Here is a 71889-nt window from a genome sequence, read left to right as displayed (position 1 = left end):
GTCAGTGAAAAGAGTGTAGCAGGTCTCCTCTGCTGGTAGTTGGTTGTATGGTGGAGCTTCTTCAGCCTGTGTCACTTCTCCCTGCTCTTTTTTGTTAGTGAGGCCAAAGTTTTCACTTTCCGTCCAGTCTGTAATTATCTCCAAAATCCCAGGGTGATTCGGGTTTCCAATACGGCATGCTGTGTGATGAGGGCAATCCACTCGCTCCATGTGGCGTCAGTGGCATGGTGGGTGGAGGGAACCTTTGCTTTGAACATCCACCCCAGCACCGGCAGTCAGGGTGCCAGGAGGAGTTGTGCTTCTGTGCCAATCACCTCCGAGGCAGCTTGAACTCCTTCATAGGAAGCCAAGATTCCCTTCTCTGTTGGGATGTAGCTGGCTTCAGACCATCTGTAACTTTGGATCCAGAATCCCAATGGTGGGCCTCGAATCTGCCCAGGCACCTTCTGCCAAAGGCTCCAGGACAGACCATTGTTCCCAGATGCAGAGTAGAGCACATTCCTCAACTCTGGTCCTGTCCTGACTGGGCCAAGGGCCACAGCATGAGCGATCTCCTGCTTGATCTGGGTGAAGGCTTGTTGCTGCTCAAGGCCCCAGTGGAAATCATTCTTCTTTCGGGTAACCAGATAAAGAGGGCTCACAATCTGGCTATACTCGGGAATGTGCATTCTCCAGAAACCTATGGCACCCAGGAAAGCTTGTGTTTCCTTTTTGCTGGTTGGTGGGGACATAGCCCTGATCTTGTTGATGACCTCAGTGGGAATCTGGTGCCATCCGTCATGCCATTTCAGTCCCAGGAACTGGATCTCTTCAGCAGGTCCATTGACTTTGCTTTTCTTGATGGCGAAGCTTCTAGTAGTATCTGGATGATCTTCTCACCTCTCTCAAACACTTCCATTGCCGTGTTCCCCCACACAATGATGCCATTTATGTACTGCAGGTGTTCTGGAGCCTCACCCTTTTCCAGTGCAGCCTGGATCAGTCCATGGCAGATGGTGGGGCTGTGCTTCCACACCTGGAGCAGTCAGTTCCAGGAGTACTGCACACCCTTCCGGGTGAAAGGAAACTGAGGCCTGCATTCTACTGCCAGAGGAATGGAGAAAAATGCATTAGCAATGTCAGCAGGGGTGTACCACTTTGCTGCCTTGGACTCCAGCTCATACTGGAGTTCCAGCATGTCCAGCACAGCAGCGCTCAGCGGTGGAGTCACTTCATTCAAGCCACAATAATCCACAGTCAATCTCCATTCTCCATCAGACATGTGCACAGGCCACATGGGGCTGTGGAAGGGTGAGTGGGCCTTACTGACCACCCCTTGGCTCTCCAGCTCACAGATCATTCTGTGGATGGGGATCAAAGCACCTTGATTTGTCTGATACTGCCGGTTGTGCACTGTTGAGGTGGCAATTGGTACTCATTGCTCTTCCACCCTCAGGAGTCCTACTGCAGATGGGTTCTCAGACAGTCCAGGCAAGGTGTTCAATTGCTTAATGTCCTCTGCCTCTGCAGCAGCTATGCCAAAAGCCCACCTGAGTCCCTTTGGGTCTCTGTAACATCCGTTCTGGAGGAAGTCTATGCCCAGAACACACGGGGCCTCTGGGCCGGTCACAATGGATGTTTCTGCTGCTCATTCCCAGCCAGGCTCACCTCAGCTCCCAACAGGGTCAATTGCTGCGATCCCCCCGTCACCCCGGCAATGGAAACAGGTTCTGCCCCCACATGTCCCGATGGCATTGGGGTACACTGCGCACCAGTGTCACCTAAGGCTTCAAATTTCTGTGGCTCTGATGTGCCAGGCCATCGGATCCACACCATCCAGAAGATCCAGTTTTCCAGTGCTTCTCCCTGGCTAGAGACAGGGCCCCTCTAACCCTGGTTATTGTTTCTTTCCTAGGCATACATGGTAGAGGTATTTTAAAGGTGATCTGACAAATCATACTCAGCAGCTCGGTCATGGGAGGCTGAGGCTACCTTCACTTTACTGGAATTCCCTCGGTCAGTGCTTCCCTCCTTGAGCTGACACACCCACGCTGCCAGGACAGAAATGGGTTTCCCATCCCACCTTCCCATGTCTTCCCCATGGTAACGCAGAAAGAGCCCCAGGCCAGCCCGTGGGGCATACCCTCTCTCTCTGGCTGGGGAACGTTGGGCTCTGACTTTGGGGCCTGTGACTCGCACTGGGGCAATGTGGGAGCTGTTCCTCCTCACCTCCTCCCTCATCTCCCTCATCTCCTCTTTGAGTTCCTTGCCCACAGCAGAGCCATGAGCCTGCACTGGGCCATGGATCATACTCTCACAATTTCTCAGCTGTTGGCAGCAGAGCCCACTGTCTCTCGGCTGTTATCAGCATTAATCGTGGCAATGAAGGTGGTGTACTGAGATGGCCCCAGCCTTGCCAGACTCAACAGCATTTTCCCTGTGCCCCTGACCTTGTCGGGGTCATTATCATGCTGTCCATCCCTCCCAAAGAGTACCTCCAATGCTGCCATTTCCTTCAGCTGTTGGTCCCTTCCTCAAGGGTTTTCCATCATGTTCTGTGCTGGTGCTCCTGCATTCTCACCCTGTGAACAAACCTCTCTCTGGCACTCATTAAAATCCACTCCCAGAGGGAAAGGGACCCTGGCTCCCTTACAAAAATCTGATTCATACCTGAGCCGTGGGTCAAGGGTCCCATATTCCTTGCCTCACCACCATCCAGCTGGACACCTGTACCCATGAGGTCTCAGACTTGAAGCAGTCAGGTTGTATAAGCCTCACGTCTCTGACGTACAATGTCCTTGTGCAGGTTACGGAGACTTTTGTACATCAGGGACTCGGTGATGATCGCAACCTCTGGTTCCCCTGTGGGTTGTGAGGGCCTTCCCTTATCTGGGTGCTCTGATTCCATCTTAGACCTCCTTGTTTCTACAGGGGCGACTGCTGCTGGCTGTGGCTGCCTTTGTGGCTCAGCTGGAACCTGGACAGTTCTAACATCTGTGGGTTCCACTGCTGCCCCATCAGACTCTCCTTTTTCGAGGCAGGGGGAGGGCTTCTCACCAGCTGGGGAAATGCACTCCTTCAGCATCTCCTGCATCTCCCTCAGCAGACCCCCACCCAGTCTGGGTGGTTCATATCTGGGGTGGCTGTGGGGCAGGGTCAGGCTCTGGGGCAGCAGCATCCCTGGTCTCTGGGGCCGTGTCAGGTTCTGGGCTGGGTGTCAGGGTGGTTATCCAGGTTAATCTTCCCTTGTCTCTCAGTGCCAAATAGAACAGGGCTAACAGCAACACAGCCCCTGTATGATATCATTGGTATTTGGAGTGGATCTGAGCCCTTCACAAACTGGTGGGGCAGCCCCAAAGAGATGGTTAAAGGCTTGGGAGAAAATTTCCCCCGGTGTCATTTCCTCACAGTAGGTGCCATTATTAAAGTAACCCCAAAAGCACACAGTTAGTGTGTGATAGCTGTGAATCCATGTGCCTGCTTCCCAGAGGAAGTTAAAGATCCTGAATTCTTCCCCTTATTCACCCATAAAACAAACCAGAGAACAGCCACAGCAGCCTTGGCTGTAGGAGCCGTGTTTAGATCAGGGCCTGCAAATGGAGAAATGCAGCCACGGTTCCGTGTCACCCAAACCAGGGCAGGCTGGAGCACAGGGTGCCGCTTAACGAGGTTTCTGTAGCAGCACACAAAAATCAAAAATTGGATTACTCAAGAACTGTTATTCCCTTTTTTGTTTCTTTGCCTTCGAGCTACACTTTGGGTGCCAAAATCTGTCTTGGTTTGCAAAGACAGGAGTCTGCTAAGGAAGGCAGGAGCCTCCCTGAAATGGGGAAAAAAATAAATGTAGAACCCCCTCCCTGTAAATTGCTATAAATTTGAAGTTAAGGGTGACTCTCAGGCAAAAATATGGGAGCAGGAAAAACAGTTCTTTATTAGGGAAGAAAACTAAAAGATAAAATAAACAATGCAGTGAACCAACCTCTAACAGATGGCAATTGAATACATCTTGCCTTGCAGTCTAGGACAACAAGTTATTCAGCATGAATCACATCCATTTACCACATGCCCCTTACCGACAGATATTGCCCACCTGGGGCTGACATGCCAAAAGTTTTTTAAAAAATTATGCATTTTTTCATAATTAAAATTTAATTAAATCTTAATAAACGAATACAATTAATTAATTTTAGCTTAATAACAATTAAAATTTAATTTTGCTTATGCATAAAAATATTATTAAATCTTTTATTATTTAATTTTAATGCTTCTATAAAAAAATCTCTATATGTGTTTTCTAACTAAAAACTTATTGGTCATTGGTTCTAAGTAACACAATTCCCTTCATTAATTCATTGACCACCCTTGGCTATTGATTTTGCCCTCTTTATTCTAATTTTTGTTTATTTGTATTATTTTTGTCATAATTTCTTATCATTTTCACAGGCAGGGTAAAAGCGGCCACTTTGGGGCCCACGGAGACATTTCTGGGCAGATTTGGGGCAGTTTTGTGTCTGGGGAGGGAATTCAGAGAGAACTTGAGGGTCTGGGGGACCCCTGGGGGAGCCGGGCGGGCGCTTGGAGGGGCACTCAGGGATCCTGAGGGGCAGTTCGGGGTCCGGGGGAGCACTCGGGGGTCCGGGGCCCTGGAGGTCAGCGAGGGGAATTTGGGGCCCTTCGGGGTCCGGGGGAGCACTCGGGGGGCTCGGGCGGGGCTCGCTGGGCGCGGGGGCTGATGGGAGTTGTAGGCGCGGATACAATGCGGTGTAACGGGGCCGCGGAGCATCACGGGAGTTCTAGGCGCAGCTACAGCTGCTCTCGGTGGGGCGCGGGGCATGACGGGAGATGAAGTCACGGCTGGAACAGCGCTGCCCGTGCGCCGCGGAGCATGACGGGAGCTGTATCCCGGAAGTGGCTCGGACGCGGCGTTTGGGGTCCGGGAAGGCCTCGGGAGACACTTTTGTATGGGGCAGATGGGGGCGGATACTGGAGGGGGGGAGGGTGTCTTTGTAGAGCGCGGGACATGCCGGGCGTTGTAGTCCCGGCCCCAATGGGGCTCTATTGGGCTGCGGGGCATTATGGGAGTTGTAAGCAAAAAGAATAGACGCCGCTGACTCCAGGCACCGTCCCCAAAGCCATGATCCCTGACGCTGATTGGTTGGAAGCTGTGATGGGCGGGAGCCTCGGCCAATGGGAGGTGGCAGAGGCGGGAACGGCCATTCAACCCCTCCAATTCCTCCCAGCACAGCCCAGTTCATCCCCAGTACAGCCCAGTACAGCCCCAGTGCCCCTCCAGTCCCTCCCAGTACAGCCCAGTTCATCCCAAGCACAGCCCAGTACAGCCCCTGTGCCCCTCCAGTCCCTCCCAGCACAGCCCAGTCCCTCCCAATACACCTGAGTTCATTCCCAGGCCCTCCCAGTCCCCCCAGTGCCATCCATATCCCGCTCCAGTGTCCCCCAGTCTTCCCCACAGCGTTCCCGCCCATTGCGGGGCAGCGGCGCAGACGGAATGTCCTGCGGTCCAAACCTCCTGCTCCTGCCACACAGCGCCAGCCTTCTCCCCTCCTCCTCCTCTCCCAGCACGGCACAAATTCCAGCTCGGAGGAGGCTTCCCCAGAAAGGGCTGTGGCTCCTGTCTCAGCCCGAGTGTCCCTGCAGAGGAACTGGGCATCTTTCAGGCACTTCCACAAGCTCAGGGTTCCCATTTCATGGGGAATCTGGGATGAAAATGGCCTTTTTCAGAAAGACAAATGCAGAGGAGATGGATTAGAAATTATTTGGGAAAAGTGACCCTTCTTCCAGACAAAGTTCACCAAGTCATTGCCTGCATTTCTCCTTTTCAGGTTCTTACAGTCATCTCCTGAAAGGTCCAGATTGTTCTGGTGCTTTTCATGAACTGATTGAACTCTTGATATATATCAGTGCATGAGATGTGGAAGCTTCTAAAATGAACACAGAAACAAACTCCCTCTGTCAGCCCATTTTCATCTTCTACATCACTTTCAAGCTGTCCATAGGGGTGTTGGAATGATTATCACAGAGCTCCCCATTTCTGGCTGCAGGCTCTGGAGATTCTTTCTCTGCATTCAGTCAGGCTTGCATTCCCTGACAATTCCTGGTAGCCCATCATGGTTTCTTAGGGCAGAACAATAACAGTGAGAATCTCACCAATGGCCCAACTGCCCAGCCCACAAGGAAAAGAAAGAACAAGTTGTAAAATTCTTCAACTATTTGTCCCACTTTTCTGCAAGAGTCGAGCTGCACACACGGTGTGGAAAGCCAAGAGAAGCTGCAGCTGGTGGCACATCTTGTGACAGAAGCTGCTCAAAGCTTCCTTGTCCTCCAGCAAAGGTTCTTGGAAACAGCAAACAGGACTGTGGAGAAGATTCTAGGAAAACGGAAACAGCTTTTAAGAAATGAAATGAAAATGGAAAGAAACAATCCAAGATGTTTTTCTCTGTTTATTTTTAGGCTACCCTTTTCTATCTTTCACTACTTCTCCTTCCCACTAATTGCAAATGGATCTCACTTCTAAGATCCACGACTTGGCAAGTTTTAGACAGTGTAAAATACCATGAGCTTCACACAGTTTGCCTTCCCCTGTTTTTTTGTTTTTTTTTTTTTCTTTTTTTGGATATCAGTGCTGGGGACTAAGTGCAGTTCTTGGGTCAGGTACAAATTCAGCATTGAGGGAATGTGCTCCAAGAGTGTTTGACCCTCAGCAGGGACAATGAACAGCAGTGACCGAGGGGATTCCTGTGCCCCTGAGCAGGAGTCCAGACTCTGGGTCTGGGCAGGACACGGCAAAGTTCCCGTGTTTGGACAGGCTCAGGGGCTGCCCCGGGGAGTGCGGGGCTGGGCGTGGGGGCGAGCGGGCAGCGGACACACGGACACGGGGACACATGGACACATGGACACAGGGACACATGGACACGGAGCTTCAGCTGCAGCGGCAGCAGCGGCAGCGAAAGCAGCGAAAGCAGCGAAAGCAGCGAAAGCAGCGAAAGCATCCGGCGCTGGGGCGAGCTGGTGATGAGCGGGGCCAGCGGCAGAAGCCGGGCCGTGCCGGGCGGGGCTGAGCCGGGGCCCGGCAGGGTGGGAGCTGCCAGGACGCCTGGAGGGAGAGCGGGCGTGGGGCCAGCGCAGGGCGCAGAGCATCCCGGGCTGGCTGAGGGGTTCCCGACCCCCGGCACGGCATCAGCCCCACTGACGGCATCGTGCTCCTCCCGCAGCCCCACGGCACCAGCGCAGCCCTGGAGATCGCGCTGCTGGACAAGGTCTCCTCTGGCTGTGCTGGTGTCATTCAGCTCCTGGAGTGGCTTCAGCTCCCCGACAGCTTTGTGCTGGTGCTGGAGCATCCGGAGCGGTGCCAGGACCTGTCGGGTTTCCTGGCGGAGCGGGGGTTCCTGCCGGAGGAGGAGGCGCAGGGGCTGCTCCTCCAGGTGCTGGAGGCCGTGCGGCGCTGCCCCAGCTGCGGGGTCCTGCACAGGGACATCAAACCAGGGGACATCCTGCTCGACCTGGCCACCGGGCAGCTGACACTGATCGACTTTGGCTGTGGCACTTTCCTCCAAGACACAGCCTACACCCAGTTTGCAGGTGAGCCCTGCCAGGGGATGCTCCTGGGCGTTTCATGGCCCAGCCGAGGTGCAGCACCGGGGCTTCCCCTATTGCAGCCGGGATGGGATTAATGCTGGAGCCAGGTTGATTTGTGTGGGGTGTGAGGGGGCCAACTCCCATCCCTGCCGACAGCCTTCAGCACCCACTGTGCCCTGGGCTGGGGCTGGAGCTGGGGCAGCCAGCCCGACAAAAACCCTCATGGGGGTAGCAGAGAGGGGGTCTGATCCCGTGCCCAGACGGTTTGGTGTGCAGGTGAAGAAGGGCTTGGACTGCTGTACTCCCCTTGTTTGCCTTGGCTTATTAACATTTTGTGGGGCCATGCAAGCACGGAGGAGAGGGGGTTTTCTCCACTACTGGGTGAGCTTTTCTTTTGTGTGTCATGGTTGTGCCTTCCCAGGGCTTCTGCTGCCCTCTTCCAGCACCAGTGGCTTCTTTTCCAGCCCTGTGTCTGTACACAAATCCCAGGTGCTGGCGAGAGGGCAGCGGTCACACCGTGTGCCACTGGGGCAGCCCCCGCATGCCCAGGGGTGCTGGGGCCAGGCTCTGGGAGCAGCAGCATCCCCCTGATGAACTGTCTGTGTTCCACAGGAACCCTGTCCTACAGCCCACCAGAGTGGATCCTCCAGCAATGCTACCATGGCGAGGCAGCGACGATCTGGTCCCTGGGCCTCCTGCTGCACCACCTGGTCATGGGGAAGCACCCGTTCAGGAGGGGCCAGGAGATATCTGGGGCAGATCTTGTTCCCAAGACGGCTCTCTCAAGGTGGAGTCTCATCGCTGGGCACAGGGGCAAAGCCAGTGCTGGGAGACAGCAGCAGCTTGTGAGCATCTCACTCTGGCAGCTGCTGAGGAGGTGGCACATGTCCTGTTCTCCTGCTCTCCTCCAAACAGAGAATCCATGGGGAAGTTTAGGCCCAGCTCTGGGCACACCCAGCATGGCCTGGGCATGGGAACAGGGGGCAACTTCTCCAACTGACTGGTGATTGCTGGTTTCTCTCCCCAGAATGCCAGGATGTCATTAAGAGGTGTTTGTCCATGCAGCCCTTGGACAGGCCATCCTTAGAAGAGCTTTTCCGTGATCCTTGGGTGCAGGGAGTTCCTCTGCCCTAGAAGATGGGAGAGATCCAAGTGCACAGTTAGATCCAGGGGCCTGGCAGGTAACAGCTCCACACATCTCTTGGCACTCAGTGTCAAAGCTAACCGGACAGGTTTTGTCCTGCCTGTAGCTCTGAGCAGGGGCTAGCAGAAGGGAAGACGCAGCTCTTGGGCTGGAGCTGAGCTGGAGACCTGGTGTGGCAAGCACTGGGGGCCACCATCCCCCTGGTTTTGCTTGCCATGGTTCATGGATGGCTGGGGCCCTGGGCAGAGCCCTGACAGCCTGGTCTGACCCAGGGAAGGAGAAGGAACCCCTGGAGAAGCTGTCCCAGGTGGGGCTGCTGCTGCTGGGGACAGCGAGGACAACACCAAGGATGACAACCTCTTGCACCACCTGACCACCGGCAGGCTGAAGATGAAGGACTTTGATTCCGACATCTCATTCAAAGTCAGGTTCCACAGGGAATTTGCAGATGAGTCCACACACAGGGGGATGCTCCCAGATTTGGGCATTGCACAGCCTGGCTGGGAACCAAAGGTTTCCCCTTTGCTGGGGCAGATGCAGCTGATCCTTCAGTTGGCTGCCAGGCTGCTTTTGGCAGGGCTGGGGGCAAGGGCTGGGGTGGATATGAAATGGGAGTGGGATCCTGGCCCTGACAACAGCCCCCAGCACCCACCGTGCCCCGGGCTGGGGCTGGGCTGGGGCAGCCAGCCCGACACAAACAAACCCCCATGGTGGGAGCAGAGGTGGGACTCCAGACCCTGTGCAGGGGCTGCTTTGCTTTGCAGGCAAGGAAGGGCTTGGGCTGCTCCACTGCCCTTGTTTGCTTTGGGATCACCATGGGGGCAGTGCAGGGGAAGAGAGAAAGCCTGGGATTCCCTCACCCATGGTGGGTTTTTCCCTGGCATGCAGGGGTTGGGCCTTCCTTAAGGCCCTGACAGAGGTAAGATCTTTGACCTTTTTTCTTGTTCCCCTTTTTGTCTGTAACCTATTTTCCATAATTTGATGTTTGTTTTTCTAGAGGAAGCGTTCCAGGTGGGGCCCAGTCTGGATCAGGACGTGCTTGGGAGCAGCTGCAGCGTGGATGGGCTGTGCCCTTGGAGAAGGCTGAGGGCATCGTTTGGGAGCAGCTTTTCTTCCAGCCGGGGATGGCGTGAGGTGGGTCCTGTCTGCTGGGGATGGTGGGATCAGAGCTCTGGGGAGATGGCAGCGAGCACAGGAGCGTCCTGCTCTGGGCAGCTGCTGAGGGCTGGAGGTGCCGTGCTGGCTGCAGGCTGGGCACATGTCCTGCCCTCCTGCTCTGCTCCCAAAGGCAGCAGTGATGGGCAGCTCTGGGCACAGCTCTGGCACGGCCAGCATGGCCTGGGCACCGCGGGCGGCTGGGACAAGGGGACAGGAGCCTTCAGCTGACGGGGCTTTCTGGTTTCTCTCCTTGCAGCCGGGCTCTGCGGGTGCTGAGGCTGCTCTGGGCTCTGCCAGGGCTCTGCTGGAGCTCAGCACCGGGCCGCAATCAGCCAAAGGAGAAATGGGGTGCCCTGCAGCACAGACTGGCTTGAGCATTTCAGCAACACAGCTCAAGTTTGCGGGGTGTACACCTCCAAGGAAAAACATGGCACCACCCAAAAAATAAACTTGTTCAATAACTTCTGAAATGAAATCAATCTCAGATGACCCCAAATTACTTTTTGCATCTTGCTCAAGCTGTAGCTCAGCCCTTCTCTGAACTGTTCTCTCCCCGACCTGCCTTTTACTTCCCAACTGCTCCCTCTTTTCCCCCAGAGAGTTCCCAGCCCATTCCAGTCTCCATCACACTGTTGCCTTCCTTGGTGCCCCTCACCATGAGGAAGGCCAAGCCCCAGGCTTATGGACTCATCCTGTCACTGGCTGAGGAGCAGCAATGTCTCAGAGGCCTGGTGGGATTTTAGTGTCATTCAGAGCTGCTCTCCAGCCCTCAGCTCTCCTCACTGCTGTGTTCCCACTCCATTTTCCTCGTCCTTGCAGCAGGATGAGCTCTGTGAATCCCCTTGAGCCTCCCCACTCTTCCCAGCCCATGCACCACCTCAGTTAGGCTGAAGCTGCAGCTTCTCTGTCTCCTCTGGCACACCAGTGCAGTCCCCTGTGCGGGGAGCCCCAGCCCCAGAGCCCAGCACTCAGCAGTGCATTCGGGGCTGGAGCAGCTGCCCTGGAGCCCTGCCTTGGCTCTTTGTGGCAGGGAATGCTCCCTGTTTGCAGCTGTCCCTGCAGGATGGCCCCAGGGCAGAGCCCAGCCGGGCTCCCACTGCAGCCCCTGAAGCTTGGGGCAGACAGTGGTCCCAGAGCTGAGGTTCACGGGGAGCTCCCGGAGCTGTGCCTCGCACTCTGTTGCCGTGTGTCACCGCGCAGGCTGGCTTGTACTGGGTGAATGTACCAGCCCTGGTTTGACTGACAGGGGCCGGGCTCATCACATCTCTACCAAGGCTGCAGGCATTCCCTAGGCCAGAATCTGAAGGGGCACAGAGATTAGACCAGTGAAATCATCCAGACTACATTTTTCAAAGGCCCTTTAGAAGGAAGATCTTGAGAATAAACGTGCTGTTTGCCACATGAACATTGGGGTGAGTGGTCTCTTTGGCTCCAACCCATTTTCCTCCCCGAGCCAACGTTACCCACTCCCTCACACGTCCCCCCCGTGCCTTCCCACTGCCTTGTCCTGTCAGGGCTTCCGCAGCCCCTCATCCCTTCGTGGCCCTGTCCCCTCAGGGTCTCCCCCAGCCTGGCCAACCTGCCCCATCAAGAGGCACCTGGGAGCCCTCAGCATTCCAGGCAGCAACACACGGGCAGGAGGACACGGATGGCGCTTCCTGCCAGGGACAGGGCTTGTGGCCATCTCCAGGCACCGCTCTCACAGAGATCCCCACAGCTCCAGCCCCTGCCCATCTGCTCTGTGGGCAGCACAAAGGCTTCAGCAGAACCACCAAAGGCCAAGGGGCTTCTGGCCATTTTCCCTGCAACCCTGCATGCCTGGGCAGCTTGCTGAGCCCAGGAACCCTTTTCTCCCTCTTCCCCTAGGCCCTGCAGAGCCTGGGCAGCAAAAGAAAGATCCTGGGAGTCTGTCTATTACAACACATCCTATATTTCTATGCTAAAGAAAAACAAAAAGAAGAAAAGAACAATCCTAAAGAAACGAAACATTCCTGCTGGCTCGAGTGGCCCCAGCAGACAGAGCCTCTGGGATCAGCTCTCTGCAGAGCTGCAGCAGCGCAGCCAGCCGAGCCCCGACAGACGAGGCCGTCTCCTCCATGCCCTGCAGAGCCGATCATGCAGGCTGTGGAAGCGGGAATATCGAGCTCTCTCTATTTCCTGGAGGACAGACAATGTTTGAACTGCCAGGCTCGCAATGGCGACACTGATGTCATTGGCCGTGTCTTCTAGGGCTGAAAGAGAGAGGAACAGAGCCATGGTCAGTTCCCGCATCTGAGGGGACCCGAGGAGATCCCTGTGCCAGGGCCATCCCAGCCGGCTCTGGCCATGGCCAGCAGGGAGCAGGGACCAGCTGGATCAGCCCAAAGCTGCTGGCCACGAATCCCCCAGGTGCCCTGAAAGCTCTGTGTGCTCTGTCCACGCCGCCCCTGGTCTGCACACGGAGCAGAGCCCTCCGCAGCCGGGGCAGGGCTCGCAGCTCCCCCGCCAGCCCTCGCGTGCAGCCCGCTGCCCTCACTCACCCTCACAGATGAGATGGAGCTCTTCCTTCCTCCCCCTCAGGTACCGCCCGGCCGTCCCTGGGAACACAGAGCTTGTCAGGCCCAGCGGCACAGCTCCCTGCCAGCGGCGCCGCCAGCCCTGTGCCCACACGCCCTCCTGGCCCGGCTCGTGGCTCACCCATGAACCTGACGGCCGCCTCTCGCAGGGGCTCCTGTGGGCTCTGCAGGTAGGGCAGGGCCCGGCGCAGGTGCTCGGCCACGCTGCTGCTGTCCTCTGCCAGCTGGAGAGAGCGGCAGGAGGGAAGGGTTGGCCCCGCAGCCCCCCGGGCCGGGGCTCCATGGGCACCCGGCTCGGGCCGCAGGAGCCTGGAGCAGAGCCCGCGCGGCCTCGGGCTGCAGCAGCGGGCAGGGGCACAGCTGCCAGCCCGCACACCGAGCACCGCGCTCAGGGGCTGCTCCAGGCTGGGGCTGCGGCTTCCCGGCCCTCCTTACCAGGATCTCAATGAACCTCCACAGTTTCTCCTTCTTTACAGGTTTTTCAAGATCTCTCCTGTTCACGAATTTGGCCACACAAAGCAGGGTTTCCCAAGAAGCCTGGAGAGCAGTAGAGACACGGAAATGGCCCTGCAGCCCAGGATCAGCATCCCTGTGCCAGGGCCGGGAGAAGGCTGCAGCCTGCCAGGCGCCAGGGCAGGAGGCAGCCAAGCCCCCTCCCAGGGCGACAGCAGCAGCCCGTGAGTCCTCACCTCTGCCACACTCTGATTCTCATCATGGCAGTGGAAGAAGAGTGGGAGCAGGCTGTGACACACTTGTGTCATCAGGAGCTTTTTTTCTTCTTCTACTACAGCAGACAGTAACGTTCGAAAGACAAACATGGAGATCCACTGCACATGCCTGTCATCCTGTGTAACAGGAAGGAAACAAGACCTTGGCATCAGCTGATTCTGGCCCACCTTGGCGCAGGCCTGCATCTCCACAGGGCACCAAGTGTCTGGGCAGCAGCCAGTGGCCGTGGCTGAGGGCACAGAGCCTTACGTGTTCAAAGAGTGGCAGGAGCACCTTAGCCAGCTGCAGGGCGATGGGGCTGGGTATTGGGGTGTCATTATCCAAGAAGAAATCACTAAGTAGAACAATGCTCATCCTGACCACATCACTATCATTTTCCTGCAGGAGCTCCCCGAGGCTTTCGGTCAGGCTCCGCATTCTTTTGGCCTGTGCGGAACAAAAGTGTGTGAAAGGCCACCCTGCTGCCACAGGGCCTAGAGGCCAAAGGCCTGTCCCGCAGCCCTCGGGCAGCTGAAGTGGGAGGCAGGAGAGCTGGGAGCAGCTGACCCAGTGCCTGAAGACCAGCAACTGTGTTCCCCAGCACCACGCTGCCTGCACGGCTTCAGCTGCTGCCCCCTCCTTACCACCAAGGGATTATCCTTGAGCAAGAGGAGGGCCCTCAGAACCTGGCGGCGCATCTCCGTGTGCTCGCTCAGCAAGTGCCTCGACAAGAGATCCATGATGCTGTCACTGCATGCACTCAAGTCCAGGCAATGCAGGACCTGAAAGGCACAGGGCAGTGACAGGGGACCCGGCCTGCAGGAGCCCAGAACCGCACAGGGCGGGGACCAGGCAGTAGCGCAGGGCGTGGGCACCATCCCAGGCAGCTGCGGCTACGAGAGGGCAGAGAGCTGGGAGGCAGCGCCGGCCTTCAGACTCACCTCCACAAGGAATGCCAGGGCAGGGAAGTTCCAGTATGGCATCTCTTTGCTGAGCAACTCAAGGAGACAACCTGAGATGCTTTTACACAAGTCGATGGATTTGTTGCGCATCTCCCTGGAAGGCAGAAAATGGCATTAAGATGTGGCAGCAGCTCTCTGGCCTCAGAGAGAAACAAACAACTTTCCCAGGCATCGCCTGAGAAAGTCTGAGAAGATCAGAGGAAAGAATGAAGAAACATTCTTATCTTAACATGCTGCACCTGGTATTGTGAACATCCGAATATGTTACGGAGATTTGTCTACCAAAGTGTGCTTTCTTAAGTAACTAATGGTATAGTGTTTAGACTAGAAAACCCATTAAATCAACCTATATCATAAATATCTATAAGAACAATGGGTTTCTTAATAAAGATTATTATTGATCAGACTTCTGAAATATATGGAGTCAGTGATAATGATTACCTGGCGGGAATCCGCTCCTACGACACTAAGACCCTGAACCGGTGGGAAAAACCTATCCCAGGACAGACTGACGCAGTTCTTGTCTTTACTCCCCACCCTGCAGGGGGACCTGGGCCCTTTGAGATGTGGCTGCTACTGGGCACCCTCCTCTCCCAGCCTTTCCCAGTCTGCTTGGCTGTCCCTCGTCCCTCTGGCCCACAGCCACAGGGAATGAGTGGGATACCCCAGACACAGAGCACAAATGCCGGGAGCAATGGGGAGAAGGGGGTCTCACCTGGCCAGCAGACCCACGGCATAAATGTGGGTGTCAGCACAGAGCAGCGTGTCCCAGCCACGCTTGCGCTCCATTGACAACACCACATCCTCATAGTCCATTTGGCACAGCAGGGACTTCAGGGTCCTCACTGCAAACCTGAGTGCAGAGCAAAGCCCGGGTCACACTGGGAGCACTGGCTCCTGCCCTGGCCATGTGGCAGGGACAGAAGGATTGGGATAGAGCACCTGTTGGGGCTGCTGGCAAGGCCGTGTTCTTCCTGGCATCCCTTCCAGAAGGTATCCACCTCCTCTGGCATCTCTTTGGTGCTGAAGAACACTTGGAAGAGCAGATGTACAAATAACTGCGGGAAATGCTCATCCACTATATCTGGGACACAGCGCTCCTGGAGGATCTTCCATATCACCACAGTTGCCTGCAAAGGACGAATCCCCCCGAGGCAGCGTTCAGTGCCAAGGTGTCCGTGTGACAGGGCCCGAGCGTGGCAGGGAGAGGCCCAGAGAGCCACAGGGGGAGCACCGGGCCTGGTGGCCCTGCAGCTGTCCCTAGGCCAGCTTTCAGGCCAGTGCCTGAGGCAGGGAGATGCAGTGGGGAAAGGAGGATGGAGAGCTGCTGGACAGGTGGCCTTGGGGCCAGCAAAGTCCACGGGCAGAAACTCACAGCCAGGGCAAAGACACTCGTTTTGTCCCCATCGCAGGTGCTCGTGCTGTGCTCTGGCCAGCTCCCCAGCACATCCAGGAGTATCTGCTGTGCCAGCTCTGCAGTCCAGGGTGTGCACATGATGGTCTTCCACATGGCCATGGCAGCTCTGCGGGGTTAGAGCTCTGTCTCAGCGCATCTCAGACACAGCACCGTGGTCTGGGCATCTCTAGAGGCCCGGGTTGACTGCCGGCTCTGCCTTTGCCCACTGCCCCTCTCCAGCAGCAGCCAGGCAGCCCAGCCCTGTGGGGACAGGCCCCTGTGGGACAACGAGGGAGCATGGCAGCAGGCTTGGGGCTGACATGCCAGGGCCTGGAAAGGGAGCAGCCAAAGGGCCCTAGGACTCTCTGTTGGTCAGAAACCTGGCCCAGGCTGTACAGGGCGATGGGTTGGGGTGAGCCCTGAGCCCTCTGGGCAGATGGGCCCCATTCCTGTCACACGATGGGGCCACACGCAGGAGTGTCATTACTGCGTCATTTGGCTGCGCTTCTGTGAGATACAGCAGGGCGTTGTCCAGCCTGTGCTCAGCAGAATCATTGGCCATGAGCCACTGGTGGATGTATCTCACCATGCCAGGCACCTGGAGAAGGCACAGGGAGACTTGGAAAGCTGCCAGAGGGAACAGGGTTCCCAGGGTCCCCAGAGAAGTGCTTCCCCTCCCGCCGCACTGCGATGGCCTCAAAGGCTCACAGGGGCCAGCACTAGTGGCTTGGGAAGCCATGTGACTCATGGGGCAATTGAAGCCTGGCCACATCTGCTTACTTGCTCTGCTCTGGAAACACCCCTCTGCACAAGCAAATCCAGCAGGGCGGCACTGGTCTCATGTCCGAGGAGCTCTGAGTATGCTCTGAGCCCAGGGCTCATGACACTGGTCTCTTCCTGCCGAATTCTCTTGATGAATTTGCAAACGAGCTGTAGGAGAAGAGCAAGAAGCCATGGAGTGCTGCAGGTGTGCTGCTGGGCTGAGCAGTGACAGCAGGCCCAGCCCAGGTGGGGATGGCTGCAGGTACCTGTGCTGTTCTGTGGAAGCGGCCATGGGCGGGTTCCTGCTCTTGTGTCTGGTCCAGGGCTGCATCTGGGAAAGAGCGAGCGCAGCCAGGGCTGAGGGTCTGCGGGAGAGGCCGGAGAACACAGCCCAGCCCTGCGCTCCCCAGGCAGGGACAGCCCCAGGATGCCCCAGGTGGATGGAGCACGGCCACTGTGGGGTGTCCGCCCAGGCCCCTTTTTGGTCCTGTCCATGGGCACGTCCCCAGGGGATGGAACAGGACGGGATGGGATGTGACAGCGTGTGATGGGATGGGGTGAGATGGAGCCAAGCTGGCTGAAGGCACCAGCCCTGTGGCCTGGCTCGGCCACTCACCCTCCTGTGCTGGATGGAACGACACCACCTCTTCAGTCTCCAGTGCTGGAGCAGCTGCAGGGCCGCATTCTTCCTCCTCCATCCAGCTCAGCTTGGGCACTCTCAGGGCTCCCTGCCCCATGTCACTGCCCGTATTTTTGGCTACCCTCAAGAGGGATGCCTCGGAAAACTCTGGGTCACCAAGTCCCACGGTGTGTCCTCAAAGGCACCTGCAGAATTGAAGCCTCGGAAGGCCACAGGTCACCAAGTCCTGTGCTCTGGCCTCGAGGTCAGCTGCAGGAACAATGCCTCAGAAAAGCTCCGGGTAGGGCAGGAACGAGCGCGCTGTGCGGGGGCACCTCACGGCACCGCTCTGTCCCGTCCTGTCCCGTCGCCTGCTCTGAGCACTGTGGCGTGCTCTTGCCACTTACAGCTCCTATGTCAGCACGTGTCACAAAGGGCCCTTGGAGACCTGGATCCGTTCCATGCTGCACCGTGTCACCAAGGGCCCTTGGACACCTAGATCCGTTCCATGCTGCACCGTGTCACCAAGGGCCCTTGGACACCCGGCTCCATTCCATGCTGTATGTGTCACAAAGGGCCTTGCACACACTGCCACCTGCCCTGGGGCCACCCCGTGCTCACCCAAAGTGGCCCAGGTTGGAAGGAATCCCTGGCCCCAAGTGTCTGAGACAGCCCGACGGGATCTTTAGGAATGACTCAGAGCAGCAGACAACGCTGCCCTGCTCTGCAGGCTCAGGGCAGCAGAAGGAGCCCCCACGGGCTCTGCAGGAGCTGGCAGAAGCTGCCCAGCAGGGAGGCCATGGGGCACAGAGCCCCAAGGCTGCCCAGGGCCCCACGGCACAGGGGCCGTTCCCAGCCCCAATGCTCCTGTCCTGGCCTGGGCTGCACAGGGGCTGTGGCACCATGGCTGGGCCAGCACAGGGCCACAAAGGGGCCCCGCAGCCGCTGCCGGGGCTGGCAGCAAGTCCGGGCACAGACAAGGAATTGCTGAGCATGGCCTGCGCTGGCCAGGGCTGACTGTGCCAAAGGCAGAGCTCAGCTGTTCTTAATGCCTGCAGGAAAAGTCAAGAGACCAAAGAGCCTCCATGGCTGTGCTGGGGACAGAGGCTGGAGGAGGGAAATGCAGGGAAGCTGTGGCATGGGGAGGACATGCAATTCCAGCAGACACCTCAGCCTGCAAGGTGCTCTGCTCTACCTCAGCTCCTCTCTTAGATATGCCAATCCCAGCTCAGCACCTCAGGGTACTGGGGCCCAACAAGTAGAACATGCCTGTTCATGGAAAGGGGAGCAGGTTTCAATATCTCTCTGTTCCATAACATACAAGCAAAACTTTATTATCTGGGTCACTGGAGAACTTTGAAGAAATGGTAATGTTTTCCCACCCAGAACAGGAATTTCCTGGCTCTACTGCTTTCTTCTACTGATGGCAGGAGAAGAAATACTCATCTTCCCCTCTACCTCTGCCACCAACATTCAGTATAATATTTCATGACGCGCTTCCTTTGGGTGTTTCCAGGACTCCTGGTTAAATGGCCCTATCTAAGGACATCTCTTCATTTAGAGCAGCTGCATGTATGTCCTTCCCATTGCTCCCAGATTTCCTCCTGCAGCTGTTCTCTGGTCATTCCAATGCATCTCCTTTAAATGGCTTCATGCTTTGAGCTTTTGGGAGTTTCCCAATTTTTCAGAAGTTTAAATAACTCCTTACTCAGCATCTTATTGTAAGTTTTACCTATCACCTCTTCTTATGTCTTTGTCTAAAATCCTGCCTTTATGGCAATGCCTTGTAGATGGTGGACATGTCAGATGCTGCTGGGATGTCACAAGGAGCAGAGGGAAGGGTTTTGCTTGATTCAATTTATCATATTCACATTTTTTGATGTTGGCCATGAAGAGAAAGTTTTCAGTACCCTCCTACCCCTGCCTCTGTGCGAACTGGCCAAGGAGAGACCGGGCGGGGGAGGGAAAAGTCTGCAGGCGGTGCCAAGGAGTCTGATGGGGCAGGGCGGGGCGCTCCCAACCATGGCTGGGCGGGGGCCGCGACAGACAGGGGCAGGGGCAGGGGCAGGGGCAGGGGCAGGGGCAGGGGCAGGGGCAGGGGCAGGGGCAGGGGCAGGGGCAGGGGCAGGGGTGTTATAAATTGTGACACGACAATTTGAAGTGTCTTAATTCAATAAAGCAATTTTATTTAAAATAGCAAGCGAGTAAGGCAGGCAAAGCACAGCGCTGGGCGGCCGGGAATCTCCTGCTCCACCAACGGCGCGCTAAAATGTTCTGTCCCAACCTTCTTTTTATCCCCCCCCTTCTCCTTGCAGGCGTGACTCTCCAGATGTAGTCTGAGTCTGGTCGTTGTGATAGCTTCTAAGTCTCTTCTTTTGAGATACAGCAAGCAGACCAGATACACATACCCAGGACTCTAATCTCAACCTCCTTATCACCTTGTAAGCAAATAAGCATTTCAAAGACACACCAGTACATTCTTATGCAAATCAAGGTAAGCAAGCATACCACAGTGAACAAATGATCTTCTACTTATCTCAATTCCCCCCTTTTTCTTGTTCATCTTTATTTTGTTCACTGAATCTTTGTAACTCTTGGTGACTTAGTATTAGGGTCTCATCTACATCGTGTATGGGTTCATATTTTGCCCTAATGAGCATTAAATGTGCTGCCTCTAAGCGTCCCTTCACTATTTCTATTGCCTTATTGAAGATGCATGGCCCAAAGGTCAGTCCCAATATTATCAGTATCAGAGGTCCTGCAAGGGTGGATAACAAGGTAGTTAACCAAGGAGATTGATTGAACCATGATTCATACCAACTTTGCTGTGCCTCTCTTTCCCTCTTTCTCTGCTCTAATCTTCTCCTTAATTCTGCCATGGTGTCTGTAACAACTCCAGTATGATCAGCGTATGCACAGCATTCCTCCTTCAGGGCTACACACAATCCCCCTTGTAATAATAGCAAGTCTATACCCCTTCTGTTCTGCAACACCACCTCAGATAGGGACCTTAATGATTTTACTAATCCATCGATGGCCTGCTCAATTTTACTCAGATCTTTATCTACTGAAATTCTTAATGCTTTAAATTCCTTTTGTTGATTTACTAGGGATGCCACCCCAGTTCCAGCTCCTTATAACTCGTGAATCCTCCCATCTTCCTAAAGTCCACTTGAAAGGTTCATGAGTTGTTACTTCCGCAGTATCACAAGATATACAAAGGAAAATCACAAGCAGTAAGCAAATGGCATGTGGGGTCTGGTTTCTCACACTGCAACAATTATACCCTTGTGACTTCTTTCCCTCTATTAGCTGGTTATCACCAAAATACCCTTGAGCCCAAAAACTATTTCTGCCTTTGTTACTCCCAGTCCCGGGGTAGTTCCGCAAATATTGCTTGCGTATTCCATCCTGAGGGCTCCTTCCTCCACAGCTGTTTACTCATCTGCCTCGCCCGTCGACTCGGGTGCTTCGAGCCAGAGGGTGTACCATCTTCTCGGCAGCAAGAATATTCTTCAGGAGGGGATTTATGCCCTCTGGTGCCTTGCCGCATGCAATAAGAACGCCAATTCTGATCTTTTACCGCCGGTGCGGTACAACTGACTCCTTTTAGGTCTTTACTACAAAGGCCTTCTATGATCTCTGCCACAAATGGGCTCGGCTCGTTTGTATGGTAGCAGTAATAGTCTGGGTGAATGCCCTTTGAGAAAATTTCCCACCACTCTTTAGATTCCAATCGGATTTCCCCTCTAGTCACTTTACAGGTCAGTACCCAAGCTGTAATCTCTCTTTGTACATTCCAACAGGAATTGCAAGTTCCTCGTGGAGGATATCCTCTGTTGCAATGTGACCACCACCGTTCCCCACACACCTTACAGATACAGCATACAAAAGGATAACAATTACAATTTTGATTTTTACACTTTACTCTAACACTTGAATTACTAATTAGTCCACTATCTAAGTAATATAAGTCTGATGTGTATTCAATCTGATAAGAGTCCATTAGTTTCTCTGTAACTTCAATTTCAGGTTCCCGGGAGGACTGGTTACTTGCCACACAGTGTTGTTAACTGGTCCTTTTACTCGACTGGCATGTGTCCATCCTCTTTCTGCAGTCCGAATTGCAGTTTCTGTAGTGAGTAACACAAGATAAGGACCTTCCCATTGTGGGGTTAGTGTAGATTCTTTCCAGGATTTTATTAACACATAGTCTCCTGGGTGTATTTTATGTATTTTTAAATCTAAAGGGGGTCTTTGCGTAATGATTCCTTTTTCCCAAAGTTCATTGTGGCGTTTCATTAAGGCAATAATATATGAGGTTATTTTATAGTCCTTCAACCGGGGGTGGTCTCGGGGTTCCTCCAAATCATATGGCATCCCGTATAGCATTTCAAAAGAGGAAATCCCAACATCTGCTCTGGGTCTTGTTCTTATGTACAATAGGGCTAAAGGGAGACACTTGACCCATGTCAATTTTGTTTCTATTATTAATTTGGTTAATTGCTTTTTTAGTTCCCCATTCATTCTTTCCACTCTTCCCGAACTTTGGGGATGCCATGGGGTATGGTATTCCCACTTAATTCCCAGAGCATGTGAGATATCCTCAGTTATTTTGGACACAAAGTGGGGTCCCCTATCAGAATCTATTGTTTCTACTATCCCATATCTAGGGATTATTTCTTCTAATAATATTCTGACCACTGTCTGAGCAGTAGTCCAGGTAGTGGGGTAAGCTTCTACAAAATGAGTGAGATGATCTACTATTACTAACAAATATTTATATCTACCCACTTTAGGCAATTCAGTGAAGTCTATTTGTATTTTGGCAAAAGGCCTGTGAGCTAATTCCCTTCCTCCCATGGGCCTTTCCCTAAGATGTTTTCTGTTTACTTTTTGACAGATCAGACAATCTCCCACTACTCTTTTAGCCAAATCATAGATTCCAATACTCATATATTTAGTGGCAAATTGATCTACTAATGCCTGAGTTCCCCAATGAGTCTGGTCATGCAATCTTTGCAAAATTTCTGAGGCCTTGCTTTTAGGTAAAACAGTTCTCCCATCTGGGAGCTTCCATTGCCCTTCAGACCCCTCCTCAATTCCCATCTTTTGTAATTTTTCCTTTTCTTGAGTGGTAAAAATATATATATTTGCCATTTTTCTTTGGGGGAGTCCACAGATACAGTGTCGCTCTGCCCCATGTCCCCCCGAGTTCGTAGGGCTGCTTTCTTGGCTTCTTGGTCAGCTAAATTATTTCCCCTGTTTCTAAAGTCCAATCCTCTCTGGTGTCCCCTTAAGTGGACCACAGCAATTTGAGCTGGGCCCCTTAAGGCATTTAAAACTTGGACAATTAGCTCTTGATGAATTAGATCTTTTCCCTGTGAGTTTATAAGTCCCCTCTCTTCCCAAATTTTTCCAAATGTGTGCACTACCCCATATGCATATTTAGAGTCTGTGTATATTGTTCCAATTTTTCCTTTTAATAACCTTAAAGCCCTGAGTACTGCATATAATTCACAAGCTTGTGCAGACCAGGAGTTACTTAGTGGTCCGGATTCAATTCCTAATTTTCCCTCCCTAGGGATATGGTATTGTTTTATTCTTACGGGTTTGCCAGGATCACTTATTTCCACTGAGAAAGGCTTAATCTGCAATTTCCCCACCGTTTCTGGGGTATACCACACCTCAGGATTAATTTTCTTTTCATCCTCCACCCTTAAAGGGCAGAGCTTTATCTGTAATTCTTTATTTACAACTTCTAAATTAATACCCAATTCTATTATCAGATCTCTCCCTAATAAATTGTAATCTGCATCAGGTACCAGTAGTAAAGAACCTATACCAAATTTGGAATCAGTTTCTACCATCACATCCTTGATAACAGATACCTCAAAGGGCTCTCCTTTTGCCCCAATTACATGTACAGTGTCAGATGACTTTTTACATCCAAGCGGCAAGGCTTGCACCGTGGATCTTTCAGCCCCGGTATCCACTAAAAATTCCATCTCTTGTTGTTGGGGTCCCACTTTAAGCTTTACCAAGGGCTCCTTATGATGTTTCTTCCCCAACAAATAGAGCCCTTGACACCCCTAATCTTCCTTAAAGGCCTTCTCATCCGCTATCCGTTGTCTGCATCCCCTCTTCATATGTCCCTTCTTTCCACAGTAGAAGCAGACAATTTCACGACCTCTTCCTTTTCCTTCCCTAGAAATATAACTCTGCTCCCAATTCTCCCTTTGTTCTACATTCCTTGCACGGGAATTAGGGTTAGGCCCTTCCCACACAACTGCAGCCATAATCCTCGCCTGTCTCTTGAAATTCTCATCCTCCCTTCTCACAAAAACCTTCTGCGCTTCCCTCAAGAGCTCCTCTAATCCTCTAGTCTGCCATCCGTCCAACTTTTCTAGTTTCCTCCTAATATCTACCCATGCATTTGCCACAAACTGCATTTTCAACACCGCCTCTCCCTCCTGGGTATCAGGGTCTATCCCAGAATACAAGCGGAAGGCTTTCCTTAAGCGCTCTAACCATTCCGTGGGATCCTCATCTTTTTTTTGTTGTAATCCAAAAGCCTTCTTCACATTCTGCCCCTGCGGAACTGATTGTTTTATTCCCTGAATGATGATGTTTCGCAAATCACCCATGTGAGTGCGATGCAAGGGATCCTGGTTATTCCACTGGGGATTTTGTAGGGGCCACTTTATATCTGCTAAGGGTCCTTGGTGGTGTTCATCATCCCATATCCTCATACCCGTTTCCCTTATCATCCTCCTTTCCTCTGCCATGAACAAAATCCTTAGTATTGACTGTAACTCCTCCCATGTGTACACACTGGGCCCCAAAAATTGGTCCAACCGTTCTGCCACTCCTAGAGGATCGTCCAACAAATATCCCATTTCCTTCTTAAAGTCCCTGACTTGCCCAGAGTCTAAAGGCACAGTTACATAGGCAACCCCTGCTATTTGGGGTGGCTGACCTTCCTGTCCCGCTTGGGGATTCGGGATCATACCAATGCTTTGTTCTCTTAGGGGAAACATCCCCAATTCCTGTTCCTTTTTCCTAGTCTGACTTCTAGTTACCCTACGATTGTTTTCCCTTGTTCCTCCACTCTCTGCCTCATCATCAGAGTCTGAAGGAGCCGTGGGGACCCCGGGGCCAACCGGGTCCGCAGGCAGCTGGGGATATATATTTTGACTAGCAGGGGATGGGAGTGGAGGAATATATGAAGGAGGAACGTAGGGGGGCATATTATCTTACTCCTTGTTTTTCTTGTTCTTTTCCCTGGCTGATAAGGCAAATAGTTTTGTCCTTGTCTCCCCAACTGTCCACAGGGAAGCATATTCGCTCTCTTCTGAATCAAAGGCTTCCTTTGAGTTAACATATATATTTAGAGCCTGACAAATCCAATCCTCAAAGGACCCGAATACCGGCCAATACAAATGGTCTCCCCTAATTTGTTTCCCCCCCAACACTTCCATACAATAATGTATCATTTTAACTTTGTCTTTCCCTTTTCTAGATGGGAAAGCATCCCAATTAATTATCATCAAACCCAAGGGGCTATCCCTGGGAATCTGGGGAAGCTTAGCATGGGTCCCCTCTCCCATGGGACCAGAGGGCTTGCTTTTCCTCTGTCCCATCTTCCGGAGTGCACTCAACTTCTCACACACGTGCTCCCCTGGTTCGTGGCCCAGCCCCTCGCGGGGAATGGAAAACGCACTAATACAGAGTCCGCACTCACTTGGTCTCTATGAGACCTCTCACACACAGCACTCCGGGAAAACCACCCCAAACCGAGCGGGAAACCGGCCTATACTCAGCGTCCTGCGTCTTCGCTGGTTCTTCGTGCACAAAGATTACAGGGGTAACCGGTTCTCCTTTGCCCGTTACTCAATTTAGGTTCGTCGGTGGAGAGTGATCAGAAAGCCTGGGGCAGCCGGGCCGCCATAAGGGCGGGGCGCATCCCGATCGTCCCGTAGCGACTGATCTACTTCTCCATCCGAGTCACGGCACCAAATTGTTATAAATTGTGACACGACAATTTGAAGTGTCTTAATTCAATAAAGCAATTTTATTTAAAATAGCAAGCGAGTAAGGCAGGCAAAGCACAGCGCTGGGCGGCCGGGAGTCTCCTGCTCCACCAACGGCGCGCTAAAATGTTCTATCCCAACCTTCCTTTTATTCCCCCCCGATTCTCCTTGCAGACGTGACTCTCCAGATGTAGTCTGAGTCTGGTCGTTGTGATAGCTTCTAAGTCTCTTCTTTTGAGATACAGCAAGCAGACCAGATACACACACCCAGGACTTTAATCTCAACCTCCTTATCACCTTGTAAGCAAATAAGCATTTCAAAGACACACCAGTACATTCTTATGCAAACCAAGGTAAGCAAGCATACCACAGTCTTGCTTCAGTGAACAAATGATCTTCCACTTACCTCATTTACCTTGCAAATAGCAGGTGGCTCGCGTCGTGCTTTCACGTGTCTTATAGCGACAAAGTCACAAGCTGTAAGCAAAGTTAAATGCTGCTAATAGTTGTTCTTTTGCTAATTTGTGAAGCTTAATAGAAGTTATAAGCGAAGTTGAATATTGTTAAGTGTTATTCCACAGCTCTGTTTAGCTTTTAGGCTGTATTCCTTTTATCCTTGCCCTCACTGTCCTTTCGTCACACACACACACACACACACAAACACACACACACACACACAGACAAACACACAGAGACACACAGACACCGGGACAGTTCTTGACTCCTTTTTGGTTTGATTGCCTGGATTTTGTTTGGTTTTGTTGTTGCTTTGTTTCCTTGGTGTGCCTGAAGTGTCCAGTCAGGAGCAGAGTGACTCTTGCCAAGGAACTCTGTGGTGCTGTCACTTAATATTAAAGCTGTTTTATGCTACTCCCCTGCTGGGGATTTTTAAAGTGCTCTCAAGCCCTCCTTCATAAGAGGGTGAAGGAGCCCTGGCCAAGCTCTGGCCCTGGGGGCACAGGGATGCTGCTAGGGGGTCCCTGTCTCCCTGTTCCAACTGTGACGGCCCTGAGCCCCTGTCCCCGTGTCAGGCTCTGGGCTTGATCTCCTCGAACATCCTCAGCGGGAGGCTGCAGTGCCAGGGGCAGGGGGACCCAGAGGGACACGGGATGCCACCGGGCACGAGCAGCTTTGGACTTCTCTGGGAGGAACTGTGAGTGGGAGCTGGCTTGAAGTGACCTCCCCAGTAAGGTCACAGAGCCCCTGAGATGCCACACTGCCTCCTGGGATGTCACAGCCCACCCTGAGATCTCACAAATCCCCCTTGTGATGTCACAGAGCCAGTGCTGCTCTAGCACTCTGGGATGTCATACAGTTGCGCTGTGATGGCACAGAAGACTCTGGCATCACAAAGTCAGCCCGTGTCACAATCCTTTAGTGCAAGCGGGAATCATGACAGTTCATTTTCCCCATCTCAGAATTAGCAGAAGTAGATAGGCTTATCATGAGAAACCGAATGTGATAAACATCTTAGAAATGCAAGGCTTCAAGTTATTAATTTTTAATTTAATAAAAGTTATTAAGTGTACCAAATATAAACTTTGAGAAAAATGAAAAAAAGCCTCTATAAAAAAAGGTCAATGTGGAGCCCGGGATTGCCACCGGGTGAGACACAGGTTGGACAGCTGCAGCAGAGGGTCCTCTATGCTTCACACTGACCGTCCTGTCTGACCCATTTTTATACGATTTTCCTTGCCTGAGCCAGAGTCCACTTTCTTCCTTTTCAAAGTGCATGTATTCATGTGGAGTTCTTTTCTCTGTGGCAAGTTGAACAATACGTGTCCGGAGAGTGATGAACACCTGTGTTTGCAGTCCCGGAATTCGGATTTGAGATGTACCTCCCTGATGGCTCTGACTATCTCGGTCTCGGATATTTATCGTGTATTTATCGTCCGGGTGTTTCTCGGACAACCTTGATGCATGATCCCTCTCTGGGCTGGCCACTTTCGTTCGCTTGTAAATAAAGTCCTCCCTCTCTCGTCCAAGTGGCTTTGACATGGTGTTGCAGTCGCTGTTGCTGGCTTGTGCGATTTAAAAACTTCTTATAAGAGTATAATTTAACAGCACATAACTATAAAATAGACGACAATTTTATTTGCACGAATTATCCTATAGACATATAACAGTCCTAATGATTCCTTGAGGCCTTGCAGTGTCACAATGTTCTCCATGGTTCCACAGGCCCCACAGTGTCATGTGACTCCTCTGTTCTATGAGTCCTGCAATGTCACAATGGACCTTTGGACCAATGGACCATGGGGCTTTGCAGTGTCACAACACTCTCCTTTGGCTCCACAGGGTCACAATGGAGCACTGATTACAGGCAGCCTCTCTGTGTTACCCTGGAGCTTTGTTTCCGTGGGGTCTCGCAGTGTCCCAAAGGAGCCTCGGCTGGATGGGGCCTCACAGTGTCACAATGATGCCTACATTCCACTGAGGCACACGGCGTCACTAGGGTCCCCTTGCTTCCATGAGGCCCAGCAATGTCACAGTGGTGTCCATGAATCCATGAGGACTCACAGTATACCAATGGTCCCTTGATCTCACATGGTCCCACAGTGTCCCAATGGTCCCTTGGTCTCACAAGGCCCCACAGTGTCCCAGTGGTCACTTCTTCTCACATGGCCCCACAGTGTAACAATGGTCCCTTGGTTCCATGGTTCCTGGTCTGGTGCATTCCCCTCTCCCCTTCTCAGGCCGCCCTGCCAGCTGAGAAATGCTCACTGGGCCAGGGCCTTGGCCAGCAGCCCCTGGGCTCAGCTCCTCTGGAGCTCATCACAGACACTGTCTGCTCCAGGCTCAACCCTTCATCCCCTGGGGAGATGCCAAAGCCTCCACAGGGAACATTTCCCTTTGCTCAGGGGAATTTCTCACAGGTGCCTTGTAGTGACTCTTTGTGTCTGTGTGCACACAGGAGTGCCTGTGCTCAGGGAAATGTGGCAGAAATGCTGCTCTCTGAGGGCTTTGATTGCCTTGGATAGCTGAGCCAGTCAGGCCTGCAAGTAAGGTTAAGTCATGTCACCCTGATTCTTAAGATTTTCTAAAGCCTTCTGAGTTTACATTCTGTTGGAGAACCTTCCCACACAATTTCTGTCAACAACATATTGTTTACAATCTTTTATGGGGCTGGACAAACTTGATGTACTAGTGCTTTGTCCAATGTCTTTGGACAGGTGGTCCATTCACTCTCCAATCCAATGTCACCTTTGGGAAAGTATAAAAGTTGGAGTCAGAGAATAAACTTTTCTCTTTACCTTGAAAATAGCAGGTGGCTTGCGTCGTGCTTTCACGTGTCTTATAGCGACAAAGTCACAAGCTGTAAGCAAAGTTAAATGCTGCTAAGAGTTGTTCTTTTGCTAATTTGTGAAGCTTAATAGAAGTTATAAGCAAAGTTGAATATTGTTAAGTGTTATTCCACAGCTCTGTTTAGCTTTTAGGCTGTATTCCTTTTATCCTTGCCCTCACTGTCCTTTCGTCACACACACACACACACACACACACACACCCCCCCCCACACACACACACACAAACACACAGAGACACACAGACACCGGGACAGTTCTTGACTCCTTTTTGGTTTGATTGCCTGGATTTTGTTTGGTTTTGTTGTTGCTTTGTTTCCTTGGTGTGCCTGAAGTGTCCAGTCAGGAGCAGAGTGACTCTTGCCAAGGAACTCTGTGGTGCTGTCACTTAATCTTAAAGCTGTTTTATGCTACTCCCCTGCTGGGGATTTTTAAAGTGCTCTCAAGCCCTCCTTCATAAGAGGGTGAAGGAGCCCTGGTCAAGCTCTGGCCCTGGGGGCACAGGGATGCTGCTAGGGGGTCCCTGTCTCCCTGTTCCAACTGTGACGGCCCTGAGCCCCTGTCCCCGTGTCAGGCTCTGGGCTTGATCTCCTCGAACATCCTCAGCGGGAGGCTGCAGCGCCAGGGGCAGGGGGACCCAGAGGGACACGGGATGCCACCGGGCACGAGCAGCTTTGGACTTCTCTGGGAGGAACTGTGAGTGGGAGCTGGCTTGAAGTGACCTCCCCAGTAAGGTCACAGAGCCCCTGAGATGCCACACTGCCTCCTGGGATGTCACAGCCCACCCTGAGATCTCACAAATCCCCCTTGTGATGTCACAGAGCCAGTGCTGCTCTAGCACTCTGGGATGTCATACAGTTGCGCTGTGATGGCACAGAAGACTCTGGCATCACAAAGTCAGCCCGTGTCACAATCCTTTAGTGCAAGCGGGAATCATGACAGTTCATTTTCCCCATCTCAGAATTAGCAGAAGTAGATAGGCTTATCATGAGAAACCGAATGTGATAAACATCTTAGAAATGCAAGGCTTCAAGTTATTAATTTTTAATTTAATAAAAGTTATTAAGTGTACCAAATATAAACTTTGAGAAAAATGAAAAAAAGCCTCTATAAAAAAAGGTCAATGTGGAGCCCGGGATTGCCACCGGGTGAGACACAGGTTGGACAGCTGCAGCAGAGGGTCCTCTATGCTTCACACTGACCGTCCTGTCTGACCCATTTTTATACGATTTTCCTTGCCTGAGCCAGAGTCCACTTTCTTCCTTTTCAAAGTGCATGTATTCATGTGGAGTTCTTTTCTCTGTGGCAAGTTGAACAATACGTGTCCGGAGAGTGATGAACACCTGTGTTTGCAGTCCCGGAATTCGGATTTGAGATGTACCTCCCTGATGGCTCTGACTATCTCGGTCTCGGATATTTATCGTGTATTTATCGTCCGGGTGTTTCTCGGACAACCTTGATGCATGATCCCTCTCTGGGCTGGCCACTTTCGTTCGCTTGTAAATAAAGTCCTCCCTCTCTCGTCCAGGTGGCTTTGACATGGTGTTGCAGTCGCTGTTGCTGGCTTGTGCGATTTAAAAAACTTCTTATAAGAGTATAATTTAACAGCACATAACTATAAAAGAGACGACAATTTTATTTGCACGAATTATCCTATAGACATATAACAGTCCTAATGATTCCTTGAGGCCTTGCAGTGTCACAATGTTCTCCATGGTTCCACAGGCCCCACAGTGTCATGTGACTCCTCTGTTCCATGAGTCCTGCAATGTCACAATGGACCTTTGGACCAATGGACCATGGGGCTTTGCAGTGTCACAACGCTCTCCTTTGGCTCCACAGGGTCACAATGGAGCACTGATTACAGGCAGCCTCTCTGTGTTACCCTGGAGCTTTGTTTCCGTGGGGCCTCACAGTGTCACAATGATGCTTACATTCCACTGAGGCACACGGCGTCACTAGGGTCCCCTTGCTTCCATGAGGCCCAGCAATGTCACAGTGGTGTCCATGAATCCATGAGGACTCACAGTATACCAATGGTCCCTTGATTTCACATGGTCCCACAGTGTCCCAATGGTCCCTTGGTCTCACAAGGCCCCACAGTGTCCCAGTGGTCACTTCTTCTCACATGGCCCCACAGTGTAACAATGGTCCCTTGGTTCCATGGTTCCTGGTCTGGTGCATTCCCCTTTTCCCTTCTCAGGCCGCCCTGCCAGCTGAGAAATGCTCACTGGGCCAGGGCCTTGGCCAGCAGCCCCTGGGCTCAGCTCCTCTGGAGCTCATCACAGACACTGTCTGCTCCAGGCTCAACCCTTCATCCCCTGGGGAGATGCCAAAGCCTCCACAGGGAGCATTTCCCTTTGCTCAGGGGAATTTCTCACAGGTGCCTTGTAGTGACTCTTTGTGTCTGTGTGCACACAGGGGTGCCTGTGCTCAGGGAAATGTGGCAGAAATGCTGCTCTCTGAGGGCTTTGATTGCCTTGGATAGCTGAGCCAGTCAGGCCTGGAAGTAAGGTTAAGTCATGTCACCCTGATTCTTAAGATTTTCTAAAGCCTTCTGAGTTTCCATTCTGTTGGAGAACCTTCCCACACAATTTCTGTCAACAACATATTGTTTACAATCTTTTATGGGGCTGGACAAACTTGATGTACTAGTGCTTTGTCCAATGTCTTTGGACAGGTGGCCCATTCACTCTCCAATCCAATGTCACCTTTGGGAAAGTATAAAAGTTGGAGTCAGAGAATAAACTTTTCTCTTTACCTTGAAAATAGCAGGTGGCTCGCGTCGTGCTTTCACGTGTCTTATAGCGACAAAGTCACAAGCTGTAAGCAAAGTTAAATGCTGCTAAGAGTTGTTCTTTTGCTAATTTGTGAAGCTTAATAGAAGTTATAAGCGAAGTTGAATATTGTTAAGTGTTATTCCACAGCTCTCTTTAGTTTTTAGGCTGTATTCCTTTTATCCTTGCCCTCACTGTCCTTTCGTCACACACACACACACACCCACACCCACACACACACACAAACACACAGAGACACACAGACACCGGGACAGTTCTTGACTCCTTTTTGGTTTGATTGCCTGGATTTTGTTTGGTTTTGTTGTTGCTTTGTTTCCTTGGTGTGCCTGAAGTGTCCAGTCAGGAGCAGAGTGACTCTTGCCAAGGAACTCTGTGGTGCTGTCACTTAATCTTAAAGCTGTTTTATGCTACTCCCCTGCTGGGGATTTTTAAAGTGCTCTCAAGCCCTCCTTCATAAGAGGGTGAAGGAGCCCTGGCCAAGCTCTGGCCCTGGGGGCACAGGGATGCTGCTAGGGGGTCCCTGTCTCCCTGTTCCAACTGTGACGGCCCTGAGCCCCTGTCCCCATGTCAGATTCTGGGCTTGATCTCCTCGAACATCCTCAGCGGGAGGCTGCAGCGCCAGGGGCAGGGGGACCCAGAGGGACACGGGATGCCACCGGGCACGAGCAGCTTTGGACTTCTCTGGGAGGAACTGTGAGTGGGAGCTGGCTTGAAGTGACCTCCACAGTAAGGTCACAGAGCCCCTGAGATGTCACACTGCCTCCTGGGATGTCACAGCCCACCCTGAGATCTCACAAATCCCCCTTGTGATGTCACAGAGCCAGTGCTGCTCCATCACTCTGGGATGTCATACAGTTGCGCTGTGATGGCACAGAAGACTGGCATCACAAAGTCAGCCCGTGTCACAATCCTCTAGTGCAAGCAGGAATCATGACAGTTCATTTTCCCCATCTCAGAATTAGCAGAAGTAGATAGGCTTATCATGAGAAACCGAATGTGATAAACATCTTAGAAATGCAAGGCTCCAAGTTATTAATTTTTAATTAAATAAAAGTTATTAAGTGTACCAAATATAAACTTTGAGAAAAATGAAAAAAAGCCACTATAAAAAATGGTCAATGTTGAGCCCGGGATTGCCACCGGGTGAGACACAGGTTGGACAGCTGCAGCAGAGGGTCCTCTATGCTTCACACCGACCGTCCTGTCTGACCCATTTTTATACGATTTTCCTTGCCTGAGCCAGAGTCCCCTTTCTTCCTTTTCAAAGTGCATGTATTCATGTGGAGTTCTTTTCTCTGTGGCAAGTTGAACAATACGTGTCCGGAGAGTGATGAACACCTGTGTTTGCAGTCCCGGAATTCGGATTTGAGATGTACCTCCCTGATGGCTCTGACTATCTCGGTCTCGGATATTTATCGTGTATTTATCGTCCGGGTGTTTCTCGGACAACCTTGATGCATGATCCCTCTCTGGGCTGGCCACTTTCGTTCGCTTGTAAATAAAGTCCTCCCTCTCTCGTCCAGGTGGCTTTGACATGGTGTTGCAGTCGCTGTTGCTGGCTTGTGCGATTTAAAAACTTCTTATAAGAGTATAATTTAACAGCACATAACTATAAAAGAGACGACAATTTTATTTGCACGAATTATCCTATAGACATATAACAGTCCTAATGATTCCTTGAGGCCTTGCAGTGTCACAATGTTCTCCATGGTTCCACAGGCCCCACAGTGTCATGTGACTCCTCTGTTCCATGAGTCCTGCAATGTCACAATGGACCTTTGGACCAATGGACCATGGGGCTTTGCAGTGTCACAACGCTCTCCTTTGGCTCCACAGGGTCACAATGGAGCACTGATTACAGGCAGCCTCTCTGTGTTACCCTGGAGCTTTGTTTCCGTGGGGTCTCGCAGTGTCCCAATGGAGCCTTGGCTGGATGGGGCCTCACAGTGTCACAATGATGCCTACATTCCACTGAGGCACACGGCATCACTAGGGTCCCCTTGCTTCCATGAGGCCCAGCAATGTCACAGTGGTGTCCATGAATCCATGAGGACTCACAGTATCCCAATGGTCCCTTGATCTCACATGGTCCCACAGTGTCCCAATGGTCCCTTGGTCTCACAAGGCCCCACAGTGTCCCAGTGGTCACTTCTTCTCACATGGCCCCACAGTGTAACAATGGTCCCTTGGTTCCATGGTTCCTGGTCTGGTGCATTCCCCTTTTCCCTTCTCAGGCCGCCCTGCCAGCTGAGAAATGCTCACTGGGCCAGGGCCTTGGCCAGCAGCCCCTGGGCTCAGCTCCTCTGGAGCTCATCACAGACACTGTCTGCTCCAGGCTCAACCCTTCATCCCCTGGGGAGATGCCAAAGCCTCCACAGGGAGCATTTCCCTTTGCTCAGGGGAATTTCTCACAGGTGCCTTGTAGTGACTCTTTGTGTCTGTGTGCACACAGGGGTGCCTGTGCTCAGGGAAATGTGGCAGAAATGCTGCTCTCTGAGGGCTTTGATTGCCTTGGATAGCTGAGCCAGTCAGGCCTGGAAGTAAGGTTAAGTCATGTCACCCTGATTCTTAAGATTTTCTAAAGCCTTCTGAGTTTCCATTCTGTTGGAGAACCTTCCCACACAATTTCTGTCAACAACATATTGTTTACAATCTTTTATGGGGCTGGACAAACTTGATGTACTAGTGCTTTGTCCAATGTCTTTGGACAGGTGGTCCATTCACTCTCCAATCCAATGTCACCTTTGGGAAAGTATAAAAGTTGGAGTCAGAGAATAAACTTTTCTCTTTACCTTGAAAATAGCAGGTGGCTCGCGTCGTGCTTTCACGTGTCTTATAGCGACAAAGTCACAAGCTGTAAGCAAAGTTAAATGCTGCTAAGAGTTGTTCTTTTGCTAATTTGTGAAGCTTAATAGAAGTTATAAGCGAAGTTGAATATTGTTAAGTGTTATTCCACAGCTCTCTTTAGTTTTTAGGCTGTATTCCTTTTATCCTTGCCCTCACTGTCCTTTCGTCACACACACACACACACACACACCCACACACACACACAAACACACAGAGACACACAGACACCGGGACAGTTCTTGACTCCTTTTTGGTTTGATTGCCTGGATTTTGTTTGGTTTTGTTGTTGCTTTGTTTCCTTGGTGTGCCTGAAGTGTCCAGTCAGGAGCAGAGTGACTCTTGCCAAGGAACTCTGTGGTGCTGTCACTTAATATTAAAGCTGTTTTATGCTACTCCCCTGCTGGGGATTTTTAAAGTGCTCTCAAGCCCTCCTTCATAAGAGGGTGAAGGAGCCCTGGCCAAGCTCTGGCCCTGGGGGCACAGGGATGCTGCTAGGGGGTCCCTGTCTCCCTGTTCCAACTGTGACGGCCCTGAGCCCCTGTCCCCGTGTCAGGCTCTGGGCTTGATCTCCTCGAACATCCTCAGCGGGAGGCTGCAGCGCCAGGGGCAGGGGGACCCAGAGGGACACGGGATGCCACCGGGCACGAGCAGCTTTGGACTTCTCTGGGAGGAACTGTGAGTGGGAGCTGGCTTGAAGTGACCTCCCCAGTAAGGTCACAGAGCCCCTGAGATGTCACACTGCCTCCTGGGATGTCACAGCCCACCCTGAGATCTCACAAATCCCCCTTGTGATGTCACAGAGCCAGTGCTGCTCCATCACTCTGGGATGTCATACAGTTGCGCTGTGATGGCACAGAAGACTGGCATCACAAAGTCAGCCCGTGTCACAATCCTCTAGTGCAAGCAGGAATCATGACAGTTCATTTTCCCCATCTCAGAATTAGCAGAAGTAGATAGGCTTATCATGAGAAACCGAATGTGATAAACATCTTAGAAATGCAAGGCTCCAAGTTATTAATTTTTAATTTAATAAAAGTTATTAAGTGTACCAAATATAAACTTTGAGAAAAATGAAAAAAAGCCACTATAAAAAATGGTCAATGTGGAGCCCGGGATTGCCACCGGGTGAGACACAGGTTTGACAGCTGCAGCAGAGGGTCCTCTATGCTTCACACCAACCGTCCTGTCTGACCCATTTTTATACGATTTTCCTTGCCTGAGCCAGAGTCCCCTTTCTTCCTTTTCAAAGTGCATGTATTCATGTGGAGTTCTTTTCTCTGTGGCAAGTTGAACAATACGTGTCCGGAGAGTGATGAACACCTGTGTTTGCAGTCCCGGAATTCGGATTTGAGATGTACCTCCCTGATGGCTCTGACTATCTCGGTCTCGGATATTTATCGTGTATTTATCGTCCGGGTGTTTCTCGGACAACCTTGATGCATGATCCCTCTCTGGGCTGGCCACTTTCGTTCGCTTGTAAATAAAGTCCTCCCTCTCTCGTCCAGGTGGCTTTGACATGGTGTTGCAGTCGCTGTTGCTGGCTTGTGCGATTTAAAAACTTCTTATAAGAGTATAATTTAACAGCACATAACTATAAAATAGATGACAATTTTATTTGCACGAATTATCCTATAGACATATAACATTCCTAATGATTCCTTGAGGCCTTGCAGTGTCACAATGTTCTCCATGGTTCCACAGGCCCCACAGTGTCATGTGACTCCTCTGTTCCATGAGTCCTGCAATATCACAATGGACCTTTGGACCAATGGACCATGGGGCTTTGCAGTGTCACAACGCTCTCCTTTGGCTCCACAGGGTCACAATGGAGCACTGATTACAGGCAGCCTCTCTGTGTTACCCTGGAGCTTTGTTTCCGTGGGGTCTCGCAGTGTCCCAATGGAGCCTTGGCTGGATGGGGCCTCACAGTGTCACAATGATGCCTACATTCCACTGAGGCACATGGCGTCACTAGGGTCCCCTTGCTTCCATGAGGCCCAGCAATGTCACAGTGGTGTCCATGAATCCATGAGGACTCACAGTATCCCAATGGTCCCTTGATCTCACATGGTCCCACAGTGTCCCAATGGTCCCTTGGTCTCACAAGGCCCCACAGTGTCCCAATGGTCACTTCTTCTCACATGGCCCCAGAGTGTAACAATGGTCCCTTGGTTCCATGGTTCCTGGTCTGGTGCATTCCCCTTTTCCCTTCTCAGGCCGCCCTGCCAGCTGAGAAATGCTCACTGGGCCAGGGCCTTGGCCAGCAGCCCCTGGGCTCAGCTCCTCTGGAGCTCATCACAGACACTGTCTGCTCCAGGCTCAACCCTTCATCCCCTGGGGAGATGCCAAAGCCTCCACAGGGAGCATTTCCCTTTGCTCAGGGGAATTTCTCACAGGTGCCTTGTAGTGACTCTTTGTGTCTGTGTGCACACAGGAGTGCCTGTGCTCAGGGAAATGTGGCAGAAATGCTGCTCTCTGAGGGCTTTGATTGCCTTGGATAGCTGAGCCAGTCAGGCCTGGAAGTAAGGTTAAGTCATGTCACCCTGATTCTTAAGATTTTCTAAAGCCTTCTGAGTTTCCATTCTGTTGGAGAACCTTCCCACACAATTTCTGTCAACAACATATTGTTTACAATCTTTTATGGGGCTGGACAAACTTGATGTACTAGTGCTTTGTCCAATGTCTTTGGACAGGTGGCCCATTCACTCTCCAATCCAATGTCACCTTTGGGAAAGTATAAAAGTTGGAGTCGGAGAATAAACTTTTCTCTTTACCTTGAAAATAGCAGGTGGCTCGTGTCGTGCTTTCACGTGTCTTATAGCGACAAAGTCACAAGCTGTAAGCAAAGTTAAATGCTGCTAAGAGTTGTTCTTTTGCTAATTTGTGAAGCTTAATAGAAGTTATAAGCGAAGTTGAATATTGTTAAGTGTTATTCCACAGCTCTCTTTAGCTTTTAGGCTGTATTCCTTTTATCCTTGCCCTCACTGTCCTTTCGTCACACACACACACACACAAACACACAGAGACACACAGACACCGGGACAGTTCTTGACTCCTTTTTGGTTTGATTGCCTGGATTTTGTTTGGTTTTGTTGTTGCTTTGTTTCCTTGGTGTGCCTGAAGTGTCCAGTCAGGAGCAGAGTGACTCTTGCCAAGGAACTCTGTGGTGCTGTCACTTAATATTAAAGCTGTTTTATGCTACTCCCCTGCTGGGGATTTTTAAAGTGCTCTCAAGCCCTCCTTCATAAGAGGGTGAAGGAGCCCTGGTCAAGCTCTGGCCCTGGGGGCACAGGGATGCTGCTAGGGGGTCCCTGTCTCCCTGTTCCAACTGTGACGGCCCTGAGCCCCTGTCCCCGTGTCAGGCTCTGGGCTTGATCTCCTCGAACATCCTCAGCGGGAGGCTGCAGCGCCAGGGGCAGGGGGACCCAGAGGGACACGGGATGCCACCGGGCACGAGCAGCTTTGGACTTCTCTGGGAGGAACTGTGAGTGGGAGCTGGCTTGAAGTGACCTCCCCAGTAAGGTCACAGAGCCCCTGAGATCTCACACTGCCTCCTGGGATGTCACAGCCCACCCTGAGATCTCACAAATCCCCCTTGTGATGTCACAGAGCCAGTGCTGCTCCATCACTCTGGGATGTCATACAGTTGCGCTGTGATGGCACAGAAGACTGGCATCACAAAGTCAGCCCGTGTCACAATCCTCTAGTGCAAGCAGGAATCATGACAGTTCATTTTCCCCATCTCAGAATTAGCAGAAGTAGATAGGCTTATCATGAGAAACCGAATGTGATAAACATCTTAGAAATGCAAGGCTCCAAGTTATTAATTTTTAATTTAATAAAAGTTATTAAGTGTACCAAATATAAACTTTGAGAAAAATTAAAAAAAGCCACTATAAAAAATGGTCAATGTGGAGCCCGGGATTGCCACCGGGTGAGACACAGGTTGGACAGCTGCAGCAGAGGGTCCTCTATGCTTCACACCGACCGTCCTGTCTGACCCATTTTTATACGATTTTCCTTGCCTGAGCCAGAGTCCCCTTTCTTCCTTTTCAAAGTGCATGTATTCATGTGGAGTTCTTTTCTCTGTGGCAAGTTGAACAATACGTGTCCGGAGAGTGATGAACACCTGTGTTTGCAGTCCCGGAATTCGGATTTGAGATGTACCTCCCTGATGGCTCTGACTATCTCGGTCTCGGATATTTATCGTGTATTTATCGTCCGGGTGTTTCTCGGACAACCTTGATGCATGATCCCTCTCTGGGCTGGCCACTTTCGTTCGCTTGTAAATAAAGTCCTCCCTCTCTTGTCCAGGTGGCTTTGACATGGTGTTGCAGTCGCTGTTGCTGGCTTGTGTGATTTAAAAACTTCTTATAAGAGTATAATTTAACAGCACATAACTATAAAATAGACGACAATTTTATTTGCACGAATTATCCTATAGACATATAACAGTCCTAATGATTCCTTGAGGCCTTGCAGTGTCACAATGTTCTCCATGGTTCCACAGGCCCCACAGTGTCATGTGACTCCTCTGTTCCATGAGTCCTGCAATGTCACAATGGACCTTTGGACCAATGGACCATGGGGCTTTGCAGTGTCACAACGCTCTCCTTTGGCTCCACAGGGTCACAATGGAGCACTGATTACAGGCAGCCTCTCTGTGTTACCCTGGAGCTTTGTTTCCGTGGGGTCTCGCAGTGTCCCAATGGAGCCTTGGCTGGATGGGGCCTCACAGTGTCACAATGATGCCTACATTCCACTAAGGCATACGGCGTCACTAGGGTCCCCTTGCTTCCATGAGGCCCAGCAATGTCACAGTGGTGTCCATGAATCCATGAGGACTCACAGTATCCCAATGGTCTCTTGATCTCACATGGTCCCACAGTGTCCCAATGGTCCCTTGGTCTCACAAGGCCCCACAGTGTCCCAGTGGTCACTTCTTCTCACATGGCCCCACAGTGTAACAATGGTCCCTTGGTTCCATGGTTCCTGGTCTGGTGCATTCCCCTTTCCCCTTCTCAGGCCGCCCTGCCAGCTGAGAAATGCTCACTGGGCCAGGGCCTTGGCCAGCAGCCCCTGGGCTCAGCTCCTCTGGAGCTCATCACAGACACTGTCTGCTCCAGGCTCAACCCTTCATCCCCTGGGGAGATGCCAAAGCCTCCACAGGGAGCATTTCCCTTTGCTCAGGGGAATTTCTCACAGGTGCCTTGTAGTGACTCTTTGTGTCTGTGTGCACACAGGGGTGCCTGTGCTCAGGGAAATGTGGCAGAAATGCTGCTCTCTGAGGGCTTTGATTGCCTTGGATAGCTGAGCCAGTCAGGCCTGGAAGTAAGGTTAAGTCATGTCACCCTGATTCTTAAGATTTTCTAAAGCCTTCTGAGTTTCCATTCTGTTGGAGAACCTTCCCACACAATTTCTGTCAACAACATATTGTTTACAATCTTTTATGGGGCTGGACAAACTTGATGTACTAGTGCTTTGTCCAATGTCTTTGGACAGGTGGTCCATTCACTCTCCAATCCAATGTCACCTTTGGGAAAGTATAAAAGTTGGAGTCAGAGAATAAACTTTTCTCTTTACCTTGAAAATAGCAGGTGGCTCGCGTCGTGCTTTCACGTGTCTTATAGCGATAAAGTCACAAGCTGTAAGCAAAGTTAAATGCTGCTAAGAGTTGTTCTTTTGCTAATTTGTGAAGCTTAATAGAAGTTATAAGCGAAGTTGAATATTGTTAAGTGTTATTCCACAGCTCTCTTTAGTTTTTAGGCTGTATTCCTTTTATCCTTGCCCTCACTGTCCTTTCGTCACACACACACACACACACACACACACACACACACACACACACACAAACACACAGAGACACACAGACACCGGGACAGTTCTTGACTCCTTTTTGGTTTGATTGCCTGGATTTTGTTTGGTTTTGTTGTTGCTTTATTTCCTTGGTGTGCCTGAAGTGTCCAGTCAGGAGCAGAGTGACTCTTGCCAAGGAACTCTGTGGTGCTGTCACTTAATATTAAAGCTGTTTTATGCTACTCCCCTGCTGGGGATTTTTAAAGTGCTCTCAAGCCCTCCTTCATAAGAGGGTGAAGGAGCCCTGGCCAAGCTCTGGCCCTGGGGGCACAGGGATGCTGCTAGGGGGTCCCTGTCTCCCTGTTCCAACTGTGACGGCCCTGAGCCCCTGTCCCCGTGTCAGGCTCTGGGCTTGATCTCCTCGAACATCCTCAGCGGGAGGCTGCAGCGCCAGGGGCAGGGGGACCCAGAGGGACACGGGATGCCACCGGGCACGAGCAGCTTTGGACTTCTCTGGGAGGAACTGTGAGTGGGAGCTGGCTTGAAGTGACCTCCCCAGTAAGGTCACAGAGCCCCTGAGATGTCACACTGCCTCCTGGGATGTCACAGCCCACCCTGAGATCTCACAAATCCCCCTTGTGATGTCACAGAGCCAGTGCTGCTCCATCACTCTGGGATGTCATACAGTTGCGCTGTGATGGCACAGAAGACTGGCATCACAAAGTCAGCCCGTGTCACAATCCTCTAGTGCAAGCAGGAATCATGACAGTTCATTTTCCCCACCTCAGAATTAGCAGAAGTAGATAGGCTTATCATGAGAAACCGAATGTGATAAACATCTTAGAAATGCAAGGCTCCAAGTTATTAATTTTTAATTTAATAAAAGTTATTAAGTGTACCAAATATAAACTTTGAGAAAAATGAAAAAAAGCCACTATAAAAAATGGTCAATGTGGAGCCCGGGATTGCCACCGGGTGAGACACAGGTTGGACAGCTGCAGCAGAGGGTCCTCTATGCTTCACACCGACCGTCCTGTCTGACCCATTTTTATACGATTTTCCTTGCCTGAGCCAGAGTCCCCTTTCTTCCTTTTCAAAGTGCATGTATTCATGTGGAGTTCTTTTCTCTGTGGCAAGTTGAACAATACGTGTCCGGAGAGTGATGAACACCTGTGTTTGCAGTCCCGGAATTCGGATTTGAGATGTACCTCCCTGATGGCTCTGACTATCTCGGTCTCGGATATTTATCGTGTATTTATCGTCCGGGTGTTTCTCGGACAACCTTGATGCATGATCCCTCTCTGGGCTGGCCACTTTCGTTCGCTTGTAAATAAAGTCCTCCCTCTCTCGTCCAGGTGGCTTTGACATGGTGTTGCAGTCGCTGTTGCTGGCTTGTGCGATTTAAAAACTTCTTATAAGAGTATAATTTAACAGCACATAACTATAAAATAGACGACAATTTTATTTGCACGAATTATCCTATAGACATATAACAGTCCTAATGATTCCTTGAGGCCTTGCAGTGTCACAATGTTCTCCATGGTTCCACAGGCCCCACAGTGTCATGTGACTCCTCTGTTCCATGAGTCCTGCAATGTCACAATGGACCTTTGGACCAATGGACCATGGGGCTTTGCAGTGTCACAACGCTCTCCTTTGGCTCCACAGGGTCACAATGGAGCACTGATTACAGGCAGCCTCTCTGTGTTACCCTGGAGCTTTGTTTCCGTGGGGTCTCGCAGTGTCCCAATGGAGCCTTGGCTGGATGGGGCCTCACAGTGTCACAATGATGCCTACATTCCACTGAGGCACACGGCATCACTAGGGTCCCCTTGCTTCCATGAGGCCCAGCAATGTCACAGTGGTGTCCATGAATCCATGAGGACTCACAGTATCCCAATGGTCTCTTGATCTCACATGGTCCCACAGTGTCCCAATGGTCCCTTGGTCTCACAAGGCCCCACAGTGTCCCAGTGGTCACTTCTTCTCACATGGCCCCACAGTGTAACAATGGTCCCTTGGTTCCATGGTTCCTGGTCTGGTGCATTCCCCTTTCCCCTTCTCAGGCCGCCCTGCCAGCTGAGAAATGCTCACTGGGCCAGGGCCTTGGCCAGCAGCCCCTGGGCTCAGCTCCTCTGGAGCTCATCACAGACACTGTCTGCTCCAGGCTCAACCCTTCATCCCCTGGGGAGATGCCAAAGCCTCCACAGGGAGCATTTCCCTTTGCTCAGGGGAATTTCTCACAGGTGCCTTGTAGTGACTCTTTGTGTCTGTGTGCACACAGGGGTGCCTGTGCTCAGGGAAATGTGGCAGAAATGCTGCTCTCTGAGGGCTTTGATTGCCTTGGATAGCTGAGCCAGTCAGGCCTGGAAGTAAGGTTAAGTCATGTCACCCTGATTCTTAAGATTTTCTAAAGCCTTCTGAGTTTCCATTCTGTTGGAGAACCTTCCCACACAATTTCTGTCAACAACATATTGTTTACAATCTTTTATGGGGCTGGACAAACTTGATGTACTAGTGCTTTGTCCAATGTCTTTGGACAGGTGGCCCATTCACTCTCCAATCCAATGTCACCTTTGGGAAAGTATAAAAGTTGGAGTCAGAGAATAAACTTTTCTCTTTACCTTGAAAATAGCAGGTGGCTCGCGTCGTGCTTTCACGTGTCTTATAGCGACAAAGTCACAAGCTGTAAGCAAAGTTAAATGCTGCTAAGAGTTGTTCTTTTGCTAATTTGTGAAGCTTAATAGAAGTTATAAGCGAAGTTGAATATTGTTAAGTGTTATTCCACAGCTCTCTTTAGTTTTTAGGCTGTATTCCTTTTATCCTTGCCCTCACTGTCCTTTCGTCACACACACACACACACACACACACACACACACACACACACAAACACACAGAGACACACAGACACCGGGACAGTTCTTGACTCCTTTTTGGTTTGATTGCCTGGATTTTGTTTGGTTTTGTTGTTGCTTTGTTTCCTTGGTGTGCCTGAAGTGTCCAGTCAGGAGCAGAGTGACTCTTGCCAAGGAACTCTGTGGTGCTGTCACTTAATATTAAAGCTGTTTTATGCTACTCCCCTGCTGGGGATTTTTAAAGTGCTCTCAAGCCCTCCTTCATAAGAGGGTGAAGGAGCCCTGGCCAAGCTCTGGCCCTGGGGGCACAGGGATGCTGCTAGGGGGTCCCTGTCTCCCTGTTCCAACTGTGACGGCCCTGAGCCCCTGTCCCCGTGTCAGGCTCTGGGCTTGATCTCTTCGAACATCCTCAGCGGGAGGCTGCAGCGCCAGGGGCAGGGGGACCCAGAGGGACACGGGATGCCACCGGGCACGAGCAGCTTTGGACTTCTCTGGGAGGAACTGTGAGTGGGAGCTGGCTTGAAGTGACCTCCCCAGTAAGGTCACAGAGCCCCTGAGATCTCACACTGCCTCCTGGGATGTCACAGCCCACCCTGAGATCTCACAAATCCCCCTTGTGATGTCACAGAGCCAGTGCTGCTCCATCACTCTGGGATGTCATACAGTTGCGCTGTGATGGCACAGAAGACTCTGGCATCACAAAGTCAGCCCGTGTCACAATCCTTTAGTGCCAGCGGGAATCATGACAGTTCATTTTCCCCATCTCAGAATTAGCAGAAGTAGATAGGCTTATCATGAGAAACCCAATGTGATAAACATCTTAGAAATGCAAGGCTCCAAGTTATTAATTTTTAATTTAATAAAAGTTATTAAGTGTACCAAATATAAACTTTGAGAAAAATGAAAAAAAGCCACTATAAAAAAAGGTCAATGTGGAGCCCGGGATTGCCACCGGGTGAGACACAGGTTGGACAGCTGCAGCAGAGGGTCCTCTATGCTTCACACCGACCGTCCTGTCTGACCCATTTTTATACGATTTTCCTTGCCTGAGCCAGAGTCCCCTTTCTTCCTTTTCAAAGTGCATGTATTCATGTGGAGTTCTTTTCTCTGTGGCAAGTTGAACAATACGTGTCCGGAGAGTGATGAACACCTGTGTTTGCAGTCCCGGAATTCGGATTTGAGATGTACCTCCCTGATGGCTCTGACTATCTCGGTCTCGGATATTTATCGTGTATTTATCGTCCGGGTGTTTCTCGGACAACCTTGATGCATGATCCCTCTCTGGGCTGGCCACTTTCGTTCGCTTGTAAATAAAGTCCTCCCTCTCTCGTCCAGGTGGCTTTGACATGGTGTTGCAGTCGCTGTTGCTGGCTTGTGCGATTTAAAAACTTCTTATAAGAGTATAATTTAACAGCACATAACTATAAAATAGACGACAATTTTATTTGCACGAATTATCCTATAGACATATAACAGTCCTAATGATTCCTTGAGGCCTTGCAGTGTCACAATGTTCTCCATGGTTCCACAGGCCCCACAGTGTCATGTGACTCCTCTGTTCCATGAGTCCTGCAATGTCACAATGGACCTTTGGACCAATGGACCATGGGGCTTTGCAGTGTCACAACGCTCTCCTTTGGCTCCACAGGGTCACAATGGAGCACTGATTACAGGCAGCCTCTCTGTGTTACCCTGGAGCTTTGTTTCCGTGGGGTCTCGCAGTGTCCCAATGGAGCCTTGGCTGGATGGGGCCTCACAGTGTCACAATGATGCCTACATTCCACTGAGGCACACGGCATCACTAGGGTCCCCTTGCTTCCATGAGGCCCAGCAATGTCACAGTGGTGTCCATGAATCCATGAGGACTCACAGTATCCCAATGGTCCCTTGATCTCACATGGTCCCACAGTGTCCCAATGGTCCCTTGGTCTCACAAGGCCCCACAGTGTCCCAATGGTCACTTCTTCTCACATGGCCCCACAGTGTAACAATGGTCCCTTGGTTCCATGGTTCCTGGTCTGGTGCATTCCCCTTTCCCCTTCTCAGGCCGCCCTGCCAGCTGAGAAATGCTCACTGGGCCAGGGCCTTGGCCAGCAGCCCCTGGGCTCAGCTCCTCTGGAGCTCATCACAGACACTGTCTGCTCCAGGCTCAACCCTTCATCCCCTGGGGAGATGCCAAAGCCTCCACAGGGAGCATTTCCCTTTGCTCAGGGGAATTTCTCACAGGTGCCTTGTAGTGACTCTTTGTGTCTGTGTGCACACAGGAGTGCCTGTGCTCAGGGAAATGTGGCAGAAATGCTGCTCTCTGAGGGCTTTGATTGCCTTGGATAGCTGAGCCAGTCAGGCCTGGAAGTAAGGTTAAGTCATGTCACCCTGATTCTTAAGATTTTCTAAAGCCTTCTGAGTTTCCATTCTGTTGGAGAACCTTCCCACACAATTTCTGTCAACAACATATTGTTTACAATCTTTTATGGGGCTGGACAAACTTGATGTACTAGTGCTTTGTCCAATGTCTTTGGACAGGTGGTCCATTCACTCTCCAATCCAATGTCACCTTTGGGAAAGTATAAAAGTTGGAGTCAGAGAATAAACTTTTCTCTTTACCTTGAAAATAGCAGGTGGCTCGCGTCGTGCTTTCACGTGTCTTATAGCGACAAAGTCACAAGCTGTAAGCAAAGTTAAATGCTGCTAAGAGTTGTTCTTTTGCTAATTTGTGAAGCTTAATAGAAGTTATAAGCGAAGTTGAATATTGTTAAGTGTTATTCCACAGCTCTCTTTAGTTTTTAGGCTGTATTCCTTTTATCCTTGCCCTCACTGTCCTTTCGTCACACACACACACACACCCACACCCACACACACACACAAACACACAGAGACACACAGACACCGGGACAGTTCTTGACTCCTTTTTGGTTTGATTGCCTGGATTTTGTTTGGTTTTGTTGTTGCTTTGTTTCCTTGGTGTGCCTGAAGTGTCCAGTCAGGAGCAGAGTGACTCTTGCCAAGGAACTCTGTGGTGCTGTCACTTAATCTTAAAGCTGTTTTATGCTACTCCCCTGCTGGGGATTTTTAAAGTGCTCTCAAGCCCTCCTTCATAAGAGGGTGAAGGAGCCCTGGCCAAGCTCTGGCCCTGGGGGCACAGGGATGCTGCTAGGGGGTCCCTGTCTCCCTGTTCCAACTGTGACGGCCCTGAGCCCCTGTCCCCATGTCAGATTCTGGGCTTGATCTCCTCGAACATCCTCAGCGGGAGGCTGCAGCGCCAGGGGCAGGGGGACCCAGAGGGACACGGGATGCCACCGGGCACGAGCAGCTTTGGACTTCTCTGGGAGGAACTGTGAGTGGGAGCTGGCTTGAAGTGACCTCCACAGTAAGGTCACAGAGCCCCTGAGATGTCACACTGCCTCCTGGGATGTCACAGCCCACCCTGAGATCTCACAAATCCCCCTTGTGATGTCACAGAGCCAGTGCTGCTCCATCACTCTGGGATGTCATACAGTTGCGCTGTGATGGCACAGAAGACTGGCATCACAAAGTCAGCCCGTGTCACAATCCTCTAGTGCAAGCAGGAATCATGACAGTTCATTTTCCCCATCTCAGAATTAGCAGAAGTAGATAGGCTTATCATGAGAAACCGAATGTGATAAACATCTTAGAAATGCAAGGCTCCAAGTTATTAATTTTTAATTAAATAAAAGTTATTAAGTGTACCAAATATAAACTTTGAGAAAAATGAAAAAAAGCCACTATAAAAAATGGTCAATGTGGAGCCCGGGATTGCCACCGGGTGAGACACAGGTTGGACAGCTGCAGCAGAGGGTCCTCTATGCTTCACACCGACCGTCCTGTCTGACCCATTTTTATACGATTTTCCTTGCCTGAGCCAGAGTCCCCTTTCTTCCTTTTCAAAGTGCATGTATTCATGTGGAGTTCTTTTCTCTGTGGCAAGTTGAACAATACGTGTCCGGAGAGTGATGAACACCTGTGTTTGCAGTCCCGGAATTCGGATTTGAGATGTACCTCCCTGATGGCTCTGACTATCTCGGTCTCGGATATTTATCGTGTATTTATCGTCCGGGTGTTTCTCGGACAACCTTGATGCATGATCCCTCTCTGGGCTGGCCACTTTCGTTCGCTTGTAAATAAAGTCCTCCCTCTCTTGTCCAGGTGGCTTTGACATGGTGTTGCAGTCGCTGTTGCTGGCTTGTGTGATTTAAAAACTTCTTATAAGAGTATAATTTAACAGCACATAACTATAAAAGAGACGACAATTTTATTTGCACGAATTATCCTATAGACATATAACAGTCCTAATGATTCCTTGAGGCCTTGCAGTGTCACAATGTTCTCCATGGTTCCACAGGCCCCACAGTGTCATGTGACTCCTCTGTTCCATGAGTCCTGCAATGTCACAATGGACCTTTGGACCAATGGACCATGGGGCTTTGCAGTGTCACAACGCTCTCCTTTGGCTCCACAGGGTCACAATGGAGCACTGATTACAGGCAGCCTCTCTGTGTTACCCTGGAGCTTTGTTTCCGTGGGGTCTCGCAGTGTCCCAATGGAGCCTTGGCTGGATGGGGCCTCACAGTGTCACAATGATGCCTACATTCCACTAAGGCATACGGCGTCACTAGGGTCCCCTTGCTTCCATGAGGCCCAGCAATGTCACAGTGGTGTCCATGAATCCATGAGGACTCACAGTATCCCAATGGTCTCTTGATCTCACATGGTCCCACAGTGTCCCAATGGTCCCTTGGTCTCACAAGGCCCCACAGTGTCCCAGTGGTCACTTCTTCTCACATGGCCCCACAGTGTAACAATGGTCCCTTGGTTCCATGGTTCCTGGTCTGGTGCATTCCCCTTTCCCCTTCTCAGGCCGCCCTGCCAGCTGAGAAATGCTCACTGGGCCAGGGCCTTGGCCAGCAGCCCCTGGGCTCAGCTCCTCTGGAGCTCATCACAGACACTGTCTGCTCCAGGCTCAACCCTTCATCCCCTGGGGAGATGCCAAAGCCTCCACAGGGAGCATTTCCCTTTGCTCAGGGGAATTTCTCACAGGTGCCTTGTAGTGACTCTTTGTGTCTGTGTGCACACAGGGGTGCCTGTGCTCAGGGAAATGTGGCAGAAATGCTGCTCTCTGAGGGCTTTGATTGCCTTGGATAGCTGAGCCAGTCAGGCCTGGAAGTAAGGTTAAGTCATGTCACCCTGATTCTTAAGATTTTCTAAAGCCTTCTGAGTTTCCATTCTGTTGGAGAACCTTCCCACACAATTTCTGTCAACAACATATTGTTTACAATCTTTTATGGGGCTGGACAAACTTGATGTACTAGTGCTTTGTCCAATGTCTTTGGACAGGTGGTCCATTCACTCTCCAATCCAATGTCACCTTTGGGAAAGTATAAAAGTTGGAGTCAGAGAATAAACTTTTCTCTTTACCTTGAAAATAGCAGGTGGCTCGCGTCGTGCTTTCACGTGTCTTATAGCGACAAAGTCACAAGCTGTAAGCAAAGTTAAATGCTGCTAAGAGTTGTTCTTTTGCTAATTTGTGAAGCTTAATAGAAGTTATAAGCGAAGTTGAATATTGTTAAGTGTTATTCCACAGCTCTCTTTAGTTTTTAGGCTGTATTCCTTTTATCCTTGCCCTCACTGTCCTTTCGTCACACACACACACACACACACACACACACACACACACAAACACACAGAGACACACAGACACCGGGACAGTTCTTGACTCCTTTTTGGTTTGATTGCCTGGATTTTGTTTGGTTTTGTTGTTGCTTTATTTCCTTGGTGTGCCTGAAGTGTCCAGTCAGGAGCAGAGTGACTCTTGCCAAGGAACTCTGTGGTGCTGTCACTTAATATTAAAGCTGTTTTATGCTACTCCCCTGCTGGGGATTTTTAAAGTGCTCTCAAGCCCTCCTTCATAAGAGGGTGAAGGAGCCCTGGCCAAGCTCTGGCCCTGGGGGCACAGGGATGCTGCTAGGGGGTCCCTGTCTCCCTGTTCCAACTGTGACGGCCCTGAGTCCCTGTCCCCGTGTCAGGCTCTGGGCTTGATCTCCTCGAACATCCTCAGCAGGGGGCTGCAGCGCCAGGGGCAGGGGGACCCAGAGGGACACGGGATGCCACCGGGCACGAGCAGCTTTGGACTTCTCTGGGAGGAACTGTGAGTGGGAGCTGGCTTGAAGTGACCTCCCCAGTAAGGTCACAGAGCCCCTGAGATGTCACACTGCCTCCTGGGATGTCACAGCCCACCCTGAGATCTCACAAATCCCCCTTGTGATGTCACAGAGCCAGTGCTGCTCCATCACTCTGGGATGTCATACAGTTGCGCTGTGATGGCACAGAAGACTGGCATCACAAAGTCAGCCCGTGTCACAATCCTCTAGTGCAAGCAGGAATCATGACAGTTCATTTTCCCCATCTCAGAATTAGCAGAAGTAGATAGGCTTATCATGAGAAACCCAATGTGATAAACATCTTAGAAATGCAAGGCTCCAAGTTATTAATTTTTAATTTAATAAAAGTTATTAAGTGTACCAAATATAAACTTTGAGAAAAATGAAAAAAAGCCACTATAAAAAATGGTCAATGTGGAGCCCGGGATTGCCACCGGGTGAGACACAGGTTTGACAGCTGCAGCAGAGGGTCCTCTATGCTTCACACCAACCGTCCTGTCTGACCCATTTTTATACGATTTTCCTTGCCTGAGCCAGAGTCCCCTTTCTTCCTTTTCAAAGTGCATGTATTCATGTGGAGTTCTTTTCTCTGTGGCAAGTTGAACAATACGTGTCCGGAGAGTGATGAACACCTGTGTTTGCAGTCCCGGAATTCGGATTTGAGATGTACCTCCCTGATGGCTCTGACTATCTCGGTCTCGGATATTTATCGTGTATTTATCGTCCGGGTGTTTCTCGGACAACCTTGATGCATGATCCCTCTCTGGGCTGGCCACTTTCGTTCGCTTGTAAATAAAGTCCTCCCTCTCTCGTCCAGGTGGCTTTGACATGGTGTTGCAGTCGCTGTTGCTGGCTTGTGCGATTTAAAAACTTCTTATAAGAGTATAATTTAACAGCACATAACTATAAAATAGATGACAATTTTATTTGCACGAATTATCCTATAGACATATAACATTCCTAATGATTCCTTGAGGCCTTGCAGTGTCACAATGTTCTCCATGGTTCCACAGGCCCCACAGTGTCATGTGACTCCTCTGTTCCATGAGTCCTGCAATGTCACAATGGACCTTTGGACCAATGGACCATGGGGCTTTGCAGTGTCACAACGCTCTCCTTTGGCTCCACAGGGTCACAATGGAGCACTGATTACAGGCAGCCTCTCTGTGTTACCCTGGAGCTTTGTTTCCGTGGGGTCTCGCAGTGTCCCAATGGAGCCTTGGCTGGATGGGGCCTCACAGTGTCACAATGATGCCTACATTCCACTGAGGCACACGGCGTCACTAGGGTCCCCTTGCTTCCATGAGGCCCAGCAATGTCACAGTGGTGTCCATGAATCCATGAGGACTCACAGTATCCCAATGGTCCCTTGATCTCACATGGTCCCACAGTGTCCCAATGGTCCCTTGGTCTCACAAGGCCCCACAGTGTCCCAATGGTCACTTCTTCTCACATGGCCCCAGAGTGTAACAATGGTCCCTTGGTTCCATGGTTCCTGGTCTGGTGCATTCCCCTTTTCCCTTCTCAGGCCGCCCTGCCAGCTGAGAAATGCTCACTGGGCCAGGGCCTTGGCCAGCAGCCCCTGGGCTCAGCTCCTCTGGAGCTCATCACAGACACTGTCTGCTCCAGGCTCAACCCTTCATCCCCTGGGGAGATGCCAAAGCCTCCACAGGGAGCATTTCCCTTTGCTCAGGGGAATTTCTCACAGGTGCCTTGTAGTGACTCTTTGTGTCTGTGTGCACACAGGAGTGCCTGTGCTCAGGGAAATGTGGCAGAAATGCTGCTCTCTGAGGGCTTTGATTGCCTTGGATAGCTGAGCCAGTCAGGCCTGGAAGTAAGGTTAAGTCATGTCACCCTGATTCTTAAGATTTTCTAAAGCCTTCTGAGTTTCCATTCTGTTGGAGAACCTTCCCACACAATTTCTGTCAACAACATATTGTTTACAATCTTTTATGGGGCTGGACAAACTTGATGTACTAGTGCTTTGTCCAATGTCTTTGGACAGGTGGCCCATTCACTCTCCAATCCAATGTCACCTTTGGGAAAGTATAAAAGTTGGAGTCGGAGAATAAACTTTTCTCTTTACCTTGAAAATAGCAGGTGGCTCGTGTCGTGCTTTCACGTGTCTTATAGCGACAAAGTCACAAGCTGTAAGCAAAGTTAAATGCTGCTAAGAGTTGTTCTTTTGCTAATTTGTGAAGCTTAATAGAAGTTATAAGCGAAGTTGAATATTGTTAAGTGTTATTCCACAGCTCTCTTTAGCTTTTAGGCTGTATTCCTTTTATCCTTGCCCTCACTGTCCTTTCGTCACACACACACACACACAAACACACAGAGACACACAGACACCGGGACAGTTCTTGACTCCTTTTTGGTTTGATTGCCTGGATTTTGTTTGGTTTTGTTGTTGCTTTGTTTCCTTGGTGTGCCTGAAGTGTCCAGTCAGGAGCAGAGTGACTCTTGCCAAGGAACTCTGTGGTGCTGTCACTTAATCTTAAAGCTGTTTTATGCTACTCCCCTGCTGGGGATTTTTAAAGTGCTCTCAAGCCCTCCTTCATAAGAGGGTGAAGGAGCCCTGGTCAAGCTCTGGCCCTGGGGGCACAGGGATGCTGCTAGGGGGTCCCTGTCTCCCTGTTCCAACTGTGACGGCCCTGAGCCCCTGTCCCCGTGTCAGGCTCTGGGCTTGATCTCCTCGAACATCCTCAGCGGGAGGCTGCAGCGCCAGGGGCAGGGGGACCCAGAGGGACACGGGATGCCACCGGGCACGAGCAGCTTTGGACTTCTCTGGGAGGAACTGTGAGTGGGAGCTGGCTTGAAGTGACCTCCCCAGTAAGGTCACAGAGCCCCTGAGATGTCACACTGCCTCCTGGGATGTCACAGCCCACCCTGAGATCTCACAAATCCCCCTTGTGATGTCACAGAGCCAGTGCTGCTCCATCACTCTGGGATGTCATACAGTTGCGCTGTGATGGCACAGAAGACTGGCATCACAAAGTCAGCCCGTGTCACAATCCTCTAGTGCAAGCAGGAATCATGACAGTTCATTTTCCCCATCTCAGAATTAGCAGAAGTAGATAGGCTTATCATGAGAAACCGAATGTGATAAACATCTTAGAAATGCAAGGCTCCAAGTTATTAATTTTTAATTTAATAAAAGTTATTAAGTGTACCAAATATAAACTTTGAGAAAAATGAAAAAAAGCCACTATAAAAAATGGTCAATGTGGAGCCCGGGATTGCCACCGGGTGAGACACAGGTTGGACAGCTGCAGCAGAGGGTCCTCTATGCTTCACACCGACCGTCCTGTCTGACCCATTTTTATACGATTTTCCTTGCCTGAGCCAGAGTCCCCTTTCTTCCTTTTCAAAGTGCATGTATTCATGTGGAGTTCTTTTCTCTGTGGCAAGTTGAACAATACGTGTCCGGAGAGTGATGAACACCTGTGTTTGCAGTCCCGGAATTCGGATTTGAGATGTACCTCCCTGATGGCTCTGACTATCTCGGTCTCGGATATTTATCGTGTATTTATCGTCCGGGTGTTTCTCGGACAACCTTGATGCATGATCCCTCTCTGGGCTGGCCACTTTCGTTCGCTTGTAAATAAAGTCCTCCCTCTCTTGTCCAGGTGGCTTTGACATGGTGTTGCAGTCGCTGTTGCTGGCTTGTGTGATTTAAAAACTTCTTATAAGAGTATAATTTAACAGCACATAACTATAAAAGAGACGACAATTTTATTTGCACGAATTATCCTATAGACATATAACAGTCCTAATGATTCCTTGAGGCCTTGCAGTGTCACAATGTTCTCCATGGTTCCACAGGCCCCACAGTGTCATGTGACTCCTCTGTTCCATGAGTCCTGCAATGTCACAATGGACCTTTGGACCAATGGACCATGGGGCTTTGCAGTGTCACAACGCTCTCCTTTGGCTCCACAGGGTCACAATGGAGCACTGATTACAGGCAGCCTCTCTGTGTTACCCTGGAGCTTTGTTTCCGTGGGGTCTCGCAGTGTCCCAATGGAGCCTTGGCTGGATGGGGCCTCACAGTGTCACAATGATGCCTACATTCCACTAAGGCATACGGCGTCACTAGGGTCCCCTTGCTTCCATGAGGCCCAGCAATGTCACAGTGGTGTCCATGAATCCATGAGGACTCACAGTATCCCAATGGTCTCTTGATCTCACATGGTCCCACAGTGTCCCAATGGTCCCTTGGTCTCACAAGGCCCCACAGTGTCCCAGTGGTCACTTCTTCTCACATGGCCCCACAGTGTAACAATGGTCCCTTGGTTCCATGGTTCCTGGTCTGGTGCATTCCCCTTTCCCCTTCTCAGGCCGCCCTGCCAGCTGAGAAATGCTCACTGGGCCAGGGCCTTGGCCAGCAGCCCCTGGGCTCAGCTCCTCTGGAGCTCATCACAGACACTGTCTGCTCCAGGCTCAACCCTTCATCCCCTGGGGAGATGCCAAAGCCTCCACAGGGAGCATTTCCCTTTGCTCAGGGGAATTTCTCACAGGTGCCTTGTAGTGACTCTTTGTGTCTGTGTGCACACAGGGGTGCCTGTGCTCAGGGAAATGTGGCAGAAATGCTGCTCTCTGAGGGCTTTGATTGCCTTGGATAGCTGAGCCAGTCAGGCCTGGAAGTAAGGTTAAGTCATGTCACCCTGATTCTTAAGATTTTCTAAAGCCTTCTGAGTTTCCATTCTGTTGGAGAACCTTCCCACACAATTTCTGTCAACAACATATTGTTTACAATCTTTTATGGGGCTGGACAAACTTGATGTACTAGTGCTTTGTCCAATGTCTTTGGACAGGTGGTCCATTCACTCTCCAATCCAATGTCACCTTTGGGAAAGTATAAAAGTTGGAGTCAGAGAATAAACTTTTCTCTTTACCTTGAAAATAGCAGGTGGCTCGCGTCGTGCTTTCACGTGTCTTATAGCGACAAAGTCACAAGCTGTAAGCAAAGTTAAATGCTGCTAAGAGTTGTTCTTTTGCTAATTTGTGAAGCTTAATAGAAGTTATAAGCGAAGTTGAATATTGTTAAGTGTTATTCCACAGCTCTCTTTAGCTTTTAGGCTGTATTCCTTTTATCCTTGCCCTCACTGTCCTTTCGTCACACACACACACACACACACACACACACACACACACAAACACACAGAGACACACAGACACCGGGACAGTTCTTGACTCCTTTTTGGTTTGATTGCCTGGATTTTGTTTGGTTTTGTTGTTGCTTTATTTCCTTGGTGTGCCTGAAGTGTCCAGTCAGGAGCAGAGTGACTCTTGCCAAGGAACTCTGTGGTGCTGTCACTTAATATTAAAGCTGTTTTATGCTACTCCCCTGCTGGGGATTTTTAAAGTGCTCTCAAGCCCTCCTTCATAAGAGGGTGAAGGAGCCCTGGCCAAGCTCTGGCCCTGGGGGCACAGGGATGCTGCTAGGGGGTCCCTGTCTCCCTGTTCCAACTGTGACGGCCCTGAGCCCCTGTCCCCGTGTCAGGCTCTGGGCTTGATCTCCTCGAACATCCTCAGCGGGAGGCTGCAGCGCCAGGGGCAGGGGGACCCAGAGGGACACGGGATGCCACCGGGCACGAGCAGCTTTGGACTTCTCTGGGAGGAACTGTGAGTGGGAGCTGGCTTGAAGTGACCTCCCCAGTAAGGTCACAGAGCCCCTGAGATGTCACACTGCCTCCTGGGATGTCACAGCCCACCCTGAGATCTCACAAATCCCCCTTGTGATGTCACAGAGCCAGTGCTGCTCCATCACTCTGGGATGTCATACAGTTGCGCTGTGATGGCACAGAAGACTGGCATCACAAAGTCAGCCCGTGTCACAATCCTCTAGTGCAAGCAGGAATCATGACAGTTCATTTTCCCCATCTCAGAATTAGCAGAAGTAGATAGGCTTATCATGAGAAACCGAATGTGATAAACATCTTAGAAATGCAAGGCTCCAAGTTATTAATTTTTAATTTAATAAAAGTTATTAAGTGTACCAAATATAAACTTTGAGAAAAATGAAAAAAAGCCACTATAAAAAATGGTCAATGTGGAGCCCGGGATTGCCACCGGGTGAGACACAGGTTGGACAGCTGCAGCAGAGGGTCCTCTATGCTTCACACCGACCGTCCTGTCTGACCCATTTTTATACGATTTTCCTTGCCTGAGCCAGAGTCCCCTTTCTTCCTTTTCAAAGTGCATGTATTCATGTGGAGTTCTTTTCTCTGTGGCAAGTTGAACAATACGTGTCCGGAGAGTGATGAACACCTGTGTTTGCAGTCCCGGAATTCGGATTTGAGATGTACCTCCCTGATGGCTCTGACTATCTCGGTCTCGGATATTTATCGTGTATTTATCGTCCGGGTGTTTCTCGGACAACCTTGATGCATGATCCCTCTCTGGGCTGGCCACTTTCGTTCGCTTGTAAATAAAGTCCTCCCTCTCTCGTCCAGGTGGCTTTGACATGGTGTTGCAGTCGCTGTTGCTGGCTTGTGCGATTTAAAAACTTCTTATAAGAGTATAATTTAACAGCACATAACTATAAAATAGACGACAATTTTATTTGCACGAATTATCCTATAGACATATAACAGTCCTAATGATTCCTTGAGGCCTTGCAGTGTCACAATGTTCTCCATGGTTCCACAGGCCCCACAGTGTCATGTGACTCCTCTGTTCCATGAGTCCTGCAATGTCACAATGGACCTTTGGACCAATGGACCATGGGGCTTTGCAGTGTCACAACGCTCTCCTTTGGCTCCACAGGGTCACAATGGAGCACTGATTACAGGCAGCCTCTCTGTGTTACCCTGGAGCTTTGTTTCCGTGGGGTCTCGCAGTGTCCCAATGGAGCCTTGGCTGGATGGGGCCTCACAGTGTCACAATGATGCCTACATTCCACTGAGGCACACGGCATCACTAGGGTCCCCTTGCTTCCATGAGGCCCAGCAATGTCACAGTGGTGTCCATGAATCCATGAGGACTCACAGTATCCCAATGGTCTCTTGATCTCACATGGTCCCACAGTGTCCCAATGGTCCCTTGGTCTCACAAGGCCCCACAGTGTCCCAGTGGTCACTTCTTCTCACATGGCCCCACAGTGTAACAATGGTCCCTTGGTTCCATGGTTCCTGGTCTGGTGCATTCCCCTTTCCCCTTCTCAGGCCGCCCTGCCAGCTGAGAAATGCTCACTGGGCCAGGGCCTTGGCCAGCAGCCCCTGGGCTCAGCTCCTCTGGAGCTCATCACAGACACTGTCTGCTCCAGGCTCAACCCTTCATCCCCTGGGGAGATGCCAAAGCCTCCACAGGGAGCATTTCCCTTTGCTCAGGGGAATTTCTCACAGGTGCCTTGTAGTGACTCTTTGTGTCTGTGTGCACACAGGGGTGCCTGTGCTCAGGGAAATGTGGCAGAAATGCTGCTCTCTGAGGGCTTTGATTGCCTTGGATAGCTGAGCCAGTCAGGCCTGGAAGTAAGGTTAAGTCATGTCACCCTGATTCTTAAGATTTTCTAAAGCCTTCTGAGTTTCCATTCTGTTGGAGAACCTTCCCACACAATTTCTGTCAACAACATATTGTTTACAATCTTTTATGGGGCTGGACAAACTTGATGTACTAGTGCTTTGTCCAATGTCTTTGGACAGGTGGCCCATTCACTCTCCAATCCAATGTCACCTTTGGGAAAGTATAAAAGTTGGAGTCAGAGAATAAACTTTTCTCTTTACCTTGAAAATAGCAGGTGGCTCGCGTCGTGCTTTCACGTGTCTTATAGCGACAAAGTCACAAGCTGTAAGCAAAGTTAAATGCTGCTAAGAGTTGTTCTTTTGCTAATTTGTGAAGCTTAATAGAAGTTATAAGCGAAGTTGAATATTGTTAAGTGTTATTCCACAGCTCTCTTTAGTTTTTAGGCTGTATTCCTTTTATCCTTGCCCTCACTGTCCTTTCGTCACACACACACACACACACACACACACACACACACACAAACACACAGAGACACACAGACACCGGGACAGTTCTTGACTCCTTTTTGGTTTGATTGCCTGGATTTTGTTTGGTTTTGTTGTTGCTTTGTTTCCTTGGTGTGCCTGAAGTGTCCAGTCAGGAGCAGAGTGACTCTTGCCAAGGAACTCTGTGGTGCTGTCACTTAATATTAAAGCTGTTTTATGCTACTCCCCTGCTGGGGATTTTTAAAGTGCTCTCAAGCCCTCCTTCATAAGAGGGTGAAGGAGCCCTGGTCAAGCTCTGGCCCTGGGGGCACAGGGATGCTGCTAGGGGGTCCCTGTCTCCCTGTTCCAACTGTGACGGCCCTGAGCCCCTGTCCCCGTGTCAGGCTCTGGGCTTGATCTCCTCGAACATCCTCAGCGGGAGGCTGCAGCGCCAGGGGCAGGGGGACCCAGAGGGACACGGGATGCCACCGGGCACGAGCAGCTTTGGACTTCTCTGGGAGGAACTGTGAGTGGGAGCTGGCTTGAAGTGACCTCCCCAGTAAGGTCACAGAGCCCCTGAGATGTCACACTGCCTCCTGGGATGTCACAGCCCACCCTGAGATCTCACAAATCCCCCTTGTGATGTCACAGAGCCAGTGCTGCTCTATCACTCTGGGATATCATACAGTTGCGCTGTGATGGCACAGAAGACTCTGGCATCACAAAGTTAGCCCGTGTCACAATCCTTTAGTGCCAGCGGGAATCATGACAGTTCATTTTCCCCATCTCAGAATTAGCAGAAGTAGATAGGCTTATCATGAGAAACCGAATGTGATAAACATCTTAGAAATGCAAGGCTCCAAGTTATTAATTTTTAATTTAATAAAAGTTATTAAGTGTACCAAATATAAACTTTGAGAAAAATGAAAAAAAGCCACTATAAAAAATGGTCAATGTGGAGCCCGGGATTGCCACCGGGTGAGACACAGGTTGGACAGCTGCAGCAGAGGGTCCTCTATGCTTCACACCGACCGTCCTGTCTGACCCATTTTTATACGATTTTCCTTGCCTGAGCCAGAGTCCCCTTTCTTCCTTTTCAAAGTGCATGTATTCATGTGGAGTTCTTTTCTCTGTGGCAAGTTGAACAATACGTGTCCGGAGAGTGATGAACACCTGTGTTTGCAGTCCCGGAATTCGGATTTGAGATGTACCTCCCTGATGGCTCTGACTATCTCGGTCTCGGATATTTATCGTGTATTTATCGTCCGGGTGTTTCTCGGACAACCTTGATGCATGATCCCTCTCTGGGCTGGCCACTTTCGTTCGCTTGTAAATAAAGTCCTCCCTCTCTCGTCCAGGTGGCTTTGACATGGTGTTGCAGTCGCTGTTGCTGGCTTGTGCGATTTAAAAACTTCTTATAAGAGTATAATTTAACAGCACATAACTATAAAATAGACGACAATTTTATTTGCACGAATTATCCTATAGACATATAACAGTCCTAATGATTCCTTGAGGCCTTGCAGTGTCACAATGTTCTCCATGGTTCCACAGGCCCCACAGTGTCATGTGACTCCTCTGTTCCATGAGTCCTGCAATGTCACAATGGACCTTTGGACCAATGGACCATGGGGCTTTGCAGTGTCACAACGCTCTCCTTTGGCTCCACAGGGTCACAATGGAGCACTGATTACAGGCAGCCTCTCTGTGTTACCCTGGAGCTTTGTTTCCGTGGGGTCTCGCAGTGTCCCAATGGAGCCTTGGCTGGATGGGGCCTCACAGTGTCACAATGATGCCTACATTCCACTGAGGCACACGGCATCACTAGGGTCCCCTTGCTTCCATGAGGCCCAGCAATGTCACAGTGGTGTCCATGAATCCATGAGGACTCACAGTATCCCAATGGTCTCTTGATCTCACATGGTCCCACAGTGTCCCAATGGTCCCTTGGTCTCACAAGGCCCCACAGTGTCCCAGTGGTCACTTCTTCTCACATGGCCCCACAGTGTAACAATGGTCCCTTGGTTCCATGGTTCCTGGTCTGGTGCATTCCCCTTTCCCCTTCTCAGGCCGCCCTGCCAGCTGAGAAATGCTCACTGGGCCAGGGCCTTGGCCAGCAGCCCCTGGGCTCAGCTCCTCTGGAGCTCATCACAGACACTGTCTGCTCCAGGCTCAACCCTTCATCCCCTGGGGAGATGCCAAAGCCTCCACAGGGAGCATTTCCCTTTGCTCAGGGGAATTTCTCACAGGTGCCTTGTAGTGACTCTTTGTGTCTGTGTGCACACAGGGGTGCCTGTGCTCAGGGAAATGTGGCAGAAATGCTGCTCTCTGAGGGCTTTGATTGCCTTGGATAGCTGAGCCAGTCAGGCCTGGAAGTAAGGTTAAGTCATGTCACCCTGATTCTTAAGATTTTCTAAAGCCTTCTGAGTTTCCATTCTGTTGGAGAACCTTCCCACACAATTTCTGTCAACAACATATTGTTTACAATCTTTTATGGGGCTGGACAAACTTGATGTACTAGTGCTTTGTCCAATGTCTTTGGACAGGTGGCCCATTCACTCTCCAATCCAATGTCACCTTTGGGAAAGTATAAAAGTTGGAGTCAGAGAATAAACTTTTCTCTTTACCTTGAAAATAGCAGGTGGCTCGCGTCGTGCTTTCACGTGTCTTATAGCGACAAAGTCACAAGCTGTAAGCAAAGTTAAATGCTGCTAAGAGTTGTTCTTTTGCTAATTTGTGAAGCTTAATAGAAGTTATAAGCGAAGTTGAATATTGTTAAGTGTTATTCCACAGCTCTCTTTAGTTTTTAGGCTGTATTCCTTTTATCCTTGCCCTCACTGTCCTTTCGTCACACACACACACACACACACACACACACACACACACAAACACACAGAGACACACAGACACCGGGACAGTTCTTGACTCCTTTTTGGTTTGATTGCCTGGATTTTGTTTGGTTTTGTTGTTGCTTTGTTTCCTTGGTGTGCCTGAAGTGTCCAGTCAGGAGCAGAGTGACTCTTGCCAAGGAACTCTGTGGTGCTGTCACTTAATATTAAAGCTGTTTTATGCTACTCCCCTGCTGGGGATTTTTAAAGTGCTCTCAAGCCCTCCTTCATAAGAGGGTGAAGGAGCCCTGGTCAAGCTCTGGCCCTGGGGGCACAGGGATGCTGCTAGGGGGTCCCTGTCTCCCTGTTCCAACTGTGACGGCCCTGAGCCCCTGTCCCCGTGTCAGGCTCTGGGCTTGATCTCCTCGAACATCCTCAGCGGGAGGCTGCAGCGCCAGGGGCAGGGGGACCCAGAGGGACACGGGATGCCACCGGGCACGAGCAGCTTTGGACTTCTCTGGGAGGAACTGTGAGTGGGAGCTGGCTTGAAGTGACCTCCCCAGTAAGGTCACAGAGCCCCTGAGATGTCACACTGCCTCCTGGGATGTCACAGCCCACCCTGAGATCTCACAAATCCCCCTTGTGATGTCACAGAGCCAGTGCTGCTCTATCACTCTGGGATATCATACAGTTGCGCTGTGATGGCACAGAAGACTCTGGCATCACAAAGTTAGCCCGTGTCACAATCCTTTAGTGCCAGCGGGAATCATGACAGTTCATTTTCCCCATCTCAGAATTAGCAGAAGTAGATAGGCTTATCATGAGAAACCGAATGTGATAAACATCTTAGAAATGCAAGGCTCCAAGTTATTAATTTTTAATTTAATAAAAGTTATTAAGTGTACCAAATATAAACTTTGAGAAAAATGAAAAAAAGCCACTATAAAAAATGGTCAATGTGGAGCCCGGGATTGCCACCGGGTGAGACACAGGTTGGACAGCTGCAGCAGAGGGTCCTCTATGCTTCACACCGACCGTCCTGTCTGACCCATTTTTATACGATTTTCCTTGCCTGAGCCAGAGTCCCCTTTCTTCCTTTTCAAAGTGCATGTATTCATGTGGAGTTCTTTTTCTCTGTGGCAAGTTGAACAATACGTGTCCGGAGAGTGATGAACACCTGTGTTTGCAGTCCCGGAATTCGGATTTGAGATGTACCTCCCTGATGGCTCTGACTATCTCGGTCTCGGATATTTATCGTGTATTTATCGTCCGGGTGTTTCTCGGACAACCTTGATGCATGATCCCTCTCTGGGCTGGCCACTTTCGTTCGCTTGTAAATAAAGTCCTCCCTCTCTTGTCCAGGTGGCTTTCACATGGTGTTGCAGTCGCTGTTGCTGGCTTGTGCGATTTAAAAACTTCTTATAAGAGTATAATTTAACAGCACATAACTATAAAATAGACGACAATTTTATTTGCACGAATTATCCTATAGACATATAACAGTCCTAATGATTCCTTGAGGCCTTGCAGTGTCACAATGATCTCCATGGTTCCACAGGCCCCACAGTGTCATATGACTCCTCTGTTCCATGAGTCCTGCAATGTCACAATGGACCTTTGGACCAATGGACCATGGGGCTTTGCAGTGTCACAACGCTCTCCTTTGGCTCCACAGGGTCACAATGGAGCACTGATTACAGGCAGCCTCTCTGTGTTACCCTGGAGCTTTGTTTCCGTGGGGTCTCGCAGTGTCCCAATGGAGCCTTGGCTGGATGGGGCCTCACAGTGTCACAATGATGCCTACATTCCACTGAGGCACACGGCATCACTAGGGTCCCCTTGCTTCCATGAGGCCCAGCAATGTCACAGTGGTGTCCATGAATCCATGAGGACTCACAGTATCCCAATGGTCCCTTGATCTCACATGGTCCCACAGTGTCCCAATGGTCCCTTGGTCTCACAAGGCCCCACAGTGTCCCAATGGTCACTTCTTCTCACATGGCCCCACAGTGTAACAATGGTCCCTTGGTTCCATGGTTCCTGGTCTGGTGCATTCCCCTTTCCCCTTCTCAGGCCGCCCTGCCAGCTGAGAAATGCTCACTGGGCCAGGGCCTTGGCCAGCAGCCCCTGGGCTCAGCTCCTCTGGAGCTCATCACAGACACTGTCTGCTCCAGGCTCAACCCTTCATCCCCTGGGGAGATGCCAAAGCCTCCACAGGGAGCATTTCCCTTTGCTCAGGGGAATTTCTCACAGGTGCCTTGTAGTGACTCTTTGTGTCTGTGTGCACACAGGAGTGCCTGTGCTCAGGGAAATGTGGCAGAAATGCTGCTCTCTGAGGGCTTTGATTGCCTTGGATAGCTGAGCCAGTCAGGCCTGGAAGTAAGGTTAAGTCATGTCACCCTGATTCTTAAGATTTTCTAAAGCCTTCTGAGTTTCCATTCTGTTGGAGAACCTTCCCACACAATTTCTGTCAACAACATATTGTTTACAATCTTTTATGGGGCTGGACAAACTTGATGTACTAGTGCTTTGTCCAATGTCTTTGGACAGGTGGCCCATTCACTCTCCAATCCAATGTCACCTTTGGGAAAGTATAAAAGTTGGAGTCGGAGAATAAACTTTTCTCTTTACCTTGAAAATAGCAGGTGGCTCGCGTCGTGCTTTCACGTGTCTTATAGCGACAAAGTCACAAGCTGTAAGCAAAGTTAAATGCTGCTAAGAGTTGTTCTTTTGCTAATTTGTGAAGCTTAATAGAAGTTATAAGCGAAGTTGAATATTGTTAACTGTTATTCCACAGCTCTCTTTAGCTTTTAGGCTGTATTCCTTTTATCCTTGCCCTCACTGTCCTTTCGTCACACACACACACACACAAACACACAGAGACACACAGACACCGGGACAGTTCTTGACTCCTTTTTGGTTTGATTGCCTGGATTTTGTTTGGTTTTGTTGTTGCTTTGTTTCCTTGGTGTGCCTGAAGTGTCCAGTCAGGAGCAGAGTGACTCTTGCCAAGGAACTCTGTGGTGCTGTCACTTAATATTAAAGCTGTTTTATGCTACTCCCCTGCTGGGGATTTTTAAAGTGCTCTCAAGCCCTCCTTCATAAGAGGGTGAAGGAGCCCTGGCCAAGCTCTGGCCCTGGGGGCACAGGGATGCTGCTAGGGGGTCCCTGTCTCCCTGTTCCAACTGTGACGGCCCTGAGCCCCTGTCCCCGTGTCAGGCTCTGGCCTTGATCTCCTCGAACATCCTCAGCGGGAGGCTGCAGCGCCAGGGGCAGGGGGACCCAGAGGGACACGGGATGCCACCGGGCACGAGCAGCTTTGGACTTCTCTGGGAGGAACTGTGAGTGGGAGCTGGCTTGAAGTGACCTCCCCAGTAAGGTCACAGAGCCCCTGAGATGTCACACTGCCTCCTGGGATGTCACAGCCCACCCTGAGATCTCACAAATCCCCCTTGTGATGTCACAGAGCCAGTGCTGCTCCATCACTCTGGGATGTCATACAGTTGCGCTGTGATGGCACAGAAGACTCTGGCATCACAAAGTCAGCCCGTGTCACAATCCTTTAGTGCCAGCGGGAATCATGACAGTTCATTTTCCCCATCTCAGAATTAGCAGAAGTAGATAGGCTTATCATGAGAAACCCAATGTGATAAACATCTTAGAAATGCAAGGCTCCAAGTTATTAATTTTTAATTTAATAAAACTTATTAAGTGTACCAAATATAAACTTTGAGAAAAATGAAAAAAAGCCACTATAAAAAAAGTTCAATGTGGAGCCCGGGATTGCCACCGGGTGAGACACAGGTTTGACAGCTGCAGCAGAGGGTCCTCTATGCTTCACACCGACCGTCCTGTCTGACCCATTTTTATACGATTTTCCTTGCCTGAGCCAGAGTCCCCTTTCTTCCTTTTCAAAGTGCATGTATTCATGTGGAGTTCTTTTCTCTGTGGCAAGTTGAACAATACGTGTCCGGAGAGTGATGAACACCTGTGTTTGCAGTCCCGGAATTCGGATTTGAGATGTACCTCCTTGATGGCTCTGACTATCTCGGTCTCGGATATTTATCGTGTATTTATCGTCCGGGTGTTTCTCGGACAACCTTGATGCATGATCCCTCTCTGGGCTGGCCACTTTCGTTCGCTTGTAAATAAAGTCCTCCCTCTCTCGTCCAGGTGGCTTTGACATGGTGTTGCAGTCGCTGTTGCTGGCTTGTGCGATTTAAAAACTTCTTATAAGAGTATAATTTAACAGCACATAACTATAAAAGAGACGACAATTTTATTTGCACGAATTATCCTATAGACATATAACAGTCCTAATGATTCCTTGAGGCCTTGCAGTGTCACAATGTTCTCCATGGTTCCACAGGCCCCACAGTGTCATGTGACTCCTCTGTTCCATGAGTCCTGCAATGTCACAATGGACCTTTGGACCAATGGACCATGGGGCTTTGCAGTGTCACAACACTCTCCTTTGGCTCCACAGGGTCACAATGGAGCACTGATTACAGGCAGCCTCTCTGTGTTACCCTGGAGCTTTGTTTCCGTGGGGTCTCGCAGTGTCCCAATGGAGCCTTGGCTGGATGGGGCCTCACAGTGTCACAATGATGCCTACATTCCACTGAGGCACACGGCATCACTAGGGTCCCCTTGCTTCCATGAGGCCCAGCAATGTCACAGTGGTGTCCATGAATCCATGAGGACTCACAGTATCCCAATGGTCCCTTGATCTCACATGGTCCCACAGTGTCCCAATGGTCCCTTGGTCTCACAAGGCCCCACAGTGTCCCAATGGTCACTTCTTCTCACATGGCCCCACAGTGTAACAATGGTCCCTTGGTTCCATGGTTCCTGGTCTGGTGCATTCCCCTTTCCCCTTCTCAGGCCGCCCTGCCAGCTGAGAAATGCTCACTGGGCCAGGGCGTTGGCCAGCAGCCCCTGGGCTCAGCTCCTCTGGAGCTCATCACAGACACTGTCTGCTCCAGGCTCAACCCTTCATCCCCTGGGGAGATGCCAAAGTCTCCTCAGGGAACATTTCCCTTTGCTCAGGGGAATTTCTCACAGGTGCCTTGTAGTGACTCTTTGTGTCTGTGTGCACACAGGAGTGCCTGTGCTCAGGGAAATGTGGCAGAAATGCTGCTCTCTGAGGGCTTTGATTGCCTTGGATAGCTGAGCCAGTCAGGCCTGGAAGTAAGGTTAAGTCATGTCACCCTGATTCTTAAGATTTTCTAAAGCCTTCTGAGTTTCCATTCTGTTGGAGAACCTTCCCACACAATTTCTGTCAACAACATATTGTTTACAATCTTTTATGGGGCTGGACAAACTTGATGTACTAGTGCTTTGTCCAATGTCTTTGGACAGGTGGCCCATTCACTCTCCAATCCAATGTCACCTTTGGGAAAGTATAAAAGTTGGAGTCAGAGAATAAACTTTTCTCTTTACCTTGAAAATAGCAGGTGGCTCGCGTCGTGCTTTCACGTGTCTTATAGCGACAAAGTCACAAGCTGTAAGCAAAGTTAAATGCTGCTAAGAGTTGTTCTTTTGCTAATTTGTGAAGCTTAATAGAAGTTATAAGCGAAGTTGAATATTGTTAAGTGTAATTCCACAGCTTTCTTTAGCTTTTAGGCTGTATTCCTTTTATCCTTTCCCTCACTGTCCTTTCGTCACACACACACACACACACAAACACACAGAGACACACAGACACCGGGACAGTTCTTGACTCCTTTTTGGTTTGATTGCCTGGATTTTGTTTGGTTTTGTTGTTGCTTTGTTTCCTTGGTGTGCCTGAAGTGTCCAGTCAGGAGCAGAGTGACTCTTGCCAAGGAACTCTGTGGTGCTGTCACTTAATATTAAAGCTGTTTTATGCTACTCCCCTGCTGGGGATTTTTAAAGTGCTCTCAAGCCCTCCTTCATAAGAGGGTGAAGGAGCCCTGGCCAAGCTCTGGCCCTGGGGGCACAGGGATGCTGCTAGGGGGTCCCTGTCTCCCTGTTCCAACTGTGACGGCCCTGAGTCCCTGTCCACGTGTCAGGCTCTGGGCTTGATCTCCTCGAACATCCTCAGCGGGAGGCTGCAGCGCCAGGGGCAGGGGGACCCAGAGGGACACGGGATGCCACCGGGCACGAGCAGCTTTGGACTTCTCTGGGAGGAACTGTGAGTGGGAGCTGGCTTGAAGTGACCTCCCCAGTAAGGTCACAGAGCCCCTGAGATGTCACACTGCCTCCTGGGATGTCACAGCCCACCCTGAGATCTCACAAATCCCCCTTGTGATGTCACAGAGCCAGTGCTGCTCCATCACTCTGGGATGTCATACAGTTGCGCTGTGATGGCACAGAAGACTCTGGCATCACAAAGTCAGCCCGTGTCACAATCCTTTAGTGCAAGCGGGAATCATGACAGTTCATTTTCCCCATCTCAGAATTAGCAGAAGTAGATAGGCTTATCATGAGAAACCGAATGTGATAAACATCTTAGAAATGCAAGGCTCCAAGTTATTAATTTTTAATTTAATAAAAGTTATTAAGTGTACCAAATATAAACTTTGAGAAAAATGAAAAAAAGCCACTATAAAAAAAGGTCAATGTGGAGCCCGGGATTGCCACCGGGTGAGACACAGGTTGGACAGCTGCAGCAGAGGGTCCTCTATGCTTCACACCGACCGTCCTGTCTGACCCATTTTTATACGATTTTCCTTGCCTGAGCCAGAGTCCCCTTTCTTCCTTTTCAAAGTGCATGTATTCATGTGGAGTTCTTTTCTCTGTGGCAAGTTGAACAATACGTGTCCGGAGAGTGATGAACACCTGTGTTTGCAGTCCCGGAATTCGGATTTGACATGTACCTCCCTGATGGCTCTGACTATCTCGGTCTCGGATATTTATCGTGTATTTATCGTCCGGGTGTTTCTCGGACAACCTTGATGCATGATCCCTCTCTGGGCTGGCCACTTTCGTTCGCTTGTAAATAAAGTCCTCCCTCTCTCGTCCAGGTGGCTTTGACATGGTGTTGCAGTCGCTGTTGCTGGCTTGTGCGATTTAAAAACTTCTTATAAGAGTATAATTTAACAGCACATAACTATAAAAGAGACGACAATTTTATTTGCACGAATTATCCTATAGACATATAACAGTCCTAATGATTCCTTGAGGCCTTGCAGTGTCACAATGTTCTCCATGGTTCCACAGGCCCCACAGTGTCATGTGACTCCTCTGTTCCATGAGTCCTGCAATGTCACAATGGACCTTTGGACCAATGGACCATGGGGCTTTGCAGTGTCACAACGCTCTCCTTTGGCTCCACAGGGTCACAATGGAGCACTGATTACAGGCAGCCTCTCTGTGTTACCCTGGAGCTTTGTTTCCGTGGGGTCTCGCAGTGTCCCAATGGAGCCTTGGCTGGATGGGGCCTCACAGTGTCACAATGATGCCTACATTCCACTGAGGCACACGGCGTCACTAGGGTCCCCTTGCTTCCATGAGGCCCAGCAATGTCACAGTGGTGTCCATGAATCCATGAGGACTCACAGTATCCCAATGGTCTCTTGATCTCACATGGTCCCACAGTGTCCCAATGGTCCCTTGGTCTCACAAGGCCCCACAGTGTCCCAATGGTCACTTCTTCTCACATGGCCCCACAGTGTAACAATGGTCCCTTGGTTCCATGGTTCCTGGTCTGGTGCATTCCCCTTTCCCCTTCTCAGGCCGCCCTGCCAGCTGAGAAATGCTCACTGGGCCAGGGCGTTGGCCAGCAGCCCCTGGGCTCAGCTCCTCTGGAGCTCATCACAGACACTGTCTGCTCCAGGCTCAACCCTTCATCCCCTGGGGAGATGCCAAAGTCTCCACAGGGAACATTTCCCTTTGCTCAGGGGAATTTCTCACAGGTGCCTTGTAGTGACTCTTTGTGTCTGTGTGCACACAGGAGTGCCTGTGCTCAGGGAAATGTGGCAGAAATGCTGCTCTCTGAGGGCTTTGATTGCCTTGGATAGCTGAGCCAGTCAGGCCTGGAAGTAAGGTTAAGTCATGTCACCCTGATTCTTAAGATTTTCTAAAGCCTTCTGAGTTTCCATTCTGTTGGAGAACCTTCCCACACAATTTCTGTCAACAACATATTGTTTACAATCTTTTATGGGGCTGGACAAACTTGATGTACTAGTGCTTTGTCCAATGTCTTTGGACAGGTGGCCCATTCACTCTCCAATCCAATGTCACCTTTGGGAAAGTATAAAAGTTGGAGTCAGAGAATAAACTTTTCTCTTTACCTTGAAAATAGCAGGTGGCTCGCGTCGTGCTTTCACGTGTCTTATAGCGACAAAGTCACAAGCTGTAAGCAAAGTTAAATGCTGCTAAGAGTTGTTCTTTTGCTAATTTTTGAAGCTTAATAGAAGTTATAAGCGAAGTTGAATATTGTTAAGTGTTATTCCACAGCTGTGTTTAGCTTTTAGGCTGTATTCCTTTTATCCTTGCCCTCACTGTCCTTTCGTCACACACACACACACACACAAACACACAGAGACACACAGACACCGGGACAGTTCTTGACTCCTTTTTGGTTTGATTGCCTGGATTTTGTTTGGTTTTGTTGTTGCTTTGTTTCCTTGGTGTGCCTGAAGTGTCCAGTCAGGAGCAGAGTGACTCTTGCCAAGGAACTCTGTGGTGCTGTCACTTAATCTTAAAGCTGTTTTATGCTACTCCCCTGCTGGGGATTTTTAAAGTGCTCTCAAGCCCTCCTTCATAAGAGGGTGAAGGAGCCCTGGCCAAGCTCTGGCCCTGGGGGCACAGGGATGCTGCTAGGGGGTCCCTGTCTCCCTGTTACAACTGTTACGGCCCTGAGCCCCTGTCCCCATGTCAGGCTCTGGGCTTGATCTCCTCGAACATCCTCAGCGGGAGGCTGCAGCGCCAGGGGCAGGGGGACCCAGAGGGACACGGGATGCCACCGGGCACGAGCAGCTTTGGACTTCTCTGGGAGGAACTGTGAGTGGGAGCTGGCTTGAAGTGACCTCCCCAGTAAGGTCACAGAGCCCCTGAGATGGCACACTGCCTCCTGGGATGTCACAGCCCACCCTGAGATCTCACAAATCCCCCTTGTGATGTCACAGAGCCAGTGCTGCTCCATCACTCTGGGATGTCATACAGTTGCGCTGTGATGGCACAGAAGACTCTGGCATCACAAAGTCAGCCCGTGTCACAATCCTTTAGTGCAAGCGGGAATCATGACAGTTCATTTTCCCCATCTCAGAATTAGCAGAAGTAGATAGGCTTATCATGAGAAACCGAATGTGATAAACATCTTAGAAATGCAAGGCTCCAAGTTATTAATTATTAATTTAATAAAAGTTATTAAGTGTACCAAATATAAACTTTGAGAAAAATGAAAAAAAGCCACTATAAAAAAAGGTCAATGTGGAGCCCGGGATTGCCACCGGGTGAGACACAGGTTGGACAGCTGCAGCAGAGGGTCCTCTATGCTTCACACCGACCGTCCTGTCTGACCCATTTTTATACGATTTTCCTTGCCTGAGCCAGAGTCCCCTTTCTTCCTTTTCAAAGTGCATGTATTCATGTGGAGTTCTTTTCTCTGTGGCAAGTTGAACAATACGTGTCCGGAGAGTGATGAACACCTGTGTTTGCAGTCCCGGAATTCGGATTTGAGATGTACCTCCCTGATGGCTCTGACTATCTCGGTCTCGGATATTTATCGTGTATTTATCGTCCGGGTGTTTCTCGGACAACCTTGATGCATGATCCCTCTCTGGGCTGGCCACTTTCGTTCGCTTGTAAATAAAGTCCTCCCTCTCTCGTCCAGGTGGCTTTGACATGGTGTTGCAGTCGCTGTTGCTGGCTTGTGCGATTTAAAAACTTCTTATAAGAGTATAATTTAACAGCACATAACTATAAAAGAGACGACAATTTTATTTGCACGAATTATCCTATAGACATATAACAGTCCTAATGATTCCTTGAGGCCTTGCAGTGTCACAATGTTCTCCATGGTTCCACAGGCCCCACAGTGTCATGTGACTCCTCTGTTCCATGAGTCCTGCAATGTCACAATGGACCTTTGGACCAATGGACCATGGGGCTTTGCAGTGTCACAACGCTCTCCTTTGGCTCCACAGGGTCACAATGGAGCACTGATTACAGGCAGCCTCTCTGTGTTACCCTGGAGCTTTGTTTCCGTGGGGTCTCGCAGTGTCCCAATGGAGCCTTGGCTGGATGGGGCCTCACAGTGTCACAATGATGCCTACATTCCACTGAGGCACACGGCGTCACTAGGGTCCCCTTGCTTCCATGAGGCCCAGCAATGTCACAGTGGTGTCCATGAATCCATGAGGACTCACAGTAACCCAATGGTCCCTTGATCTCACATGGTCCCACAGTGTCCCAATGGTCCCTTGGTCTCACAAGGCCCCACAGTGTCCCAGTGGTCACTTCTTCTCACATGGCCCCACAGTGTAACAATGGTCCCTTGGTTCCATGGTTCCTGGTCTGGTGCATTCCCCTTTCCCCTTCTCAGGCCGCCCTGCCAGCTGAGAAATGCTCACTGGGCCAGGGCCTTGGCCAGCAGCCCCTGGGCTCAGCTCCTCTGGAGCTCATCACAGACACTGTCTGCTCCAGGCTCAACCCTTCATCCCCTGGGGAGATGCCAAAGTCTCCACAGGGAACATTTCCCTTTGCTCAGGGGAATTTCTCACAGGTGCCTTGTAGTGACTCTTTGTGTCTGTGTGCACACAGGAGTGCCTGTGCTCAGGGAAATGTGGCAGAAATGCTGCTCTCTGAGGGCTTTGATTGCCTTGGATAGCTGAGCCAGTCAGGCCTGGAAGTAAGGTTAAGTCATGTCACCCTGATTCTTAAGATTTTCTAAAGCCTTCTGAGTTTCCATTCTGTTGGAGAACCTTCCCACACAATTTCTGTCAACAACATATTGTTTACAATCTTTTATGGGGCTGGACAAACTTGATGTACTAGTGCTTTGTCCAATGTCTTTGGACAGGTGGCCCATTCACTCTCCAATCCAATGTCACCTTTGGGAAAGTATAAAAGTTGGAGTCAGAGAATAAACTTTTCTCTTTACCTTGAAAATAGCAGGTGGCTCGCGTCGTGCTTTCACGTGTCTTATAGCGACAAAGTCACAAGCTGTAAGCAAAGTTAAATGCTGCTAAGAGTTGTTCTTTTGCTAATTTTTGAAGCTTAATAGAAGTTATAAGCGAAGTTGAATATTGTTAAGTGTTATTCCACAGCTCTCTTTAGCTTTTAGGCTGTATTCCTTTTATCCTTGCCCTCACTGTCCTTTCGTCACACACACACACACACACAAACACACAGAGACACACAGACACCGGGACAGTTCTTGACTCCTTTTTGGTTTGATTGCCTGGATTTTGTTTGGTTTTGTTGTTGCTTTGTTTCCTTGGTGTGCCTGAAGTGTCCAGTCAGGAGCAGAGTGACTCTTGCCAAGGAACTCTGTGGTGCTGTCACTTAATATTAAAGCTGTTTTATGCTACTCCCCTGCTGGGGATTTTTAAAGTGCTCTCAAGCCCTCCTTCATAAGAGGGTGAAGGAGCCCTGGCCAAGCTCTGGCCCTGGGGGCACAGGGATGCTGCTAGGGGGTCCCTGTCTCCCTGTTCCAACTGTTACGGCCCTGAGCCCCTGTCCCCATGTCAGGCTCTGGGCTTGATCTCCTCGAACATCCTCAGCGGGAGGCTGCAGCGCCAGGGGCAGGGGGACCCAGAGGGACACGGGATGCCACCGGGCACGAGCAGCTTTGGACTTCTCTGGGAGGAACTGTGAGTGGGAGCTGGCTTGAAGTGACCTCCCCAGTAAGGTCACAGAGCCCCTGAGATGGCACACTGCCTCCTGGGATGTCACAGCCCACCCTGAGATCTCACAAATCCCCCTTGTGATGTCACAGAGCCAGTGCTGCTCCATCACTCTGGGATGTCATACAGTTGCGCTGTGATGGCACAGAAGACTCTGGCATCACAAAGTCAGCCCGTGTCACAATCCTTTAGTGCCAGCGGGAATCATGACAGTTCATTTTCCCCATCTCAGAATTAGCAGAAGTAGATAGGCTTATCATGAGAAACCGAATGTGATAAACATCTTAGAAATGCAAGGCTCCAAGTTATTAATTATTAATTTAATAAAAGTTATTAAGTGTACCAAATATAAACTTTGAGAAAAATGAAAAAAAGCCACTATAAAAAAAGGTCAATGTGGAGCCCGGGATTGCCACCGGGTGAGACACAGGTTGGACAGCTGCAGCAGAGGGTCCTCTATGCTTCACACCGACCGTCCTGTCTGACCCATTTTTATACGATTTTCCTTGCCTGAGCCAGAGTCCCCTTTCTTCCTTTTCAAAGTGCATGTATTCATGTGGAGTTCTTTTCTCTGTGGCAAGTTGAACAATACGTGTCCGGAGAGTGATGAACACCTGTGTTTGCAGTCCCGGAATTC

The sequence above is a fragment of the Lonchura striata genome, unplaced genomic scaffold (assembly GCF_046129695.1).
Source record: "Lonchura striata isolate bLonStr1 unplaced genomic scaffold, bLonStr1.mat Scaffold_82, whole genome shotgun sequence".
In the NCBI taxonomy this organism is placed as follows: Eukaryota; Metazoa; Chordata; class Aves; order Passeriformes; family Estrildidae; genus Lonchura; species Lonchura striata.
This window is presented reverse-complemented; position numbering follows the sequence as displayed.